The 63,078-nt window shown below is 48.0% G+C and overlaps 2 protein-coding genes and 2 long non-coding RNA genes across 6 annotated transcripts in view; 3 read left to right on the forward strand and 1 right to left on the reverse strand.

Moving 5' to 3' along the window:
• The window catches only part of LOC111833787 (cholinesterase), a 12,033-nt gene extending 6,339 nt beyond the window's left edge, over positions 1-5,694 (forward strand). Inside the window, exons 2-5 of one of the 2 annotated variants that reach the window (XM_023792378.2) lie at positions 1-1,027; positions 1,304-1,461; positions 2,732-2,896; positions 3,032-5,694. The exon at positions 1-1,027 is cut by the window's left edge and continues 485 nt beyond it. In XM_023792378.2, coding sequence (XP_023648146.1) covers positions 1-1,027; positions 1,304-1,461; positions 2,732-2,856 — 1,310 coding nt within the window. In that variant the 3' untranslated portion in view covers positions 2,857-2,896; positions 3,032-5,694. Of the gene's footprint in view, positions 1,028-1,303; positions 1,462-2,731 lie in introns of both variants that reach the window. The other variant, XM_023792376.2, reaches the window with a different exon arrangement.
• A 17,779-nt stretch (positions 5,695-23,473) lies between these two features.
• On the forward strand, positions 23,474-33,596 carry LOC111833939 (uncharacterized). Its single transcript, XR_002835868.2, has 3 exons — positions 23,474-23,975; positions 32,607-32,681; positions 33,376-33,596. It is a non-coding gene; the product is annotated as an uncharacterized lncRNA (long non-coding RNA).
• A 5,996-nt stretch (positions 33,597-39,592) lies between these two features.
• On the reverse strand, positions 39,593-41,337 carry LOC140579263 (uncharacterized). The gene is made up of 3 exons (XR_011983359.1): positions 41,012-41,337; positions 39,955-40,040; positions 39,593-39,730 (listed from the first exon to the last, which is right to left on the reverse strand). It is a non-coding gene; the product is annotated as an uncharacterized lncRNA (long non-coding RNA).
• Positions 41,338-45,347: 4,010 nt separating this feature from the next.
• On the forward strand, positions 45,348-50,736 carry slitrk3a (SLIT and NTRK-like family, member 3a). Of its 2 annotated transcripts, XM_023792403.2 has the most exons (3): positions 45,348-45,848; positions 46,220-46,293; positions 47,288-50,736. In XM_023792403.2, the coding sequence occupies exon 3, from the start codon at positions 47,337-47,339 to the stop codon at positions 49,944-49,946; it is 2,610 nt and encodes an 869-aa protein (XP_023648171.1). In that variant the 5' UTR covers positions 45,348-45,848; positions 46,220-46,293; positions 47,288-47,336; the 3' UTR covers positions 49,947-50,736. The 2 variants fall into 2 exon arrangements, with proteins under 2 accessions (XP_023648171.1, XP_023648173.1); XM_023792405.1 differs by lacking the exons at positions 45,348-45,848; positions 46,220-46,293 and adding an exon at positions 46,725-46,921.
• The last annotated feature ends 12,342 nt before the right edge of the window (positions 50,737-63,078 follow it).

Consider the following 63,078-nt stretch of genomic DNA (forward strand, 5'->3'; position numbering starts at 1 on the left):
ACACGGAGGGCGTGGTGGTGGTCTCCATGAACTACCGGTTGGGTCCCCTGGGCTTTCTGGCATTGCCAGGTAGTATGGATGTTCGGGGAAATGCCGGCTTGTTTGACCAACGGCTGGCTCTGCAGTGGGTGGCTGAGAACATCGAAAGCTTCGGCGGGGACCCGAGGTCTGTCACGCTGTTCGGCGAGAGCGCCGGTGCTGCTGCTGTCGGCTTCCACGTCCTGTCCCCAGGCAGCCGTGGCCTGTTCGCACGCGCCATCTTGCAGAGCGGTACCATCAATGTGCCATGGGCGGCCATCCCACCCGAGGAAGCCCAGAACCGGTCCGTGGCTCTAGCCAGGCTTCTGGGATGCCCGCCAGAGCCCGGCGTCGATGTGGAGTCCTGCCTCCGCAGCGTGCAGCCCACAGACCTCGTGAACAGACAGTTTGATGTAGTGAAGGTTCCACTGGTCAGGACGACTTTTCCTCCCACGGTCGACGGAGTCTTCCTCACCGACTTGCCCGAAGTTCTGCTCCAGTTGGGGCAGTTCAGCACAAGCAACCTGCTCCTAGGGGTGAACAGAGACGAGGGGACATACTTCCTGCCATACGGAGCTCCAGGCTTTAGCATCATGCACGAGAGCCTGATCTCCCGGGATGACTTCCTAGCGGGGGTGGCGCTGGCACTGCCAGGATTCAGCCAGATCTCACGGGAAGCCGTCATCCTCCAGTACACAGACTGGGAGGATGAGTTCAGCGGCTGCAAAAACAGGGATGCGCTCAATCATGTGGTCGGCGACCATTTTTTTACCTGCCCCCTGCTGGACTTTGTGCGCACGTTTGCCGGCTTTGGAAACAAGGCCTTTGTCTACTACTTCGGCCAGCGCTCCTCGAGAAACCCATGGCCACATTGGATGGGTGTGATGCACGGCTACGAGATCGAGTTTGTCTTCGGCCTGCCACTGAACGTCAGCCTAGGCTACACGGAGGAGGAGGAGGCCGTGAGCCGGAAGATGATGAAACACTGGGCTAATTTCGCCAAAACCGGGTCAGTCTGCTCCTCTGCATCGTTAGCAGAACACGAAACGTGTCACGTGGCCCCCATGTTAATGAAACCTTTCAGCTGCATGCTAAGTGTTTGCCTCTTGCTATCCATCATGAATTTAACATTTTCTGTTAGGCGTCTAGGTTATTTTGTCTGCTATCTGGCGAATTTGGGTCTTTTCATGCTGCAATGTGAGGCAGTCTTCCTAGCAGTCACGTGTTTGACACCTCAGTGGTGGCTAATGTGGAGTTAGCTTCCTGCTAACATCGGTTTCGCCAGGAGCCCCACCGCTTCGGGATCGGACTGGCCACCATTTGAGAGTGTGCGGCAGGAATATGTCTCCTTGGATGCGGATGCCTTGAAGATCGAGCGCTTCCTGAGAGCCAAGCAGTGCAAGCTTTGGAACAGCTTCCTGTACAAACTCCAGGCCGTAACAGGTAGGCTGCTCTGCTTGTCAGAGGCTCATACGTACCCTTCTGTCCGGCATGATTTTACCATCTTTTGAGCAACAGACTTATTGCTTGGCATTTCCCCAGTTCAGGAATGCTCACTGTAGCAGTTTGAGGTGCGATGGAATTTCCCTCTAGGGATTTGAATCCTTTAGGTCAGAAACTTCTTGATTCTTAGCTGCCAGATTCCTCTCCCTGCTTTCAGGGATCCAAAGCTGAGGTACTTAGAGCATGAGTATTGTGTTTCAGTGAGTAGCTGACATTGGCGGGTGGGCTGTGTGTGCGTGTGTGTGTGTGTGTGCGTGTGTGTGTGTGTGTGTGTGTGGCGGGGCGGGGGGGTGGGGGGACTGTGAGTGGGCAAGTTAGTCAGTCAGCACATCAGAAAAATATTTAATATTATTAAAAGATGAATAACACTCAGCCTTGTTCTCGGAGCTAATTATGCAAACATGATCCCTGCCCTTACGGTTTATTTTAGGGTTGCTTTTACATGCATATAAGTTTCACCCCGGGGACCTTCTAAGTCACATTGCCCATCCATCTGCTGCTTGGCTATAAGAAGTCAAAAGAAACTGCTAGAATATGAAAGTGGCAGAATTTATTTTGACGGATTTTAAAACCCTTAAAGGCTGAATTTTCAAATTTTTTTATTAACATTTGAAATTAATTGACATTTAAGTTAAATGCATGTGGAGCGACTACTAAAGAGAATAGACTGTGTAAACAGCGTGTAGTAGTACCAGCGTGTGTGGTGTGAAGTGCATAGTATGCTTTTTTTCTTCTTTTGGTGTATACTTCTGTAGCTGTGTAGGGATTTATGCCGAGCTGAAAAAACAAGCTTGTATAATAAGCAAAGACACCCATGTGTGACCTTTCCTGAGAAAAGAACAGCCATCGCTAACATGGGAAGTCGACCCCCTCCCAGAACAGGAACAATGAAAACCTGTTGCCAAGCAAAGTAATATTTCACCCAAAGTGCCAGATAAAAATAAATGTTAAGGCTCAGACCTACTTGGACGACCACTGGTGACGAGGACGGGCATGAGGTGACAGACATGCCTGCAGAGGCAGCAAGGGAACCGGGGTCCCAGATAGATGTGGAACGGAGCCGGGGGGGGGGGGGGGGGAGGTTCTGGCTTAGAGTAGATGGTGGCGGAGTGGGTGTGAGGTGGGGGAGGAGCCACTGGCAGAGCTAAAGGGGGGACAGGGAACCTGGCTGAGCTCCCGGTGATTGTCTTGTTGTTGTTGCTCTCCTCAGCATCCGTGGATGAGGTGGAACAGCAGTGGAAGAAGGAGTTTGAGCGCTGGGCCTCGTACATGCAGAGCTGGAAGACCCAGTTGGGTTATTACACAGCCCAGAAGCAGAGGTGTGAAGAACCTTGATGTGGCCTCACATGAGGACCTGCTCCGCCTTCCCAGCCCGGTAAACACACCACTAGCTCTCAGGCTTGAACTATACACAGTAACTAATGGCCATTATGGTTCCCAAACATCACAGCAGGAAGAGCAGTATTTTATTTAACTGTTGATGAGATTCACATTTATTGTAAATAACCAGTTTTCCACAGACTGCCTGAAATCAGCATTTCTCAGCCCTGCGATTGAGCAGAAATGTGGTCTGTCTGGGGGTCCCTGGAGGCTGCGGTGAGAGACACTGCCTTAGATGATGTATTTCCATGCAAATGGAAGAGATCGGATCGAAAAAGTATCACAGCAGTATCGAACCATTGTGCTAAACTATGGAGCCATAGGAGTGCCATAACAAAGAATACATCTGTAAAAGAGCAAGAAAATGTTGAGTAAGAAAGTAAAATAAATACGTAAGATGAATAAATAATAAGAAGAAAATAAATGCTTTTCCTTTTGCTTTTTCTGTATTGATTTTGCTTTTTCCCGAAGGGCCGACCTGTCAATCAAATGGCTTTGGGCGGGCCTTCCTGCGGGAACACGCCCCCTCAAACAGACTGAGTGGCAAAACATGCTGCAACATGGCTGATTGTAGTCAGGGAAACTGCGAGACAAACGATTATTTGCTTAAATTAAAGGCAGTTGGACTTGACAGGGATTCATCCAACTTCCCAAATTACCATTGGATCATAGACATTGAAACGTGGCTACAAATCAGGTTTTAAAGTGATCTGGCTGAGTATCTAAACTTTTTTTGTGGATTAGCCCTTTAAAGGTTTGTCTTGGCTAGTTAACACTCTCTAACCATCCCCCACTTTGTCTGTAGAACATAAGGCTCATCATGGATGTTTTTGAATCAATGCTGACAAAACTTTATAGCTACACAGAACGTAAATTAATGATGCTAAATATTTAATTGATGAGTAAGTTTGTACAGTTTATAACTTAAGGTATGATATTACCCAAAAACCAAACATAATTGACACAATTTGACAGCCGCAAATCCATGTTTCAGAGCCTGTTTTCCAGTTGTTGCTCTGGATTGTAGTGATCCAGCCGTCTAAAAAGATTTCTTGTTAAATCGTGTTGTACGCTGAACGCTATTGCTGCCACAAATTTTTTTGTCATTCAGTGGGTGTGACCAGAGTATATCCTGCCTACTGTGATGTCATGTGCATACCCCCTATTGACCACTCAGCCTGGGCAGGAAGGCCTGCCCAAAACCAGTAATAATTCACAGCTTGGCCCTTTGAGAAAACGCAAACACCCCAGGGAAAAGACAAAAGCAATATGGAAAAAGAAATAAAGAAAAGCATTTATTTTCTTATTTTTATATTTTTATTTATATTTTGTATTCATTTTACTTTCCTACTCAACATTTATTTTCATTTTTTTGTTATTTTTATATTTTTTATTTATATTTTGTATTCATTTTACTTTCCTACTCAACATTTATTTTCATTTTTTTGTTATTTTTATATTTTTTATTTATATTTTGTATTCATTTTACTTTCCTACTCAACATTTATTTTCATTTTTTTGTTATTTTTATATTTTTTATTTATATTTTGTATTCATTTTACTTTCCTACTCAGCATTTATTTTCATTTTTTTGTTATTTTTATATTTTTTATTTGTATTTTGTATTCATTTTACTTTCCTACTCAGCATTTATTTTCTTATTCCTTTACATTAATTCCTTTTTATGGCACGCCCATGAACCCCTCATAACCCTATAACACATCTTCAAGATTTTTCATTTAATCAATCCTTTGAATGTTTCACCTTTAATCATCTGTTGATTGCCAAAATGCTTTTTTATTTAAATCAGCACAGTCTTATATTTTTATAAACCTGTACACGCTTTTGAGTATGAAACTTTTTTATATAATTATTATGAAACTGCATCTCTGATTTTGTAAGTATCAGAGTGCAAAAGTTGTTTGAGGGAGTTAATGAATATAATTTTTCATGTTTCTTGCGGTACATACACATCCGCGCTGGGCTAATCCTTCATTCCTCTTTGTTCTGAAGAGAAACGGAGGGAATACTAACAGGACACACCAGCCGCCATAGCAACAGGTTCCGGAATGTAGCTGCAGTGATAAGAGAACGGAATGTAGTAGAAATTGAATCAGTCCCCTCCTTTTGTACCTTGTAAGGGAGGCTGTAATGCGATAATTGCTGGTAATTACTTAATTTTATTAGAGAGTGATGATTGGGCATATCGGTGAGACACTGTAATTAACTGCTGACTTCCTGAGGGTAGGCTGGTCACCTCCCTGACTTTCATGTCCTGCACCGGAGAACCAGGTGCTCCCCGCCTTTAAAAATCACCACACTTCGTCCTCCTTGCTGTGTAAAGTCACACAGATTGAATCAAGTTAATATGGACAATGAGTGTCCCCTCCCCCCCATGTCCCATCCACAGTAGGCTGCCTTTGTCATGAGTCATGAACCCAAATCCAACCGGCTGCCCTTTCTGTGTTCAGGTCAAGGGCTGCCCTTCTTATGACTCGTTTATATTGTTCATTATCGCACCGTTGGGATTATGCGGTATGTGCTTCTTTGGGTGTGGTTTGCCTGTTCATTGCGTGTCAAGGATGTAAAAAAATAACACCACTGGAAGAGCTTTGTGAACCACGAAGCTGACCCCTGTCCGAGACCCTCCTCCCCTGTGTGCCGATGTGTGACACCCGCATGTGTGTCTCAGGATTTAATATGTAAGTGTGTATTTGTGGGATAAGTGTGGCACTGTGGGACACATTAACATGCTGTTATATGGAGCAATAAAAATTTTAAAGGTGAAGTCTACCACTCCTGTCCTGATATGAAAGTCATTTCTGAGAGTGTGTGTGTTTTTTTTTTTTAATTCCCCTTTGGTTTTACATCTATAGCTGATGTGCCCCCCCGCAACACGGTGATATATTCTATGAAAATCCTGTTTGGGGATGGTTTGTCGGGCCTTTTGTTTATTTATTAACAGGACGGAAGCCAATCTTTGAAATGCCAGCTCCGCTCGTTTGTAAGCTAATCGCTGGGACGCGCTTCCTCTCTGACCTTTCTGAAAGAGCTGTGGTGGTAAAGTGCTCTTGGCTCTTTTCAGGAGGCACTGAGGTGTGCCGCCATGTCCTGCTCCCTGTTAGTTGTATAAATATAATTTGTCATCGTTTTTGCTTGTCGCCTGCTTTTAAAAGGATGTGGAGGGGCCTCGCACCGAGGAAACAGCAGGCTGGAGGGGGCCGGGCGGCAGTGCAGACCTGGGTTTAACTGACTTCACGCTCCTGCGGTGATTGATCACCAGCCCCATGGCCAGAGAAACTCTGTAATGAAATCCAGCTGGCCCTTAACACTGATTGCAGTTGTAGGGATGAATGGTGGCTAGCCGGGCAAATGTAGAAAGGCTGCTGTCCTCAACCTGCCTAGTCAGCACAAGGCCAGAAGCCCCGCCCTCCTCCTACCCAAGCAGCATATGGCCAGAACCCTTGCCCTCCTCTTACCCAATCAGGATGTGTTCAGAAGCCCCGCCCTCTTCATGCTCAGTCAGTACAGTGTTCAGAAGCCCCGCCCACCTTGTGGCCAGTCAGCACATGGCTACTTGGGTGTCATTTTTTCAAGTTTTCATTTGTCCTTACCTGAAATAGTTAATTCTTTTTTATTTATCTGAAAAGACCCAATTAGCATCAGGTAGTTCCGCCTATAAGGTTTCATTATAATGCTTAAAACCTCATTCTTGTTCTTGCTTAGCATTATCCTAAAATTGCCGACCTTAGAAAGTTCTTCAGTGTTATTAAGAATGGGAGTGCAGTAATGGCGATGGCCGCCGATTTAATGGCATGTTGAGAAGCTCTGCCAGTGCTTGCTGAATGCATTAGCCTCTTATCCTGCTGCCGTTAACGCAGATCCTCTCCTACACCGGACTCTCGCCCTCCCGAGGCCCGATTTAACGCTCCCGTGTCACGCTCCGTGTCCTGCCGAATTGGGCCACGCGGCTCCGTCTGTCGACACGCTCCGCCGACACTCTCAGCGCTCGCCATCCATCGAATTAGCCGGGAGTTAATCTCCGGACGGACGCGATCCGCTCCGTACCCGGCCTGGGCCTAATCGACTGCCGATTTATCTGCCGCGGAAGATGAGCGAGTCTTGGGGATCGGGGGCCGCTCCCGCCATGGGGCTTAATGCTGTCGGCGCACCATCGGCCTCCATTGCTAATTCAGATGCCGTAGCTCTTCCAGGACACTTAGCGGCGTGTTCGGGAGGATGGCTGCTAAACAAATCATCGCCCCGAATGAACCGGGTCAGCATCTCCTTCGCTGGACAGAAGCCGAGGCAAAAAGCCACGGGAAGTGAAGCTTCCTTTGCCGTTTGAACAGGTGCAATGGAATGTGTTCGTTCTGGCATTTCCCATCATGCTCCTCTTTTTAAGTCATACACACATACAGTACAGTATAGAGGGTCCGCCATCCATCCAGCACCCCTGCAGCAATTTTCAGGGGCGTTAACTAAGGAGCTTGGCCAAGGGCCCAGAGAAGATGCGGCTACACTGCTGAGCACAGGATTGGACCCAGCGACCTTCCAATCACAGGCACGGAAGCCTCGGCCACTGAGTCACACACCACAGAGGAGGTTCTGCGTCCCCATGCCTCTCCACCAGGCCAGATGACCTTGTCTGTTTTCAGCACATCACGCTACAGTTTTTAGCCTCTGGCATCACAATGTGTTCCCAGACCTCCAGCTCCCCTGCGGAAGCCCCCCCCAAACACCAGAGATTATTCACCATTATCCACCCACTTCGCACAAACCACAGGCCCCGTCTATGACCCCCCCACCCCCCTCCAGCTGCCCACGTCCATGGGATCTGCCTCATCCTTTAAGAGATGTTTTCCAACAGGACACCTCCTACAGTTTGAATGACATCACTTCCTGCACTCCATGCCTGAGCTCTTCAGGTTGTACCATGGTGGACATGAGGGGTGGCTTCGCTTCGATAAGATGGGAAGTTCCATTTTTATGCAGGGACCTGATTCTGCCTTTCTGTGCGGCAGTCGTAGAGGACGATCTGAGTAGGTGTCCCACAATGACTTCAGCATCACAGTTTGAAATCAGGTGATCCCTGCCTGGTGCTCCCACTGGGGAGAGCTTGGAGGGGTCCAAACTATGTCTTCTGGCCACAAAAGGCGATTCCTGAAGCCTTTCAAACTTCTCCCAGTGGGGCAGAACCATTCAAAATAGACAGGAGAGTCATGAAAAAAGTGCTGGTTTGAATTTTAAAGCCGGACGGATTTTCTTTACACTGGAGAGGGAAAAAGAGTGGATGACGTTTATTAAAACGACTGAAGGTAGATTTTCTAACTTTCTAACTTTTTTTTTTTCTGAAGGCAACTTTTTTAAGACTTGTGTTTATGTGCATAGTATAGTTTTGCAGTGTTTGGGGCAGTAGATTAAAACACACAAACAGAAACACTCACAGACACACATACACATAGATCACACACACACTCACAGACACACACACATAGATCACACACAGACCTGCCTGCTGAATGTATTTCTTTCTTTCAGTATTAACATAAAATCCCTGTTTATCATACATCTTCCTCTAGCTTTACGTCACCCTTGTCTCTGCTGTCACCCAGCGGATATAAGCCAGCCTAGTCGGCAGCGCTGATACCGAAAAGGTCGGCCATGCGATTTCTTGAACTGCCGTAATCGGGGAGGCGAGATGAAGATTAGCGGCACTCTCTGATTCATCCGTGAAAGAGTCTTTGATGTGAGATTAAATCCAGGTGAACTAGGAGGCTTTTCCTGAGCCGGCTCTGAATCGAAGGTGAATTTGAATTGAGTTAGAGAGATGGTCTGAGAGCCCCCTTGGATACGGTCTTGGCTGCGCCGTGTCATGGTTGACCAAGGCCGTTCCATCATGTGACTGTCTTCAAAATGGAATGAAACAGGAAGTGTTGGAGCACCGTGTCGAAGATTAGTCAGGGTGCGGCAATGGGAGGGGAAATGGAGCAACATAGAGTTATGGTCAACCCCCTCCCCCCACCCCATATTCCAACACCACTAGACATGAAAAATGCAGCTGTCAGTACCTGCTCTACAGCTTGCTGGCAAATAGGTGGTCAGTGTTGGAACTGCACCTCATGAGACTAACTAACCCCCGAAGACTCCCCCCACCTGGCAGCAATAGGATTTACCAGCGAGTGGCATATGAGAACGGGGCAATCATCACTTTTAAAACGGCTGCAAATCCGGCCTCTTGCATCGAGGTAAAATGCCACCGCTCGCCGTCTCAGTGTCTGCCTGGCTGTACGTGCCTGCGGGTGCCTGAGTGTGTTCAATGTCACTGCTCTCTCCGGGCTGACGGACACCAGCCGCACACAGCGCCCCCCCTGCCCATACGAGGAACATCAGCTTGGCCTCATGTTTATTCATCGGCTCTCGGGCGCTGCAGAGTGACTTCATTCTGTGACGTCACGGCAGCAGTGTGAACAGAAACGCGGGACGTTAACAGGCACCTCCGCGGAGCAAGACAACAGCAGGGGGCTTAGAGCTGTAAAGTACACGGAGGAAAACTAGCTATAGATGGGCATCCACGTCGACAAGGACACTATTAAGAGACATTAAGAAATCTGAATTCAGAAGGCTGGCCTCACAGCGTTTAAGGAGCTCTGTTGCATTAGCGGATCAATGCCTGGGAATCAGGTATGAGTATCGCACATGTCCGGCCATCGAGCAGGAACTGTCAGACCTCTTTTGTCTGCGGAGATATCTATCTCGCTCCTCTTAGGTACAGTAAGTGTTCAGGTGGGGGGAGACTACAGTGAGGCATTAATCTCCCTCACCCCCACCCCTGGCAGTGAGAGGGAAGCCAGGTCATAATCAGCTTACATATGTTCAGACATCAAAATCTTGCAATTCTCACCACGCAGCGGTGAGCACTCCTGTTAAAACAATCCGCTATACTAACATACTTTTCTCAAGGATGGAGTGTCTGGCAGCCTATTAAGTGGTGGTGGGGGGAGGGGGCGGGTTAACTGTAATGGGCCTGTTTAACATTTAAAAGGCTGAATCAAACTGGAGACGTCCAGAGGAATGAAATGGACCGGGCCCATGCAGACTCTTCCGGGCTCCTTGGAGGATGGTGTCGGCTCGCTGATGCAATCCCCAGTCCTGAGAGCTCCGTACAGAAAGGTTCTGATCCTCCTTTCCTATTATGGTGGAATTTTAATGGCCTCCTATTGATTGAAGGGGGGGGTATGTTTCCCCTTGCCTGGCAACATTAATGTAATCGCTAAAAAACACTCCTCCCTAAAATAAATCTATTTTAATTTCATTTTCGGCAAAAGAAATTTGATTAAATATGACTTGGAAGGTCACATTATATTTACTGTTGTGGGAAGAAGTCTGCAGGATCCACACCAAGGTCATGTGACCTACAAGAAGGAAGAAGGGGCCGTGACGTCCTTTGATAGGATCTCAGATGCTACAGATCACAAGTGCGTGTGTTTGTGTGTATTAGAAGACAATGCCCAAGGTTCCCCTGACATTGTGGGAACATTTGGTCCCCACAATGTGATAATTTTTTAGTCTCCACAATGGTAAACTCTATTTTATAAAAATCTGTGAATGCAATCAAAAAACTAAAAACGCCAGTAATTACTTAGTACTGGGTAGGGTTAGGGTTGTACAGTATATCATGTTGGGATCAGGGTTATGGTCATAGAAATAAATGGATACAGAACACCCCCCTGCCGAAATCCAGCTGCACTGAGGCATCAGCAGAGCCGCCTGAGCTCTCATGGGCGTCTGGGGAGAAAACCCAGAATTCAGTAGAAATCAATCTGATCCAGCCACTAGGCTGCCACTGCGCCAATATCAGGGGCCCCTGTCTCGCCTGCATCCCCCCCCCCCCCCCCGCGCCCCCGGTCTCCTCCGCCTCCCTCCCCAACTCCCGTCTCGCCTTACTCCCTCCCTCGCACTCCGTCTTGCCCTCCTCCACCCCCCCCCCCCCCCCCACCATCTCACTCCTACAGTAACGGCACAGCTGCCTTTTCTGGGTCCTGCTGTGTATCATTAAGCAGACGAGAAGTGGGCCTGGGATGGTCCTCTGCGGGGGGTGGTGGGCATGGCTTTTGGTCTGTAGTGGGGCATCAGGCTGGGTCAGTCCTCTGCGGGGGGCGGTGGGCATGGCTTGTGGTCTGTAGTGGGGCAGCAGGCTGGGTCAGTCCTCTGCAGGGGGCGGTGGGCATGGCTTATGGTCTGTAGCGGGGCATTGGACATGGCCTATAGTCTGTAGCGGGACAACAGGCCGGGTCTGTGATTTGTAGTGGGCAGCGGGCTGGGTTATGGTCTGTGGCAGGGTGGGCCTGTGGTCTGTAGCATGCGGTGCAGCAGGCCTGTGGTCTGTGGCAGGGGGGTAGGGCAGCCTGTGGTCTGCAGTAGTGGGGTGGGGCTGGCTTGTAGTCTGTAGCAAGTGGCAGGGCGAGCCTGTGGTCTATATCAGGGGGACGGACAGGGCCTGTGGTTTATAGCAGATGGTGGGCCGGTGCTGTAGTCTGTAGCAGGCAGCAAGGCGGGCCTGTGGTCTATAGCAGGTGGTGGGGTGGGCAGGTTATGAGCTGATGTTCATTGGAGAGGTCACTTCTCAATTTAAGTAAAAGTAGGACTCCCTGAATCCAGAACCCCTCGATTCACCTCCTTGACCCCCCTTTCCAGCATCCACTCCTTCTACTCTTGGCTGTGGTGACAGACTATGATCCCACACACACCAGTACTTTCACAGTATCGCCACCAAACAATGTTTTACAGACGCCTTTGTCTCTGTTGTACATAAATACCAGCAAAGGTGCTGGCCAGGCTAACATAACATCATTCACAGGTCAAATTACAGTCCTGCTCCATAATGGCCTTTCAGTGGCATTCGATATTTATCTGCAAACCGCTGGGAAGTGGCAGTTATCCCACGGTTTTCCGAGAGGTGTCTCTGCCGGTGGCTCTTTTATTACGGATCCGACCGGTGCCCCACGGTGAGGGACAGCAGAACCAGCCGTGTCCCGCTCACCGTCATGTGGAGAAGACGCAGGTGTCCACAGGAGAGTGGCTTTGTCTCCGTGGTGTTGGATTATTTATACTTCACTCAGGTTCCAGTATCGTGCTGATTAATGATTGGGTTGTTATGGCGCTATAACCCTGTGCCTTAATCCCAGTAAAGGGAACTCGCCAGGGTAACAGTTGAGTCTTGTGAGTCGGACGAAGACGCGGTTGCCGACAGCGCCCGTTTAGAGCCCTTTCGTTCTGTTTCTCCTCCCCCACGCCTTTCATTAAAATCGTGCTGACCCCTGAAGCATGGGTGTCCATTCATCTCACCCTCGACGGATTCCATCTGCCAAGCCATCGATCAGTGCCAACAAGAAATGGAAAAACAACATCGGGTTTCAGTCGGCGGTCAAACGGAAGTGTGTTTAAACACATAAAGACACGCCGTCTCCAAGCTCAGGCCGGCTTTTAACCCATCTGCTGACAGGATCTCAGGCAGGTGTGTGTGCAGGGGCGGGGACACAGGGCTGAAAGCTGATTGGCCCCCAGAATGCCCCCTCCCCTGTGACTCACCGATTCAAAACATATAATTGGCTAATAATATTGATGGCCCCTCTATATGAATTATGACCTCCACCTTAAAAAATCCTGGAATTGTCTCTGACATCAGGAGGGTTCACAGCTTATACTGGGGGCTGAGAGCCTCTTGTCGCCCAGCAGCTGAGCCCCCAACATGTAGCCCTCAAAGGTAACCACCCAGCAGGGAGAAATTTACACGGTGATTCCGGCTCAGGAAAGGCGGCCATTTTCAGAGGCCAGCCGCCTCGTCTGACACATTTGGAGCAAAGTGGGTTCAGGAGGCTGATGTGTGGCGTGGGGTGATTGGGAATAAACCGGTCGAGCCCGGAGTCCAAACCGACAGGCCCGGGTCCTGATAGGAGGCCCCCCCGCCGCTGACAGCTCGGTAAGCAGGATGGAGCGCGCGGGACCCGTGTAATCAGGAAACGCCAGACTCACTCACCGGGGGGAACCGCAATCCAATCGCTTTGGCTTCACGTCACGCCGTGGGCCAAATGGATGTTTATGAGATGCGTTATGTGCAAAATGCAGAGCTGCTTCCCGGCAGTGCCGAGTGTTCCTCATACCGGCCCGATGGCTCCTCTATATTCTTTAAAAACCTCCTTGATTTTTTAATGATTAAATAAAACGAGCTGAACGGAAGGAGAGCTGGAGCTGCGGTCATCGTGTTTCTGGTGATGAGGGAATCTTTAATCAGGGATTTTAAAAGTTTATCGCAGAAACTGCACAGGCTTGTATTCCTCCTGTCCCACCAGAGAGAGACCAAGATTGTAACACTCAGCAATCCCAACACCCTGGATTACCAAAAAAATCCCGACACCCCCGACCCCCGAAAGGCATCGGCCGGAGCGGGAATCTGACACGCAGGGAGTGAGTGAGTAACAGAGCTCATTACAAACCTGCGTCCCCTTCACAAAACGCGCGCTTCGTGTTTCCTTTAACGCTCTAGATTTGTTACGAGCAAAAAGCACACATGTTCGCTGTATATATTTCCCAGGTCCGCCATAAAAGAGATTTAAAATGCTGTTAGAGGCTGACACACCTTTTCACAGGCAGAACCCAGCGGCTCTGGGAAGGTGCACGTTTCTGTGTGACTGATGGCCGATGCTGGAGAACGGCGGCTCTCAGGACAGCTGGTCCTGCTCGGCTGCACTCCAGCACCTGCCTTTTTCTACGCCCACTGAAGAGCTGCAAACCTCCTACAGCCCAGGTCAGACCTGGTTTGGACCCGCTTTGGGGATACTCCCAAAACAGAGATGGAGTTCTGTGACAATGGATTTTGAACAGAAGCTCTATTTATTAATCTCCTTAATATTCTTTTTTAGGATGTTCTGTTTGTGTACTGTGTACTTTTTAAAAATTGTTTGCACTTTATGTACTTGCCTCTTTTTGCACTTTGTCTTGTGTTTGTCTACACTTCACCTATCTCGCTGCTCTATGCACCAGAAAGTCCCCCTGGGATCCATAAAGTTTATCTCATCTTATAAGGGCAGGATGAACAGATTCAAATAAAAACACTCTAAAATCTGGCGGAGTTTCTGGTGAATTATGGGTGAAATACTTTGATCAAGGCTCCAGTCAAATTACGCGGCTTTAACAACAACAATTTGCTCTGGGGTTCCAACTCGGCTGTGCCACCGATGATGGTTCCTCAGAATGAAAGCTCTAGAACAATCCTTTTCTCATGCATTGTCACAAGCTGCAGCTAAGCAGTCCCGCAATGAGTTAATTAGCCAAAAGGCATTTGCCACCCTGATTCAGCACACAGACCAGGTCAGGCTACCCATCTCGCCCGGTCCCTGGTGTTTATGTACACTGTCTGTAGCCTCCGTGACGGCCGCACGTGGGATGCGCCAATGGAATCCGGCTTTCTTTCGAGGAGGGGTGACCCCTCCGCGGCAATCCGCCCACCTTGTTCCCACGCAGCGGTGCAGATTAAACCGGGGGTAAAATGTAATTACCTACCCGACGAGGCCCGGCAGTTACCACTCACCTCGAAGCTCTTAGCTATCGATTCTGGGTCCAGACGCGAATTACGGCCGTCTGACCTTCGCTGAGCAGAGCGCCCCGTATTTATTTTGCCTTAATTGATCTAGGCATCAGCAGTAAAGTAGGTGTAGGGGGGCTAGGGGGGGGGGGGCAAATTCTTGCCCCAGTCTAGTGACAGTAAACGAAACCCTCCGACTGACAGCTCAGCGTTGACGAGGAAAACAGAACCACTCGGCCCCTATTTATGCTCCTCTGAATCTAATCACCACCTTCCCATCCCCACACCCCCACAAGACTCCCTACCTTTCTATGAGCCGAAAAGCACATACGACACGCTTGATTTGCACAGCATCGGGGGAACGTCGGGGGAACGTGGTCCTTTACCTGTCTCCCATTCGTGAGCGGCGGGGTGAAATTCGATTAGGCCTGTTTCAATGGGAGCGGCCGCACTGTGTAATCACTGCCAGCACTCGGGAGAAATATTCAGCACATAATCCCCGCATTATGGAGCTGCTCACCCTGGCGACTATCGACCGGCGGTCTCGTTTAGACAGATCTAATTCAATCATGTTGAAAGACAACAAAAAAAAACTAAATCCAAAATATTTGTATAGCTCACAGCTACGAGTATCAGATATAAACATTTAGCAACAACAGCGACTCAGAGCAGCCTCTCTGCGTGCAGTTGGGCCACGAGCAGATGGGTGATGTATTATGGGCTGGCGAGTCGCAGCTCTCTGGTGGAGTTCTCTCACTCGGCGGCTGCCCACGTGCTCCGAGAGCTCCCCGCGAAAAAGGTCGCGGAGCCGGGAGGCGGCCGGCTTGGGGGGAAGCTCCTTCTGAGCAGGGCTGCGTTTGTTCTTTTTGGGGTCCCACTCAAAAAGTCACTTTGAACCCCCCCCACCCCCCCGCTGCCTGACTTTGTATTGTTTGCTGCATCTTTATAGGGCTTTTCTTTGATGTTCTTTCTTTCTCTAGCTAGCAAGTCAGAAGATTGGTGCTAACTAGCTGGTTAGCAGGACAAGCCTCTTCATCCATCCATGTTCTGTCACAGCTTGTGCTATTCAGGGTCATCAGGGGGTCCAGAGCCTATGGGTCTAAGGCAGGGAACAACCCAGGATGGGGCACCAGCTCATCACTGGGCACAGTCACACACCAACTCCAATTAACCTCAACGTTTGGGGGGGGGGGGGGGGACTGGAGTACCCAGAGGAGACCCCATGACAACAGAGAACATGCAACATGGGGAGAACATGCAAACTCCACACACATTGAGCCATGGTGGAGACTTGAACCCTGGATCCAGTGGCGAGTGGCAGCAGTGCTAAGTACTGTACCACCATGCCGCCCCCACGCCACTTCAGCATCTCCTAAATAAGAACTGCGTTTTTTTCATATACTGTACAGTGTAGTAGCTGTGGGGGGGTCACACGCATGCATGTCACACACTGCCGCTCCCCGTGAGGGGTTGTCAGCTGTGACAGTAGCTGGCAGGTCGCAGGTGGCCCACGGATGTTTCTAGAGCCTGGGAGGAGCCTGGCTCCGAGCCCAAAGCAACAAGCTTTTCAGAATCGAGTGGCATTTCCATTCCATTCGAGTTACTGTTTGCGGTTTTACTGCGGCTGTGGTGAGCTGTCTGCATGTGCACAAGCACAGGATTAGAAGAGAGGACAACTCCCAAGCTTAGGAGGACCCCAGCTGGTGGCCCGGATCTGAAAGGCGCAGTCGCTGCTCCATTAGGGTGACATCTGTATGTGTCACTGCCTTGCTATTGTGGGTATCCAGTGGTTGACTATAAATTTGTATATTTATTTATAGGTAAAATATAGGTAATGTTTGTTGCCTATATAGGTACAGTGAACCTCTTCTTATCCATTCTCCAGATTCTGGTCTCACTTATTACTGTGCTGATCATATGTAAGAGGAAACAGACAGAAAATATCAGCTCTCCGTGACTGGGGTCTTTACAGGAAATGACATATGAGGCAGGGGTTCTGGGTACCGACGCCATTTTTCAGTCCATTCATGAGCACACAGTGACTCTCCCTTCATGTGCAATGAATTAGAATAGAAAAACAAAGACACTCCTGAAGAAAAGATGATGGATGTTTCAATCGGGAATGATATTCCCATGGCAGTGTGAAGTCTCCTCAGATCCATCCCAATTATGAACAGCGGGAGCCGTGAAATTCTATGAACATCTGTCCTGTCCGTTTAGCCAGTGTAATCGCTCTGACCCGTTAATAACTGGGCCAATGGGTGATTTTTCAGCCAGTATTTAATCTTCTTCTCATGGCACAGAGGGGTGTTAGGAGGGACGGTGTACACACACAGTGAAAACAGAGCACTAAAGCCTTACCTTTAACACCGTTTATGATGTCATCATCACCACCATCATCATCATCACCATAGTTATCATCACCACCATCATTATCACAGTCATCGTCACCATCGTCATCATCATCACCATAGTTATTATCATCATCATCATCGTCACCATAGTTATCATCACCACCATTATCACAATCATCGTCACCATCATCACCACCACCACCATCACCATCATCACCATAGTTATCATCATCACCATCGTCATCACATCATCGGCATCATTATCATCATCATCATCATCATCATCATCATCATCATCACAATCATCATCATCATCACCATAGTTATCACCATCACCACCATCATCATCACCATAGTTATCATCATCATCCTCATCATCAACACCATAGTTATCATTATCACCATCATCATCATCACATCATCGGCATCATCATCATCATCATCATCACCATTATCACAATCATCATCACCATCATTGCCATCATCATCACCACCATCATCATCACCATAGTTATCATCACCACTATCATCATCACCATAGTTATCATCATCATCATCACCATAGTTATCATCATCATTGCCATCATCCGTAGCACCATCATCATTATTGTCACCATCATCTCATAATAATTGCCATCCCATAATCATCATCATCACCATGTCAGAGATCATTACCGGCTGTAGTTGCCCCCCTTCACTAACCTCCCCCATTAGTTAATACTGGGATTACTGTGAATTAGTGGCTACCTCCCTGGGTTCCATGTTGACCCAGACGTATGGTTTGCTTTCCCAGTCTACCTCACCCCTCTTGGAGGAGGACCTTCTCAGGAGTCATGTGTCACTCTGCATACTGCCGATGGAGTCACTGCTGAGTGTCCGTCAGACTCTCCCCACGTCAGCGCTGCTGTGATGGTGACTCCTCCCGACTGACCCATGCCCCTCCGCTCTTACACAGGGTCAGATGCTCAGCCTGCTTCTCAGAGAACAGTATCAGGCACCTAATTGAACAACATATTATTTCTGAATGAATCCTCAAGCCTTGTCAAGCACAAAGCCACAGTGTAAATGCCACTGTCACATTTCCTTGCATTTCCCAGAAATGCTTTTCTGGTGCGGGGTTGCGGTGAACCTGGGGCCTATCACAGTAGCGGCAAGTCCCACCGGTCCCTCACAGGTGAGTGGTGATTTAAACCACTTCGGACTGGAGGGGGGCCAGAGCACCCCATAGAAACCCACACAGACAGAGAGTACACACAAGCTGCAGAGCCGGTTGGGACTTGAACCCACAACCCTGAGGCCACAGTGCTGCCCATGGAAGTGTCAGCATAGTTAACGCTGTTGTAGACATACAGATCAGGCAGCTGTGAAGAGAGGTTCCTCTTTGAATGCGATGCCCTTGAGGTGTATATTTAATACCTCTGTGAATCATCCCGGATGTATGTGTGTGTGTGCGCGCGCACCTGCGTGTGTGTGTGTGTGTGTGTGCTTCGTACTCACAGCAAGCAAGTGAATGACTGTCCTTCACGTTTTGTTGTACTTCCCACACTGACACACCTCCCCCCCCCCCCCCGCCGCCAATGCGCTGATCAGCTGCTTTGAAGGATCTAATTACAAGTCAGTGCAACTTTAGCCGAGTGCGGACAGACTATACCCCTCTTCTGCTCCCAGAGGGACACGGGGAGCATGTAGAACCCGGGGCCATGGTCATGGACTGTAAGTCAGCGTGCTGCTCAGCGGTGTGGGCAAACGGCATGAGAGCCGAGGGATCAGGGGTTACCTCTTGTACCGTTGAGTTGTACTGGACCTCTAATGCTTCGGGGAAGCAGGCATCCATGTGAGTGAGTACAAGAGGCTGTTAGGAGGCGGTAATGAGATTCCCATCTTACATTAGATGCAAAGAAACACGGGGTTGTGTAAAACAGGCAGACGCCTTCATAACTAAACCAAAACGGGTGCTTCCCGAAAGCTTTCATAAGGCTCATTCCCAAAAAAGATGTTATTATGATGTCTCTGAGGGTGGCATTGATGGATCCCCGACGCCCATCTTGCCAGACCCTTTAAGTGGGTGACGGCTGCCAAGTCGGAAAATGTCAAAAGCAATCGAGCGACGGGGACCTGGAAGCTCTCCTGGATCTCAAACCTTAGAAATGGGACTGGGGGGGGGGGGGCTAAAAAGAGAGCCAGACCTTGAGGTTTTAAGTCTTTCAACGCGCCTGGGAGGAGCAGGCACTCGAAGGGCACCAGCTGCTCTCCGTTTATGGAGATGGGTGGTAGGAGATAAATGCAGGTCCTGAGAGCCTGAGAACAGCTAGGTGGCGCCCATCTTCTGAAATGCGTCCAGACGCCAGTTAGCGTTGGATAGCATCACCTGCTAAGCTAATAAATAATGAATAAACAACATACGGTGCTGCCACAAATCCTTGAACCGGAATGTAAGAGTGTCCGGCTCGGATCTGGCAATGTCCACGCAAAATATGAGCAAGGTTTTCGAATGCCGCTCGCTTCACGCATCGTCTCCTGTTTCCATACGGCGAGCGTCCCTTCCCGGCGCTAAAGCAGCAGCGAGTATCGATCCTTACTGCCGGAGAAGGACCTCTCTTTTCTTCCAGCCCATGTGGAAAATCCCATCCGTCTGTCTCGCCGAAACATCTCTTGGCAGGCTTTGCCATGTCAGGTACTTGGACGGGAATGCAAATCTCGTCAAATGGATGATCCCCTGCAATGTGCTAACAGACGTGACGGAGAGCGAAGTACCCACATGGTATGGAGAGTCAGTAAAAAAATAAAAAATCACATCCAAACATAGGGCAGATTGAACACTAGAGTTATGGTAGAGTTAATTAGGGTTATGAGCAATTTGTGACCTCAGAGCAATTGTATAACGAGGCCATGCAAAGTCTTTCATACAGAGAGGGTTCAGTCTACATTGAGTGGGTGTTCTTAACCTGAAGGAAGTCTGAAATGAAAGGCAAGGACAAATAGATTAGCATAAACTGTCAAGAGGAAAGAGAAAATGCAATTTCCTTAGTGCATCTCAGTAGAATATAAACATGCTATTAGGTTTATGGGCTAATGTATAATTTTGTACAGTTTGTACAAGTCCTTTCTTGCTCTGAGAGCCGTATGTGAATAGTTGTGTGTTCAGAGTGTTATGAGACAATAGGTCAAATTTCTTATAATAAACCAAATGGTCAGTGGGGGAGGAGGGGCATGATCTTTCTGGAAAGGGGGCTCTGGAAATCACATGCTGGTTATAAAGTGAGTAACTTGCAGTCAATGCACACATCATGACACTACAAAGAGCTTCACATACACCCGGTCTGTGAAAGCTTCATTCTGATTCTGTCAGTAAATTGTTTATTCAGAGATAATCCCAGTGCAGGCGGCATATTCACATTTTAAATATGGTAAAAAAATGTGGCATCTGGGGAACGGCAAACTGACCGGAGTGGAAGAGCGTCGTCGGGCCCCGGAGGACAGCAAACCTTTGGCCTCACACTCAGCAGTTCCCATGGAAACCGACTCATCCACTGATTGACAATAAAGGAAGCTTTATAAATTAACTCAGGCAAAACTTTGGTCACCTCAGCTTCCTGGCTGCCAACACCTGGGTCCTGATGTTACCGTGCTGTTTCTCTATGTAGCTAAGGAGGTCAGCGGCTCTGTAATTAGCTGCTAACAGACCAGTCTGTGTCAGAACCCTACGCAACCATCCTGCACAGTCTTGTCCAGTCTTGTCCCTCCTCATTATTACATCACAAGAACCTGGAAGTTTTCCTGTAATTGAAAGGTGTCATTGATGATGCAGACACATCTACCTTTCAGATGACAGAACAAAAATAAGACCAGGACCAGAGACCCTTAAGTGGTTATGTCCAGAAGCAAAGCGAATCGTGGCATTTTGTTTTGCAACGAGCACTGCATGCATAAATTATCATTTCAGATGCATTTTAATTTACTCGGATAAAGTGAAAAACCGCATCTAATAATGTGGTTTTATTTGAAAGGGTAATTGTTAAATAACAGAACACATTAAGGACTCTTCAGAGATTTCTGCACGCAGACCGGCGAGACTTTAATTGTCCCTAAAGGAGTGTAGGTGTTTAATTACACATCCCTGGCAGGGATCCAGAGCGCTCCCACCAGCCTTGCCCCTCTTCCCATTGGCTGGCTGGCTGTTGCATAACAACGACAGAATGAGGCTGTAACCAGAAATACCTGGCCTGGGTCACGCCCCACTCACCGTTACGCATTGTGCGCGTACGTTTGTCTTTTCGTGCGTCACGGGTCGGATTTATGATGTCCCAGGCTGGGCTGGGAAGCAGGGGCCACATTTACTCAGGCATACCGTGCCGGTCTCTCATGGTGGAAGGTGAACATCTGTGATAGGAGTGCTGTGTGGCTCAGCAGGTTAAGATGCTGTGTCTGTGATCAGTAGGTTGTCAGTTTAAATCCCAGGGTTGACAGAGTGATATCACCATAACTTCTCAGCCTGCTGGTGAGTCTGTGTAACAGCAGCAGCTCTGGCCCCAAAGAAGGAATAACAGTATATTTTTTTATTTATGGGGGTTCAGCAAGATTGCCACAAGTTTGCTACTACGTGGCCTACTTCCTGTTACAGTGATTTTGTGGAGACTCCCTCTTCTCTGGGGCTAATGTGCGCAGATGTGCCGTGTCAATGGACGCTGTGTTCCAGCCATTAGCAGCCTGCTAATGCAGTTACATTGTGTCAGTTGTTAGTCTGACATAACTCCCTAAATCGCCAAGCTCCACCCCTCACTTCATCCCCGTCGCCCTCCCCTCCCTGCTCTCTCATATATAATATAAACGGCTGAGATTCTCACCTTGAATGACACAGCAAGCCTGATGCATTTTGATTTATGTGCTTATTTATGTATTTACTTGTGGGTCTGTTAAAAGCTCTTTACGGGACACAGGGAAGAGGAAATGACCTCATTCATCCCTTCAGTGGCAGGTGGTCTATGGCAGGGAAGGGAAGGATACAGTAGCCCCCGGACAGCTAAGTCTACATTAACAGGGTATGCACTCTGCTGGAACACTTAGCTGAACCTGCAGGTGAATGTAAACTTGAGCCTGGACCTGAACTGGAAACATAACCTGGACCTAAATCTAAACTTGAACTGTAAACTAAACCTGATCCGAAATCTAGACCTGATCCTGAACCACAACCACAAGCTAAATTTGATTCAGAATCTAAACCTGAACCTGGACCTGAACCAGAAACTAAACCTGAACCTAAACTGAACCTAATTTGATGCTAAATTTCAGAATCTAAACCTGAACCGGGACCTGAATCAGAAACTAAATCTTAATCAGAATCTGAACATATATAGGGGAAACTAACCCTTAACCTGATTCTAAACCTGAACCTGAAACAAAAGCTGAACCTGAATATGAACCTAAACCCGCTCACACCTGCCTTTTTTGTAGAAAAAAAAAAAAAAGATACACTGGTGATGGGGAGGAGAAAGGAGTGGAAAGAGAAACAGGAAAAATAATAAAAAGAGGAAGAAGGAAGGAGATATGTGGAGGTATTATGCTGACAGAGATAGCGGAATGAGGAAGGAGACAGCATGGAACAGCTGAAGATGGACGGCAAGAAGAAAGACAGAAGCTGTTTTAGTAACATGGAGCGACCCAAAGGAAGGCAGATAAATAAACACGACTTAGAGCGAGGCTACCTGCTGTTAGCGCTGGCTAGCGTGACCTTTGATTAATTGTCTCCCGTTGGGAGCTTGTGGCATCAGCCACTTATTTGGCGTCTCTCTACATTAAGACATTTGCAGGGAGTAAAAGTCAAACTCCTCTGTCCTGCAGATGAAAGGAAAGAAAAAACAAATAAATCAAAGATAGAAGCTAAGAATCTGGGTGAAGCCTAGATAGGCTGATCAGATAATCCAAGTCAGGGAGGACACTTTGAGCTACTTCAGGTTTTACAAACTAATTTAAAACTGAAAGGCTCATGTGTTTGGCTAAATTGTTCCGTTCTTCTTGTGCTTTGACTGGTTGATTGAAAGACTCATTCAACTGTTCCACTTTAACATTAGTGACACATGCATGATTAAAAGAGACTGACTAATCAGCACACAACAAGAACTCAGTGCTAAAGCGATATCCAGGTCTTTTAATTGAAATAGTAGTTAACAAATCCTGTCCTAGCTCAACGTATCCTCACTGACATGGATTATCTGGTCACCCTAAGCCTACAGGAATGCTCAGCTTATTGATTTTACTGATACCAGCCTCCATGCAATGCAGCTCCACCATCCATTCTGCTTAAAATACAAGTGGACTGCATATAGCAGCCGAAGTGCATTGTGGGTTGGGGAACCCACTCAAGCTCCCCTGGTGCCTAATTAGGCACGTCTGCTAAAGTGTGACCAAGAGGAGGCCTATAGTACAGATGTTTGGGATATGAGGGGGTGGATGTGATTTCCCCCTCATCCATGCACCAAAACCAAACCTACAGCTACGGTAAGAAATGTGTCTTGCTGCCTGGAGAATAGAGGACAAATACCAATCTCATGCTGAGAAATTACTTAACAAGGCATCTGGAACCATTGGCTGAAGTCTTCATGTTGCCAGGGGGAAAGAAATTTGTGGCGCACAACAGTGTAGCGGTAAGAAAAGGGGAGTGATATCACGGAGGCAGCGTGGGACTCAAAGGCATAATAAATCAGTGACTGATTTATTATGTGTGTGCCGAAGTGAGGAAAATTAAAGCGAGAGAGGCTGACAGATGCTGGTGAAACAAAAAAAAAAGGCAAAGCGTTTCAACCAAATGAGGCAAAAAGGAGTTTAGCAGGAACGGAGCTCCCAGGAAGCCGTCGCTGGCCGTTTATGAGCGATAAGGGTGATGCACTTGGGCAGTGGTGACAATCCTTCCATCTGACAGGGGGTCCTCATTAGAGAAGGGCTGGCACGTCGGATTTTTGTTCACTCGCTCCCTCACTCTCTCCTTCTTCCTCGCGGCCCCCCCCCCTCGGTCACACGCTCTCCCCAGCTGCCCACGCAGCCAAAGCTCAAGTATCTGGCGACGGTGACAGAGGCAAGGAGTTGGGGGGCAGCGTGACTCATGCGAGAGGCTTTTCCCAAGCCTCTCCCAGGCACTTCAGGTGATGCCAAAAAAGCGGGGAGGCTGACGATCATGTAACGCTGGGTAATTATGCAAAAACACGCATGGGGGGGAGGCCGGCTGAGCGAGAGACTCACATGCCTGACTCACAGGGTTTTATTTTTATCCCCGATCATATTTTGATGCAGAATGAGCAGGAGGAGGAGGAGGAGGAGGATCCGCTACTGACCTGGAATAGTTAGGGCCTGCAATGCTCCTTGTCTGTTACTTCATCTCCAGTGCTCCCAGAGACTCGAGCGTAGCTTCCTGTAAGATAGCAAAGTGAAAAAATAGGGAAAAGGGTTTTTTTCCCCACCTGGAGTGGATCTGAAGGAGTGTCATGCAAGTAGCTTGCTTTCTGCTACGTGACCTTGCAGAAAAAAGTCAAATAAAATCCTCTATATTTCTGTAATTTTCTCTCTCAGTGCTGAGCAATCAAGGTATACAATTGCAGCAAGTCCGGGGTTTGAAATTGTACTAAAATTATTAAAGACCTCAGGTACAGCTGTAAATACACAATTTTCTTTCTACAATTCTGTGTTCTGGACCAATATACTATTTTGGGCTCATCACAAATAATTTTGCAGTTGAACCAATATGCCATTCAGTCGGCTGAGGGCCTCATGCTCGTGACGTTACCATACTGCTTTCCAGAAATCTGAGCTGTGAGTCACGCTGCTCAGGTTAGTAGCCTGGATGTGGCAGCGATACAGACACACACCCATGCCAGTGGCGTGTTAATCAGGGTTACGGCGTGTAACCGGCGGCAACAGGCTGCGAGCGATGGGCGCCTTGAGCGGTACATCCTCTGAAAATCTGCCAGCTGGCACATCTCAAAAGTACGACAGGGAAATCACATATCCCTTTGTAGTGCAGTTTAAAGAGCACGCGGATAGTAGCAGTATGTGTATGTGTGCGCGCACGGCTGTGTGGATTATGTTTATGTTACATCGTGGGGACCAAATGTGATAAATGTGATAAAAAATTTTGACTGTGTGGGGATCATTTTTCAGGTCCCCACAAAGATCTGTGAATGTCATTACTTATGGTTTAGGTTAGGGCTGGGTAGGGGTTAAGGCTGTCACGTTGGGATTACAGTTTTCCCCATAGAAATGAATGGAGAGTCCCCACAAAGATATAATTACAAACCTGTGTGTGTATGATGTAATGGCAGACTGTCACTGGGATGTCGTGTTCCCAATGGCACTACAGAAGGCTGAGAGAGTCACAGGGACACTCACACACCCCTCATCCGGCTCCCCCTGGTGTCCAGACTGCAGCGGTGCAGCTCCTTTCACAGCCCACTCAACCCACCCACCTCAAGCCTGTCTGTGCTCTTACACCCATCGTTAGGTGCTTTTACATTAGTTCTCTTCCGTGTGAAAGTTCAGGAGCAGCTGGGTCACAGATTGGCAAGCGCTGCTTTTCAAAGAGAACAAACAGAAAATCCCTAACAGTGCAAATGTGGGGATCAAAAGGGCCATGGAAGAATGAGGCCTGCAGGCCTGGCGTCCGTCTGTAGGGGGTCATGGGGGGGGGGTCGCGTCACATAATCCACACATATATATTCACCAGGATGCCAGTCTCTCTATACAGTATTCTGTCATTCTCAGTATAATTCTCTCTGTTTCTCAGTACAGTACTCTCTCAGTCTCTCAATATAGTACTTCATCATTCTCAGTACAGTACTATGTCATTCTCAGTACAGTACTCTCTGTTTCTCAGTACAGTACTCAGTCATTCTCAGTACAATACTCTCTCAGACTCTCAGTACAATATTTTGCCATTCACAGTACAGTACTCAGTCATTCTCAGTACAATACTCTCTCAGACTCTCAGTACAATATTTTGCCATTCACAGTACAGTACTCAGTCATTCTCAGTACAGTACTCCATCATTCTCAGTACGGGACTCTCTCAGACTCTCAGTACAGTACTCAATGTTTCTCAGTACAGTGCTCAGTCATTGAAACAGCTTGGATTTTGGCACTCCTTGCTGGAGTTAATAACTCCTGTTTGCTTTTACACTCTCACTGAAGAGCAGATCCACAGGTAGGAAGTCTACTGATGCTCAGGAGTCCTGCAGTTCTAGGATCAGCCCCACGGCACCTGGCTCAGCTCCCCTCGCAGACAAACCCTCCCAGCCTGGCGCTGGCCTGTGCTAGCTAGGTGTAGTGTGTGGTTTACACTTGCTATTAACCTCAATAAAGGTTGCTAAAGTCTTAAAGATATGCAAATGAGAAATGAATATTTGGGTCATCTCATATATCCAGCAATCCAGCAGTTGTTTGTTACAGCTGTCTCTAAACATTTTAACCAATATAGCTGTGCATGAATCTCGCAAAATGCTCACACTGGAATCCCGTAAAGACATTTGCTCCTCATTTTCTTTTGGGTTTTTACTCAAATATCACTTTAATGCCGTTTAAGTGGCATGTGTGGAAACAGGAGATGAGTTTATTTTTCTGAGGGGGGATCCTGGCTTCCACGGGCTTCTGGGGTTAGCACGTATTTTGCGTTCTATGGAGCACAATGATACCGCTGCCATCAAAAAGCTATTACGGTGAAAATGGATATCATTTGTGCGTGATCTGTAGATAAATATTATCAGAACCAATACTTAAGAAATACTCATATCAGATATGGCTAGTGAGCTGTCACATGCTCCTCAGTTTACATACGACTGGCTATTAAACGGAATACTCATCATGCCGGGGATCTGTAAGGGGCGAAACAGGACCGGGTCGTCTCAGTACAGGCAGAACCGGATCACTTATCTGTACAGTCGAGCATCGGACAGCGTGGTGAGACAAATCTGGAGACTCGGCACGGAAGCAGATGGTCCTTCTAAATATATCAGAAAACACTGATCCCCTTCAAAGAAGAATCTGAGACTTAGCGCATTTATGCGCACGGACACGCCAGGCGGTGCCAGGCGGTAACCGGGCCGCGCCAGGCGGTAACCAGCACGCGCCGGCGGCCTCGCGGCTGCATGTTAAACGTCAGGCGGCAGGCCAGGCCAGTGAGGGGTGAACGCGAACGTGCTCCATGTTGAGGCCGCCTGGGTTACCTTATAACCTGCCCCACACCCCCCCCCCCACTTGTGACATTTACAGATTTTATTGGCTAAACATGCCAATGGGCGTTACTGGATGGAGGAGCCTTTCCATCATATGGGTGCAGCTGGTCTGCAATAATGCTAAATAAACATACATTTATTACACTGTGCACACAGGCGGGGTAACATCTGAGCAGAGGGCAGGGGTCAGCTGGCCAAGGCCTCCCTATAATGGGATGATTGTGATTTCAAATCTCAAATGTGTCAGGGGTCACGCTGCACCTCCTCCGCTGAACCTTTAAAAACACACCCCCTTCCTTCTCAGCGGGGTACGCTCCTCCCAGCAGATCAGCCTGACCCTGCCGATAAAGGGACTCGGGCTCTGCCACGGGCAACCTTGCCGCAGTGAACCCATCATGCACCTGTCACTGTCTGCAGCAGGCTGCTCCTCCCTGGGTCGGCTGAATTCGACCAGCAGATCTACTGCTGTTACAGACTACTTCCAATCCTGCTAATGCTGCTAATATAGATCTGTTACTGCTGCATCAACTGCTGCTGGATTTGTTAATACTGTTTCTGCAGTTTCAACTGCTGATAATATAGATCTGCTACTGCTATAACTGCTGCTTCAACTGCTGCTAAAATAGATCGGTTACTACTGTTACTGCTGCATCAACTGCTGCTAGATTTGTTAATACTGTTACTTTGGTTTCAGCTGCTGATAATATAGATCTGCTACTGCTGTAACTACTGCTTCAACCGCTGCTAATATAGATCTCTTACTACTGTAGCTGTTTTCAATTACTACTAATATAGATCTGTTACTACTGTAACTGCTGCTTCAACTGCTGCTAATATAGATCTGTTAATATTGTTACAGCTCCTTCAGTTGCTGCTAATTCTGTTCTGTTACAAATGTTACTGCTGATAATGCAGCTAACATAGATCTATTATTACTGTCATTACTGCTGCAGCTTCTTCTAATATAGATCTGTTACTACTGTTACTGCTGCTTCAAGTTCTGCTAACTGAGATCTGTTACTATTGTAATTGCTGTGTCACCTGCTGCTAATATAAAGCTGTTACTGTTGCATCAACTGCTGCTAATGCTGTCTCTACTGTTACTACCAGTGCTATTTCTGATATAATAAAACTAAAGCATTGTTAATATTACTATTATTATTATAAAATGCATTATTATTATTATTATCATCATCATCATCATCATCATCATCATTATCATCATCAAAGACTTTCTTGTTTCTTAAGCATAGCATTCTGGGTTTTGACCTCCATGGCTGTGGGTTCAAATCCCAGCCCTGCTGTGCGTGTGCTGAGTTTGCATGTTCTCCCTGTGTTACACAGGTAAATCCCTGGTACCCTGTATTCTCTTGCAGTCCAAAAGCATGCAAGTAGGCTAACTGGCATCTCTAAATTGCTTGTATTGTGTGATTGTTTTTTTTTTGTATGCATGCCATCTGATGGGCTGGCATCCCATCCAGGGTGTACCCCAGCTGCCTGGGATAGGCTCACCCCCCACGACTCTGTCCAGGATAAACAGTGGAATGGATGGATGATCCAGCTCCTCATTGCTTGGATGAAACCAAAGCAGAATCTGGGTATCTGGGTATCGTCTTACAGTTGGTGACCTGGTGCCCAGCTCACTCCTGGGTCCTTTACTCCAACACTCAGCTCAACAGCTGAGTCCCCTGCTGGCCAGGTAGCTGGGGGGGGGGGCCTCCGTCACTCTCCGCTGCGGGTGGCAGCAGTCGGAGCTTCCTGTCGCCGTTGTCGTACGGACGCGTCAGTCATGCAGCGAAGCCCCCAGCACCACCGCTAGCGGGAAAAGTCACGCTGGCATTCAGGGAACGCTGCAAGAAAGGGAACATTCTCAGAGGAGGTGTTGGAAGCAAAAATACACCTTTTAGCTCAGTTTAGCTTTAAGAAGAGAAGCATCCATTAGCCCATTGGCGCTTTCTGGAACCACACGGAAATGAAACATCTCTGGCTGCTCTAAGGTCACATGGCCCTTTGTGTGGGAGGGTGGGGTTCAAAGGGGGTGGATTTATGTCTCGTGTGTGTGTGTGTGTGTGTGTGTGTGTGTGATTTATATATTACCCAATGTCCCTACAATGTGATAAAAACCTGTTATTTTGACCTTGTGGGGATATTTTTCCAGGTCCCACAAGGGAAAAGTCTGTGGCTGCTATCAAAAAACTAAAATAGCCACAGTCTGGGGTTAAGGTTGCCATAGTTTGGATTAGGGTTTTGCCTATAGAAATGAATGGACAGCTCCCACAAAGGTATGAATACAAACATGTGCGTGTGTGTAAGTCTGTATGTGTGTGTGTGTGTGTGTGTGTGTGTGTGTGTCCAGGCTCACACTGTCTGTCATCTGTCAATCACAGGGCAGAAGCAGTTCGCAGAGAGCATCCATCCATTAAACATGATCCTGTTTCCTCCCGTCCAGGCTGGGAGGAGGCACCTGCAGCACTGTGGGTTTCGGGAAACAACGGCATGTGCGGAATGCTAATCCCGCGCCGTGAGGCTCCTACGATCGCATCGGAAAACTCACACACTAATAGGTCAAAAATAATGTAGCACAGAAGCGGTGCAAAGTACGCCATGTTTCTGTGCTGGGGGAGCAACAGATGGCAGTATGAGGTGTGTGGGGGAGGGAGTGGGGGGCCCCAGGGAAGGTGTGCGGAGACAGACCGGGACCGGAGAGGGTGCAGTACTGTCTGCGGAGAGCTTGATTTCCCAGTGGGCCGAGCTCAGGCACTTAGCAGGCATTCGAGGCTCTGAGAGGGGCTTTCCCCTCTGCTCTGCTCCCAGCATGCATCTGCACGAGCGCGCAAACACGCACGCACGCACACACACGCACACACAGACATACAGATTAGGCATCTATATCTTTGCGGGGACTATCCATTCATTTCTATGGGCACGACTCTAATCCCAACAGTGGCAACCTTAACCCCTACCCAGCCATAACCTTAACCTTAAGTAGCCCAACAACACACAACACTTTTGGCATTTTTAGTTTTTTGATTGCAGTCACAGATTTTTATAAAATTGAGTTTCCCCTTGTGGGGACTAAAAAAATATCCCCACAAGGTTAAAATAAAAGGTTTTTTTTTATCACATTGTAAGGACATTTGCTCCCCATAATGTAAAATATACATGAACACACACACACACACACACACACGTTTTATTGTGCACATCATTTGTCTTACAGACACGTAAGCAGACAAGCCCGGGTGCTGTTAATTTAGCATATGCATGTCCAACACACCCTCCAAGCTGCAGGCAATAGATCAATACAGGGATGGCAGTCCTGCCATGCGAAAGAGCAGCCCTCCTTGGTGAATCTGAGATACCCACCCATGGCTTCTCCATGCTATCTGTTGGCCACATCACACTGCTAATCTGCAGTGGCCAGTTGCTGGTATCATCATTCAGGTTTGATGTGGACACTCAGCTGGCACTAGCTACCTTTCCCCCATGACTAAAACTAAATCGTGTCCCTCCCCATGGCTACGCTACAACTAAACAAGAACACCTGCTTAAAGCTAAGCTAGCTGACAAAGCTGAAGCTACAGCTAACTGTTTCCTTATGGCAGGGTTGGATGACTGTCACGCATCTGGTGCGACAGCCACACTTTCAGACTCTCATGCTCAAGCAAGAAATCTAACTGCAAATCTATATTATTCCATTATAAACCTGAACTTAGCTACGTCAGAAGCATTGTGGTACTTTGCAAACCCTACAGACTATTCACAAGGTAATAAAACTGTTGCATACATGTAAATATGTGTGCATGTTTGTGCAGACTTGAAAATCTCACTCCCGCCAGCTGACCGGTTGGCAACCGTGCATATGGTTAAAGCTAAGCTTCTTGACCTGGCTAAAGCTAAAGCTAACCATTTATGTAAGGCTGATGCTAAGCTTCTTGACCTGGCTAAAGCTAAAGCTAACCATTTATGTAAGGCTGATGCTAAGCTTCCTGACATGGCTAAAAATAAAGCTAATCTTATTCATATCTTTTCTTTTATCTCCTTCACTGCTCAGTATATTTTGATAGCTCACTATTTGTATGTTTTTGGTGCTGTTGCTGTTTAATAGGATGGTTAAGCCCCAGAATACTCCTCTAAAAATCATCTCTTAACTCTTCCTACATGGTTCAAACTAAAGCTAACTTTCACTACACGTTTAAGGCTTTACTTCCCACACATGGCTACAACTAACCTTCTTTGCATGCCTCAAGCTAACATTCCCCATATGGCTAATGTTATCCTTCTCCTATGCCTAAAGCTAACATTCCCCATATGGCTAAAGTTTTCCTTCTCTCTATGCCTAAAGCTAACATTCCCCACATGGCTAAAGCTAACCCCCCTCTGTATACCCAAAGCTAATATTCCCCATATGGCTAAAGCTAACCCTTTCAGCATTCTCAATGTTAGCATTCCCCACATGGCTAAAGCTAACCCTCTTTTTGCGCCCAAAGTTATCATTTTGCACAAACCTACAGCTAACCCTCTCTGTAGACCCAATGCTAGCATTCCCCACATGGCTAATGCTACCCCTCTCTTTGTGCCCAAAGTTAGCATTCTGCAGAAACCTACAGCTAACCCTCTCTGTATACCCAATGCTAGCATTCCCCACATGGCTAATGCTACCTCTCTCTTTGTGCCCAAATTTAGCATTCTGCACAAACCTACAGCTAACCCTCTCTGTAGACCCAATGCTAGCATTCCCCACATGGCTAATGCTACCTCTCTCTTTGTGCCCAAAGTTAGCATTCTGCAGAAACCTACAGCTAACCCTCTCTGTATACCCAATGCTAGCATTCCCCACATGGCTAATGCTACCTCTCTCTTTGTGCCCAAAGTTAGCATTCTGCAGAAACCTACAGCTAACCCTCTCTGTATACCCAGTGCTAGCATTCCCCACATGGCTAATGCTACCTCTCTCTTTGTGCCCAAAGTTAGCATTCTGCACAAACCTACAGCTAACCCTCTCTGTATACCCAATGCTAGCATTCCCCACATGGCTAATGCTACCCCTCTCTTTGTGCCCAAATTTAGCATTCTGCACAAACCTACAGCTAACCCTCTCTGTATACCCAATGCTAGCATTCCCCACATGGCTAACACTAACCCTAACCCTACTTATATTGTTTCCCCATTGTCTTTCACTTTATTTTTGACGCATTGAGCTCAGCTCTCTATATACCTCTGCATACCCTCGTGTAATAGCTACAGTCTCCCCAGGTTTTGCAGGTCCCACAGTTTCTGTCCCGCGCCCAGCTGGTATCTGGCTTGTCCTGACCTGCCTCTGTTCCACAGAGGTTAAGACGCGGAGAGCTGCTCGCTATATCTCCGCCCGCTGAGTAGAAGGCGCATCAGCACACAACGTGCTATCCCCGGTCATGCCGTACTGGAAGACACACCGTGTGCCCACTCCAGGCCCAAGATCTATGAGATGCTGTGGAGGGGAATATGATAAAGAAATAATCATTTAATCATTTCTTCTCTTTAAGACCCTGACACAGATAATGCTCTCAGCAGGTGGAAGCGTGTGTCTGCCTTTGGAAATAAGTGGGTCCTTGAGCTGAAACTTGATGGGTGAAGATGTCACGACAGGTAAGGACTTCAGTGTTCAATACCGCACCTTCGCAACGGAGGTCTATGCCTCTCGGGTTTACGGCTGCAGATCAAAACATAGACATCTTCTTAGCAGCTAAGAATAAATGCACATGCGTGCGTACAATGTGAATTATTAGCATCGCATGGACGTCCGCCGTGCCATGTGGAAATATAAATCAGCTTAAAAAGGGAGATTAATCGAGAGCCAAGAGCTGGAGGCAGCGTAAGCGAGAGCAGCACTGGTGGGAGTGAGGAGATGAAGGCCCAGCGGGGTGCTGCAAGCAGGAGGTACTGGGAGGAGCGGGGAACGGGGTCACCCGCTACTGACGGGGGGTGGGGGGGGGGGGGGGCGTGGGGGTGAGTGGTGCCAGTGAGTAACACTATAAGCCCCAAAGTCCAAATATATGGCAGTGGGACTTCACTGGAGCTCCCGGTCACCTGATTGCTGGCATGCTTTCAGAGCTGGCCTCAACAAGGTACGGAGACCTCCCGTATGACTGATAGAGCGCTGTCGTTTTCTAACAGGCTTCACGGAAGCCTGACATCAACAGCAAGCCGCGTCTCACCGGTCTGTACCATGCTCTTGTTCCTGAGGTGGCACACTGACCTGGCGGGTAGCACTTTTGGCTCATACCTCTGGGCATGTGGATCCCTCTTTGGTGCCAGCTCTTCCCCTCTGCCATTTCTTTAGCCATTCAGAACTGGAGCCCGGAGACAGACCATTGAGCAGGACTGGGCGTCGCCATGCTGCGGTGGGGGCAGGTCATGTGATTGCCCCTTATGTTCCTCCCTCCCCAGGGAATGGCATGCAGACCCATCTTCAGCACCTCCTCCCCTCGCTCCTGGAGCATCCTGCTGCCACATATCAGTCCAGCCTCCTAGGAATTTTTAGTATTAAATACATTGATTTTCCTCATGATAAATATCTCAATATATTCCAAGTGAAGTGAAATCCTATCCTCTTGGAAATTAGCACATCAATAATATTCCAATATTCCAATATTCGAGATCCGAGAATCGAAACTTATATCCATATGGGAGCCGCCATTTTTTCCAGTCCGCTGCCGGACCAGGAGCTGCATCCTGAGCGGCCAGTCAGCAGGTGACTCTTCCCAGTTCCATACCAAGCCAAAACTGAAGGATTCCCCTTTCACTACCTTGTAAACTTCTAAAACAATAAAGTCTCTGTGCTTCTGGGCCCCCATTTGTTCATTAATCTTCTTTATGGCCTTATTTACTGCCATTTTAAGTCAGGATGAAGGAATCGAACTATTACAGTAGGTTGCCAGGCAAGGAAATTTCAACTGACAAAACGTTTTTATGGGTGTTTATAGTTTACATTGAAAATGAGTAGTTGGCAGGTTTTGCCTCCACCTTGTATAAGGAATATTAGCGGGCTGGCCGTTCGATATGTAGGAGTGATGAACATTTCAGACTTATTGTCTGTCCCTCCCGCACTCAGCATAACATGCAACATGCAGTGAGGTATCCTCCGCGCGTCTCCGAGCCATGCTCCAAATCGCCTATGACAGTGCAACATGCAGTGAGGTATCCTCCGCGCGTCTCCGAGCCATGCTCAAAATCGCCTATGACAGTGCAACATGCAGTGAGGTATCCTCCGCGCGTCTCCGAGCCATGCTCCAAATCGCCTATGACAGTGCAACATGCAGTGAGGCAGTGAGAAACATGACAGTGTTTCTCAAACCAGTCTTCGGGGATCCCCAGACGGTCCACGTTTTGTCTCCCAACTCTCTGGCCTATGATGCCTCTTCATGCACGTTCCGGTGTTGTGGGTTCATTGGTTTGGTTTGTCTAGGAGCGCCGTGTTGCTCTGCAGGCTAAGATGTTGTGTTTGTGATCCAAAGGCCATTGGTTTGCATCCCAGGGTCAGCAGAGTCATCTGTGTTGGGCCTTTTGGCAAGACCCTTCCTCCAGGGCATAGCTGCACCTCTGTTCTCAAAAAAATGAATAATGCTTTGGATAAAAGCATCCGCTAAACAAATCAAAATGTATCTGCTCTTTATTTTGGATCCTCTTCCGGTGTGTGGATGAGAGTGCAGCTCGCAGTGAGTCAGCCCTGGCGAGGCAGGAGAGATGACATCCAGACTCAGCATCTGGAGCCGGAAGGACGGCCTTCCTCGCATTCCAGTGCGGACACTGCCTCAGTGCCTGATCAGTAGTGGGCAGTGGCATATTGTTCCCTTGTGGGACGGTGCTGTTGTCTTACCCTGAAGCAAGGTACTTAACCTGAAAACACCACAGCAAATATCTCGCTGCAGCCAACCTGTAATACGCATATTCTAAGCTTAGCAAGTTCAGCTTATAATTGTCCCTGAGCCAAAAATAAACAACCAACAGCAAACTGCAATTTTTTTTCTAAATAATCACTAATACCTGGTAACAGTAATATGTGATGGTCTTTGTGTGACAGTACACATGGCAGTGCTTGTGTGTGGGTTATGTTTATATTACATATTTTAAATGTTCCCCACAATGTGATAAAAACTTGTTATTTTGTCATTGTGGGGGCCATTTTTCAGGTCCTCGCAAAGATCTGTGAATGCAATTATAAAAGTAAAACTGCCAAAAGTCTTGTATTTTGTTTGGTGACTTTTGCTTAAGGTTAGGGCTGGGTAGGGGCTGATTGGGATTAGGGTTTTCCCCATAGAAACGAATGCAAGGTCCCCATTTAGATAGTTATGCCAATGTCTGTGTGTGTGTGTGTGTGTGTGTGTGTGTGAGCGGGTTTACCTATCCTTATGGGGATATAATGTCCCCATAACGTGATAAATATCCATTTTTTTCCCCCTTATGGGGACCGGTTTCCTGGTCCCCATAAGGGAAAACTCTATTTTATAAAAATCGGTGACTGCTATGAAAAAACTAAAAATGCAAAAACTCTTGTATTTTGTTAGGTTACTTATGGTTATGGTTAGGGTTGGGTAGGGGTTAAGGTTGTCATAGTTAGCGTTAGCATTTTTCCCATTGAAATGAATGAGCGGTCCCCATAAGGATATGTTTACCCTACGTGTGTGTGTGTGTGTGTGTGTGTAGATGTACCACCAGCCAAAGCCTGGGATTATATGGCATCCATTTGCTTAGATTTGCAGTGTTTGCGCAGTGTCTGCCCCAGTGTATACAGAGCAATCAGAGGTGAATAATGTCACCTTAGGGTACAACAACTGTCCCTATAAAGACTTGTTGTATTAAAGAGATAGGTATAATTATGTCCTTTTTATCTATTGTATTGACATGTTACGATACTTAAGTAAACTTTCTAGACATTATTATTGCTGAAACCAATTTAAATGAAACATTGTGAGTGAATGTAGTAAGGCAGTGGGAATCCAGCTGACTGCAGTGTGCTCAGGGTGAATGGTACCACCACTGGACATCAGAAGCATGAGGAACCTTGGTGGGAACGCTGCGAACGCGGGGTCCTCGTTCCTCCTGACGCCCCAGAGAGCACATGCTCCGGAGATCTCTGCGGCTCACAGCCATTTGGGCTTCAGCCATGCAGGCCAGCGATGCACGTTTTATCTGTGCACAATCAGGCAAATACATCAGATTGCACTTGTGTGAAGTGGAGGCTTTACTCACCATTACATAAAAAGAGCATAATCACAAGAGAAACTCTGTAAGGCTCATTATCTCACCCCTGCGGGCCATTAAAACAAAGCCGATTGGATCTTACGATGAGACTGGACAGAAATATCAAAAGATGTACTTTTATTTCTAAATAGATTTCTATGCCAATTTAATAAATAGATTTGCAATTGTACTTGTGTATTGTTTTGATGTCCCAGTTGGCTGAAAAGAAAGTGCAAATTTGCTGCCAAATGCAAGAACAGCTAGATAATTTTTAACTGGTGGCATGTGTGTGTATGCATGTATGTATATAAGCATGTATGCCTATAAGTATGTATGTATATGTGTATGCATGTATGTATATAAGCATGTATGCATATAAGTATGTATGTATATGTGTATGCATGTTTGCATGCATATATGTATGTATACAGGCATGCATGTATGTATGTGATATTATGCCCCCCTGCTTCTGTCAAACCCCAGTGGACTACAAATCGCTGTAAAGAGAACAGGTTGGTATGGCGACGAACCACATTCATCGTCATAAATGTCTCTGCGAGTCCTTTAAAGTCTGGATCCACGTGCGATTAATGCCCTAACTACCCATACTACTCAATTATAGCCCATAATGTCTCAGGGTTATCTCTGCTGCCCGATTCAGCGGTGAGTGTGGGGCTGGGGGGCCGCGTTTCCTCCCTGATATTATCATCGTAAAACTCGAGGGCATACGCCCCCCGTGCTTTGTGTGTGCTTTATGCCTCCTGCTTTTGGTCGGGACCCAAGACAGGACACATCAGATACAGAATAACCAGGAGGATCTCCTTCCCACCTGAGGCCACAGACTCCAACTGTGAGGAAATGGTGGGCAAGTTTGTGTGTGTGTTTGCGTGTGTGTGTGTGAGCGGGTGTGTGTGTGTGAGCGGGTGTGTATTTCACTGCACGTTTTATCCCACACTTTAAATTCAGTGTCTGTCTTCAGACCTGAAAAGGCAGATTTTGAGCAGCAGTAAAATTGCAAATTACAGAACCTGTGAAGAAGATGGGTTGTGGTGTTTCGGCTCTGTCAATAGCAAAGGTGGCTGTACCCCCCTGGCTGATGGGGGGGGACGACAGGAAGTGCCTCCCTCTGTCTCAGAGGAACCTATAATCCTTCTCTCTCTATATGTTACCTGCTGGAAAAAAATGTCGAAACGTTGCTCAGTCCGGTCCCTCACCGATTCTTTTTGGTCAGAGGGTTAAAGTCTTTTCAGTAGAATTCAGTGACCTTGGTGTTTTGGAGAGTTCCAGAAACAGCTCTTTACAGCATAAGTATGTGTGCTTTTACGTGGAGAGCATCCAAATTGCACCCCAAAGCGGCAGGGGGGGGGTGAAATCCCAGCATCAAGATGGAAAAAAGAGCCTTTTAACTTCAAATCAAGATCTATTATTATATTTTTAAATTGTGAAAATGCGGTTATATGGTCAGTGCAATATTATTTGCACAAGTACGTTCAAACATGTTATTTTACTTGTTTTTTTTTTTATATGGATAAACCCACACATATACGGGTGAGAGAGAAGCTTGGGATCTAACTACAGGGTCACCCAGCAGCCCTGCAGCATTTTATGGCGATTTAAGGATTTTTCCTTGTTCTAAGGCCTCACAGAGATGTGGCTATTCTGCCAAGCATGGAATTTGAACCAGCAGCCTTCTGATGGTGAGCACAGGAGCCTGTCACCATGAGCTATGAACCCTCAACTGGGGGAAGATGTCACAGAAGGCGTGTGGTTTAGATGGAGGAAGCTGGATGAAAGCTGTATGGGAGGGAAGGTGGGATTAGGTGGGAAGGTGCTCAGTGTCATGGCGGACTGAAGCGGGCCCGGACTTTGCCGGAAACGGTGAAGCGTGGCATGCAGGATTCACCTCAGGCCGCTGTCTCTGCGGTCTCCATGGCAGCAGCACTGCGGACGCCTCCGACCGGCGGTAATGAATAAGTAATTAAGAGACAAATGTGAAGTGATTACAGCCACCAACTGCTGGGCACTATTACCCATAGTGCACTGCTGCGGCGGCAGGTTCTCTCCTATGTCATGCAGCGAGTCCTGTCATGCGAGCGATCCATTTGTCCGAGTCCTATCCTGATGGGGTAGGCGAGGGGGGGGGTCTATTTATGCTGTTTCGACCAATCACCGAGGACGACAGTCATTAACGGTCCGAAACGTGCCACTGTACAAGGTTGTTTGACATTGTCACAACGAGGTGTAAATGCGAACACAAACAGCAGATCATTAATTACTCTGGGCTTGCTTGCGTACCGGGAGAGACAAAAATAACATCCAAATCTAGCAATACAAAAAATGAATAATCTATGATTAAAAATCAAACAGTAGTAATACCGGCTAGGCCAGCAGGTGGCTCTTTATACACAGTGGTAATTGAAATCCAAGTAGTATTTACCTGTTTTATGCCTGAACAGATTTCCATTAAAGAATCTTCAAAGAATCTTGTATTGCGTCTTCTTTATTAAGCCAATGTAAAGGAGGGACATTGGTATATATTATACAGCCTGTCCAGGCTGGAGAAAACAAAGATTGAATTAAGTTCCTGCATCATCAGAGGAATCCCCATGCAGACGGAATCCTGCGCATTCTCCGCTTAGCCCTCCCCGTGTAACATTTGCACAAGTGACGGGGAGAGCGGGGTGGGCAATGGCGCTGGCTTGCGGTTAAAAATAGCCGTGCCAGGGTGGCGGCATGGGGAGCTGAGAGGGTTTCTTTGGAGGTCAGCGTGATCCCGCGAGTGGAGCCAACAGCCGCTAGCGCGTCAGGATCTGACAGGAACGGGACGGCCACGCGCTGACTCACCCCGCCAACAGACAGACCGGCGGCATGCTAAACACACAGGCGCGCGCATGCTGCGGGGCATTCACGGAGATCCTACGCTAAACACACACGCGTTTGCAGCGTTATTTTAAGGAGCCCATTTCGGCACCAGATGGAGCCTCAGTTTACACTGGATTCAGGGCTCACTGCAGCTCAGTGAGTGTAGAAGGTGCTCCAGGTGAGGAGGAACCATGCTTGTCAAAGCAGTTATTCATGAAACATTAACGTTGCCTGAATTTTACCAGCTCTGATACTTTCTGCTCGTGTAAAGTGTAAAACATCATCTCTTCATCATGCTCTTCCGAGCAGCAATAATTCATGAGTTACTTAAAGTACAAAAGATGTTTCTCCTAAATTTTTCATTTTGGAGTCCGGCCCTGATTTTCTCTTCCTGGTAGCAGAAAGAAAACAGATTGCGTTTAAGATCATTTTAATATTTCATCGCTACCCATCACAGTCACATTAATCCTACTTTTATGAATATGATCCGCCGTTGAAATGTTTTATTTATCGTTCATGTCATTCTCCAGGACGCAGAAGATACCTTGTGGAGGAGACGGCTGGGAGGCGTCTTGCTGGATGCTGGCAGTCAGCTGCAGGTGGGGAATGAGGGATGACAGCACTATCATAGCACATATTCATCAGTAACCTGCAACTTCTTCTCCTCACTTTTGTTTCCTGCTGTCTTTCCGTCTCGCAACCCCCCCCCCCCCCCGTCCGCGTGGAAGTGGGAAGTTGCCTCTTATGGGCGTTTCCCCCCCCCCCCCCCGGCTTCTTACTGCGGTGAACCGAAGCGAAGTCTCCCATGGTGTCTTACCCGCCGGATCACGCGCCAGGCTCAGCACGTCACGCCTCGCCCAAATCCCCGAGCTTGAGGTTTCCACGCAGATCTGAAGCTTGGGGCTGCAGGGAAGAGAGCGGATGTCCTTGGGTAGATGAGTCAAAGTTAAACAATGTTGAGAATGCCTGAGTCTTGCGGTACATAAGTGACCCCCCCCCCAACCATCCACCCCCCCAAGCTTCAAAGCTTCAGTAAGTATCTGCGAACAACATCCAGGGTCAGGCCTCGACCGACAATTAAGCTTAAAAAATGTGCATGCATCATTTTGTAATGCGTCGAGAGGAAAGTCAGCATTTACTTCTGCAAGTAATTAGGCCGCAAGAAAAGGCTGCTGTGTTTGCATGTGTGTGGAGATAGATAAAGGTTATACGTGTATATTTACTGCATATGCATGTATATATAGCGAAGTGCAGTGTGTGTATATAGACAGATACTGAATTTCTGTGCTGCATTCAGTGGTACCACATAAAATGATAAATGGTTCCATTTCTCACTTCCGCTGTGAATTTTAATTCGTTCTATACAGAGCCCGGTGTGACCAAGAGGCCCACGAGCGTGCACGCCGTTTAAATTAACAATGATAGTAATTGCTTCAATTTAAAACACCAGGAAAAAAACTGACCTTACAGCGAGGCAGAAGAAAACGGCATGCACTACAGAACAGCTGCAGGAGCGAATAACAGGCTGACCTGGATAAATGGTGAGTTTAGAGGGCGAGCCGTCGCTCCCCCCCCCCCCCGCCCCCCCCGCCAATCCCCCCCCCCCCCCCCCCGGAACAATGAGAAGAGTTAGCAGATAAACTCGAGGGTCATCCTTTCTCACTCTGAAATTACCATGGCCTAATTACTCAGCTAACAGAGGGGAAAAAAAGCAAATTGTGATCTGGAAATCGGATGGAGAGGAAGACAGCGTGCCAAAGTAGGGCAGGAACGAGAGGCTCGCCGACAGGCGGAGGACGAATGCAGACAGACCGAGGCTGGACTTTATTTTAAGCACGTCACAGGCACACATTACCGGGCGCCCGATTACTCACGCCACACATGCCGCCTTGGGAGGATGTCTGCATGATGCTTTGTCCCGCATGACTGAACATCCAGAGACACCCACACTCAGGGTTAAAATAGACCCTCTTTGCACACGTGCCGCCTGCTGTTGACCCTGTTGTTGTGGCATCATTGTCGCCACTATCGCTAATTCTCCCTCCCGATTCAGCGCTGAGTTCCGCATGTCCTGCTCCTCTCGTCCTCCTCTGCCTGCTCCTCTCGTCCTCCTCTGCCTGCTCCTCTCGTCCTCCTCTGCCTGCTCCTGACGATGCGGATCCTAGCTCCTGCTACTTTGTGCCTTATACCCAACGGGACGGAGTCGTTAGGCTGATGAGGATGTTAATATTTCAGCTTACATCACTAAGCTTCAGCTCCTCTGTTCTTCTTTGGTTACGCCCCCCCCCCCCTCCATCTCATACCCCCTCCCCCCTAATCTCCCCTAGGGCTGCTGAAGGATCAGTTTTCCAGGGGGACGAAGTTTGTGGATCCTCAGGCCAACCTGGGATGGAAAGAGAAGAGAACTTTCTGGAAAGCTCAGCCATCGGGGTTAAGCAGGGAACATAGCCCTGTACCTCTAGGAATGTGCATAAGAGAGCCAGACCCCCCAGCCTGGTCAGTGATATTCTGATGGCAAAAGGACACTGGCATGCTGACGGCACATCAAAGTGAAGCCCAGAGACAGACACCATGCTTCATGTAACATCAGTGAGAACCACAGAGATGTTCCTGAGGCTGAATTTTTAAAATGTGTAGTTTTACACTCACTGGAGGCCTTGAGATATAATTACAATGTGTCACCAATCCAAATTAAACAGGGGGACATTTTAAAATATAATAATGACAAATTTGGTGTGGAAATGGGAGGAGTGGCATTTGGGGAATGGCCGGACCGTACGGTAAACATTGCTCCTCTTAGCTTGATTTTTTTCCCATAACCTTGAGGCTGTAGTGCTTTCCCATCAAACCTCAGCACAAAGGCATCTCCTTCAAACAGCTGCGGACGTTATTTTAGGAAAGCGTTTGGTGTTTTAGGTCAGCCCCTGAAACTCCTGAGATCTGAACACCTCTGTCGGTGTTACCCCAGTTCCCGTCCTGAACAAACGAGAGGAAAAGAAAACGCCTGTTTGCAGACAGGCTACATGGAGGTGGGTGGAATTGGAGACCTTTCAGTGTTTCTGTGCTTCCCCCCCCCCCCCCCCCCCCCTTGACATGGCCTTGAGGGACGTAGCGAGGGAGCATCTGAATGCAGTGCACTCAGCCACCAAAATCTGCAAGGTACCTGTGGGCTCCTGTTATGCGTTAGGGTTTCAGAAGCATCTTCACCCACCACAGATGTTTCAAGGCCTGGTTAGCAGAACACGCTGATTCAGCATCTCCTAAATGAGGAACACGTTTATTTAATATTAAGTGCAGTGACTATTTGTGGCCTACAGGGGGCCCCCAAACTTCGTGGGCCCCACACAAATGCACGGTTTGAGTGGTAAACACCGGCACTGGGGAAAATCAAAACGCCCTATTTTCACTCATGCGGCCCAACCTGCCCCCGTCTTCCTGAGCCGTGCTCTCGTCCCGCTTAAGGCTGTCAGCTGCCCTTTCGCTGAGCACTGCCCACCCTGGCGAGAAGCGGCAGAAATGCCATCAGACATGATGAGGGTGCTCAAGCAGACGGGGGGAGTGACAGGGACAGACTGGCACAGCAAGGGAGGGAGGGAGTACTTTTACCTGCAGAGGGGGGGGTGTTTACTGGGATGAAGTCACACTGCACCTGGAAGTTGGTCCCTGTCATTCAGGCTTTCATTCACCCCTCAGTTTCTGTCACGATTTGCTTTAAAAAATAAAAATAAAAATCACCATTAAAACTTTTTTTTTGTTTGCCACAGGCAGAAGGACAGAATAAAATGATGTTTGTTTTTTGGTTTTTTTTTTAGCTGCTTTCCTGTCCACGTTTTTTTGACTTTCATGGGAATTTCAATCTCAAGCACGCGGAGAAAGACGCAAATGGTGGGGGGTGGGAGGAAGGGGGGCGCTGCTGGCGAGGGGCGAGCTGTGTGGGTATCACGCCTCTGACAGGATGGCGTCGCACAAGGATGACGACATTGTCATGCCACAAGGAAGAGGTCCCGGCGTGGAATGGCGGCGGACGTGTGTCCCGCCCTCCGAGGTGGGGCCGGTATTCGGGGGGGAGACGCAGAGCCAGGGCTAATTGACAACGTGGCAGTCGTCCAGCCAGACATTGCCCATCTGCAACTTCCTGGCATTTACGCCCCACTTTGGGCACGTTAGCCTAGCCGCGGCGAGGCGTGCGCCACTGGGACCTCCTGACGAGGAGGTGTGGAGACGGAATGCAGTGTGTGGCAGCTCTGGGAGCCCCTCTGCCCCACTTGGGCGCAGGGATATCTCCTCTGGACCGCCACCAGCCACGAAAGGAGGCAGTTCCAGCTTGGTCCATGAAGACCAGGTCGCCAATGACTCCAGGCCACCGAGAACCTTGCTGTCGTAGCCCCAAGGAGGGGGACACCATTCAGCAGGATAAACCGTCAACATAATCCTTACAGCACACCCCGTGTGTGTTAGAGACTGTACAACAGCAGGAAGACAATGGAGCCTGCTTAGAAGGATTACACAGATCCTAGTGGACCTGGCTTTACTGGAAAGACCACAGGCATTTAATAATCCTGGTTTAATAATAATAATAATAATAATAATAATAATAGGGGTGAGTGACCATAAGGCATTACAGACTCGATCACCAAATGGTGAGTGCGGCTTTGTGCAAATAGTTTAAAAAAACACAAACAAATTAAATAAATGGATCTTTTTTTCCCCTCCTTTGTGCCACAAGTCACTGCAGTAGAGAAACACATTTGTCCAGCATTTCATGTGCTTCCTTGAACTGGTACAGACGCTGGGGGGGATACAGAAGCACTGGGCAGAAGAGGAGAGCTTATAGTGTTTAGCAACAGTGCAATATGTTATCCTTTGATGACCGGGGATAATTACTCGCCTCAACGTTTCTGGCGACTGCCCATCTGCTTGCTAGGAGGCAGCATTTCAGAGCTATGAGGCACGTCTGTTTCGGTTTAAAAAAAGAAGGCAGAAGCGCGCTTTTGAAGCGATTCGCCTCTGGAACGGAAATGCAAGCGAACTGGAAGCAGAAGTAGCCTGGGTTTGCTGTGGTTGGTGGCCAGTGCTCCTTATACGCAATCAGAGTTCGCCCCAGCATTATATACTGCAGGTGGCTTAATGTGACGCATGACAAATGGAAAGAAAAGTGCTTTTTTCTGACAGCTGCAGTTCTTAAGGTCACCAAGGGCCACTGAAACTTCGCATTACTCTTACTTCATGATTTATCGTCTTCACGGGAAGGGATCTCTGACTATCCCGAGTGGCCGGGCCACATATTCTCCATGGAAATGAAAGATAACAGGGAAACGTGCAGGATTACAGGTCGGCGAACTGCCGGGGTCCACATATAATCTGAGCCGCCGGGGATTAAAATACAGGAGCTGCTGAGGTTATAACTGATAAACGTAAACGCTTTCGGCAAACTGCTACAACAACAACAAGTACGTTTATGAAATATTATTTATGCGTTAAACATCCATTAAAACAATTCATATAAATTGTTGTCACCGCGTTCGAAAAAAGCAGAAGAAGAGTTCGCAGAATTAGGTTCCAACCGGATCCCGGTTAGCTGTCTGAAATGGGTCATCTTTCTCTTTAAAGCAGTAAAAAAAAGACATATTCTCTGTAAAAGGGTATGAAGTCTACGGGCATCGCCTGCCCAGTCCGGCTCCTGCGTTACCCGGTCGATGCCGGTACAGACACCGGAGGCAGAGATGCCATCTCCGGCTGCCGCTTCTGCTTCTGCAGAGGGATCGAAATGAGATTCATGCCCGGCTCCCTCCCCTGTAGTGTGATATAAAAAATGTAGGCAGGAATGATTTTCTCTCCTCGGTGCTCGATTGGCTCCGAGGCGTCCTAACACCCAGCAAAACGGGGCGGGGACGAGAAGGAGGGGGGAGGGGGGGTCACAAAGTTGCTCAGTTGTGCACGGCACTCTGATGTGCCGATCGGAGGAATCTCTGAATGACAGTCTTTCTAACGCGTATATCATTTGCAAAAGAAAGTACTCGTGTGCAATGGGAGAGGCTGGGGCGATCTAGGGGATCAGATTTTACTGCGTCTCTCGGACTTACACGGGTCAGGAGCAGGAGAGCTGTCCGCGTTGCGATGCACTGATGCTGTTACCCCCCCCCCCCCCCCCCCCATAGGGTAAAAAAATCTCATACGGGCGAGCGCCTCGATGCGCGCTCCCGACGCAGCAGTGAGCGTGTTCGGCTACCCATACCTCCCCCAATCGCCACCACCAACGCCAACAGCCCTTCTGCTTCACCCCCTCCTCCCGCAGCACTTTCGCTCTCTTTTCTTCAAGCTCATTTCCATGACGTCTAAAAAGACCTGATCGGGGGTGGTGGTGGCGGTGGTGGTGGAGGGGGAAGAGAAAACGATTCTCCGTTATGATCCTGCATCCAAGTGATGTGCTTGTGCGCCGGAAAGGGGGACACAGCTCCGGAGCGCCGAGCTGCGGCTTCTCGCCGCTGCACTGTTGAGCTTTCATCGGGGAAGCGGACCTGCATCACAAGCAAACCTATAGAAAGGAGGCATTGCATTCCGATCACGTCTTCGCTTTCCCCCCTCTCTGTAGCCTCAACCACAGTTGGAGTAAGGAGAGGAAAGGCACAGCAGAAGAAGACGGAAAGATCCGGCCGTCTTTAAACTAGTCGTTTTTTGGGGGGATACTCTTGAATTCCGCCGCAAAAAAAGGTGAGCGCCGCGCGCTTCCGTGAAACCGTGATACGCTGCTATGTGGGAGGCGGAGAGGATGCTGTAAACAGGATTAATATACATTAAAAATGCGAAAACCGAAAAAAGCTCCGTAATGCGCATTATTTGCGCTTTACTTGCTTTTTAATTTGACAACTAGTGATGTCATTTGAAAGGAACTATGCTCTTATAAGTAGGGTAACGCTACAAATTTCATCATAGGACTCTGTTCGTGCCCTTTTATAATTTCAGTTTATCTATGTGTTAGTATTGTTTTTTTTTCGCACAGCATCCAATTCTCGCGTAGTGCGCGTACTGCTTTTCCTTCTTGCTCCTGCCTTATTTTAATTCCTTTACATGTCTCTTTCCAGGCATCAGTCGGAAGCCGCCTGTATTTTCTCCAACCCGGAGAAGGAGATGTAAAGTTGGATCCTATTGAAACCGAGTAGGTATACGCTAATTACATTAATAATTATTCGTTCCGGAGGTGATGTTTTTACCCTTTGGATTATCAGAAGGATTCGACATGGAGACAGTACCAAAAAAAAAGCACAAAGTGCTCTATTCATTTGCAGTGTGCGGTCACTTCCCCCTCCCCCAAGGAATGGAGAACATGTCTGGGAGACTTGCGTTCAAAAATAACTTTTAGTTGTAGGTTTAGGATCTATGACCGATGGACCGAAATCGCCACCAAGAGCAGCCGGGATGCAGGCAGGTCGCCATTGGTGCGAAGATCCTTCTTCAAACCGCCTAAGCCTTATCAGACTCAGCATCGTTGAGCTGTTTGCGCCCCCCCCCCCCCCGCCACCCCCCTCCCTCCAGACCCGCCGATAACAGGGCATCGCCATCCACGCTAATTAAGCGCGGTCGCTCCACGCAAAGCGGACGCATCTCTGCAAAGAGAAACGCTCCCTCATAAACACCCCCATACTGCGAGGGCTCCGACAAATTACGGGAGGTAAAGCGATGACAGGTACCGGGGAATGAGAATGCCCTGCCTCTAGTTTGCCGGAGCAAAATGCACTTCGGTTCGCGATCCCACGAGCCCCGGCTGCTTTTTCCACAAGCTCCGGGTAAGAAATCATGAATTTCCAAAAAAAAAAAAAAGCGCACTGTCATTAATTTACGGAATATCGCAGCGAAGTGGTAGCTTGACGCAGGATTTATAGGACGGGATCGGTATGTTATGTAATAAATGCAGGTGGCTTTTCCGTTCCTGCCTGTATCGGCATTCGCGTCTAGTTATTTATATTTTTAAATAGCTGTGTAGCCTGCCTTGCGGTGATTGATTTTCTGCTCAAATTTATCACCTCATATTCGCTTAATTGTTGTGGACGTTCTAGTTAGTGGCCGTGCCGTTAGTATGCCTAATTTCAGCAATGACAAGTAACTCCCGTGTGCCCGGACACTGCCTGCCTAACTCCTGCTATGTTTTTCAGTGCTGTGAAGTGGCTCTCGGCCGTGGCAGCGGCAGGTCTTCCAGGCAGGATGCTGTGGGTTACTCTGCTAAGCACAATAGCTTTGGGATGGACTACGCCGATTCCTTTGCTGGAAGACTCAGAGGAGATAGACGAGCCTTGCTTCGACCCCTGCTACTGTGAAGTGAAAGAGAGTATATTTCACATCCACTGCGACAGCAAGGGATTTACAAACATCAGCCAGATCTCCCAGTCGTGGTCGCGGCCCTTTAAACTCTATCTGCAGAGAAACTCGATGCGCCGGCTTTATTTCAACAGCTTCCTGCACTTGAACAATGCCGTGTCTATTAATTTGGGGAACAACGCGCTGCAGGACATCCAAGCGGGGGCTTTTAATGGCCTCAGCGTCCTCAAAAGGCTCTATCTGCACGAGAACAAACTGGAGGTGTTTCGAAACGACACTTTTCTGGGATTGGAGAGCTTAGAATACCTACAGGCTGATTACAACGTCATCAAACGGATCGAGAGTGGGGCTTTCCGCAACTTGAACAAGCTGAGGGTCCTCATCCTGAACGACAACTTGATACCTGCACTTCCCAATTTTTTATTCAGGTCGGTGTCTTTGACGCACCTTGATTTGAGGGGGAACCGGTTAAAAATCCTCCCTTACAAGGGGATGCTGGAGTATATCGGCCGCAGCCTGATGGAGATCCAGTTGGAGGAGAACCCGTGGAACTGCGTCTGTGACATCGTGCAGCTGAAAACGTGGCTGGAGAGGATACCCTACACAGCACTGGTGGGCGAGATCACCTGCGAGCACCCCTTCCACTTCCACGGCAAGGACTTGAGGGAGATTAAGCGGAGCGAGCTGTGTCCCCTACTCTCGGATGCCGAGGTAGAGGCCAGCTTGGGCATCCCCAGGTTGCCCTTCAGCAATGACAACGTATGGCCCACCAAGCCCTCGTCTATGCTCTCCTCGTTCCACAACACTGCCTCCTCTGTTGAATACAAGGAGAAACATAAAACCCCAACCAAGCGGCCTCGGGTGCACAAGGCTCCGCCGACCCCGCGCAGCATCTACCCGGGGCCCAACCAGCCGCCCATCGCTGCTTACCAAACCAGGCCGCCGATTCCAATCATCTGCCCGACCGGGTGCACATGCAACCTGCACATCAATGACCTCGGGCTTACTGTCAACTGCAAGGAGAAAGGGTTCTACAACATATCCGAACTGCTTCCCAGACCCCTGAATGCCAAAAAGCTGTATCTCAGTGGGAATTTGATACAGAAAATTTATCGGTCTGACTTCTGGAACTTTTCCAGTTTGGATTTACTACACTTGGGCAACAACCGCATATCCTATGTGCAGGAAGGGGCCTTTATAAACCTCCCTAATTTGAAAAGTCTCTACTTGAATGGGAATGACATTGAGAGACTGACTCCAGGGATGTTCAGAGGTCTGCAGACCCTGAGTTACCTGTACTTCGAGTACAATGTCATACGAGAGATCCAGCCAGCCGCCTTCAGCCTGATGCCTAACTTGCAGCTCGTGTTCTTGAACGACAACCTTCTGCGCACGCTCCCCATGGATGCCTTCGCCGGCACGTCGCTGGCCAGGCTCAACCTGCGCAACAACTACTTCCTGTACCTGCCTGTCAATGGGGTTCTGGAGCACCTGCATTCCATCGTTCAGATCGACCTCCACCAGAACCCTTGGGAATGCTCATGTGACATCATCCCACTCAAGCAGTGGATAGAGAAGCTTAGTTCAGTCATTGTGGTGGGGGAGGTGATCTGCAAAACGCCCGACTTCTTGTCCGGGAAGGACTTGCGCTCCCTCGATGCTGAACTCATTTGCCCTGAGCTGAAGTTCTCAGCACCTTCTCCCGGCGCCCCTGACGACATGACTTCAACCAGCGACTCTGGCCTGGGGGACTCTCCAATGAGGGCGAACATACCGCTGTCTGTGCTCATCCTCAGCCTCCTGATCCTGTTCATTTCGGCTGTCTTCGTGGCCGCCGGACTCTTCGCCTATGTGCTGAGGCGGCGTAAGAAACTGCCCTTCAGGAAGCGGCAGGAAGTCGACCTGACCGGAATCCAGATGCAGTGCCGGATGTTCGAGGACCAGCCAGCTGCCTCGCCGGAGAAACCGCCAGGCCATGTCTACGACTACATCCCCCATCCCGTCACGCAGATGTGCAACAACCCCATTTACAAACCGCGCGAGGGGGAGATCGAGGAGCAGTTCACTGAAACGAAAGAGAATAGCAGTAATTATCGAACTCTGATAGAGAAAGAGAAGGAATGGACGATGGCAGTATCCAACTCCCAGCTGAACACCATCGTCACCATCAATCAGTCGGGGGACATAGCAGGCTTCCACGAGAACGGGGTGCTTTGTCCCACGGTAATAGACAGTCAGAGGCCAACCCCCACAGTGGGGTTTGTGGACTGCCTGTATGGCACTGTTCCCAAATTAAAGGACATGCACGTGACACATGCACATCCCCCGGGAATGCAGTACCCTGATTTACAACAAGACGCCAGACTTAAAGAAACGTTGCTCTTCCCGGGGAAAGGCTTTCCCGACCAAACCCAAAGCGAATACCTCGAGTTAAGGGCCAAACTCCAGACCAAGCCGGATTACCTCGAAGTGCTGGAAAAATCCTACAGATTCTAACCACGGAGAATACATCAACTTTTCCATAGCCCAAAAAAAGAACAATGGAACAAATGATCAAATAAAGCATGATGAAATAAAAATATATAAAAAAATTTCCCCCAGTCGCTTTGGAGGAAAGGCCATACTCAGATATTCAAGAAGTGCCTTTTTCAGAGTAGCCAGCAATGTTATCAGTCCTTATTTTTATACGGAACAGGTTGGTTTGTGCCGAAGGAGGCGTCGGGAGTTCTAAGCTTAAACACTTATCCGGGCAGCGGCGAGGGGACGTCGCTCGCGCCTTGGTTACGCGCTCGAATGGGACGTCTCGCGCACGGAGGACGCCTCGAGGCCGGGCACAGTTTGTAGATTATTGCAGTTTGCTGCATGCATACAACTGCAGGGGTGGGTATCGCTCAAACTATCATCCACATATAATAGAGATACTGCAACGCATTATTGTTCAGTGGTCTATTTGATTTTATATATTATCAAGGACAAGCGAGTTCTCTCTCAAGGACGCACCTAAGGATCAACATTTGTGAATATATTATGACGCTCAAGATTTTATGGAGATCAACGCACTTTCTTAAAAAAGCTTCTGGATATTATCACTAACGGCTTTGTAGGAAGCACTTTTAATGTTTTCTCTCACAAAGATTTGAAAAAAAAAATGTGCATATATTTATTCTGTAATTTCAGTGAAAATTGAATTGTAAAGGTAACGTTAAATCAATGTATAGTGACTCTGCGTCTGGTTAATCCTTCTTAATAAAATCTATTAAAATCAAATAAAGGTGCTAAAACATAATATTTCTGACTAACGTCAAAATACTGCTATGCCAATATATCGCGGTAGGTAAGCTGGAAAATATATGCTCCGTTTTCATTTGCCAAATACATATAAATATATTTAATGTGTGATATATGTCGCTTTTTTGCTGTTTAATTGAATTAGATTTTGGATGTGATTTGGTTTTTGAGGACAACCTGTCTATGAGAGAAAACTAGAAAACAGCAAATAAATATACTTTAACAGAAATTGCAATATATAATATTTTAAGTTCATGATTAGTTAATGTTTACCCAGCGTATTTGTAGGATTTTGGTTTATATACGCGTTTTCAATCTTGCGCGGACTCCGTCGCTGCAACGGTCAGTTCTCATTGTCTCCAGATGAGGGCGCCGACGAGACGTCCACATTCACAATGTGCCGTTCAGCTCAGTTTAATGTCCGTTCAATGTCAATGCAGGAATATTCCAAATACTTTGGGAAAAAACGAACCGTTTGTTCCTCTTTTGTGGACAGCCCCGCGAAGGATTCTGGCATAGATTTCCAGATCAGTTTCTTAAATCTCTTTTCATAGAATAGAGAGCTTCGTCTAAATGATCTCCGTCATAATAGTGACGTTTTATTATGCTAAGTCAAGCCAGCTGCGGGGTTTCTAACCTGCTTCCATACAAATCAGTTAAATACTATTGCTTGAAATGGCGTAACTTCTGCGCATGGCTTTTTCGGAGGCATTTGCACCATACGAGGTGAGGGGCAGCCTCAGCATAATGAGAGGGGACAGGTAGTGTGAAGTGTATTTTTCATTATAGACACTTTTCAAGGTCTCCCGGGATTGCGTCGGAGAGCCGCTTGGCACCGCATGGCAGCCTGATTGTTCCTAAGATTGCCGTGTTGACAGAGTGCATTTCAGGGAGGGAAAAATATTGAAATGTGCGTGGAGCTGAGGGGGAAGTGACTCTTAATGAATTGGCTTTCAGAAATGATGCAGTACTCATCTTTTCGGGACTTAAAATTTGCTTTTTGTTCCATATTTTATGACCGCGTTTCGAGAAAGGTCGCATTCACAAATTGTTTCATACCGCAGTAACCTCTGAAGGCAAATAAATAAATGTAATAAAAATCACCAATAGTTCGATAACAAATAAAACGCGGCGTATGTAATTATACAGTATTATAAGTATAATAATAGCCTTATTCATTAAAAAGTAATATTTTAAAGTAAGAGGTGTGATAAACAGTAATGTTCAAATAATCAGTCTTTATAAAAGTAAGTCAAATGGGCCGCTGTGTCTTGATTATCTAATTGAATACTTCCTGATTTTTTTACACATGGGGAAGTGCGCTGTTTATGTTTGTCGTGGTATTACTAATTTCCTGATTGGTTTCTGTTAGTAATGCTTAGTTACGTACCTGCATGACTGCTATGGCATGGTTTGTTTTTGGATGTTATATAACCCAAGTGACCTACACTTATCGGGAAATAGCCAGCATAATGTGGCGGGGGTGGGGGGCACACACCATTTGAGCTGTGAAGCCACTGAGCGGGTGTGAGGTGTGTGTGCTATGCACACTCCCCCCATCACACGTCGCTCGTACCCCCCTCCTCCCTTGGGAATCTTGGCACTTTCCGCTCAAGGAGGCCGGACACTAACCCCCATTGAGCACTGTCACAGATCAGATAAGAGCAGAAGGACAGAAATAATCCCTCCCTCTGTCACAAAGCGCTGAATGACAAAATGGACACTAACTAATCGCTGTCCCTTCTGCTCACCCGAGGAAAGAGAGGGAGTGAGCGGCTCCCGCGGCAGTAATGATGCCTCTCTCTCTGCTCCTTCATGGCTCCCATCAATGCGAGCCGTCTAACTGCTAATGTTTTCAAAGTTTTTATTTGCATTTTGCCAACTCAGTCATATCTATCTCTCCTTGGGCTGTAGTTGTTTGTTCCCGGGCTGTCAGAGGCTTTAATTAGCTAGAAGATGATCAGACAGGGAAAAAGGACACAGCTTTGGAATTTAAGAGGAGAATGTAGCCATGGTGATTAGTGGAATGATTCTGTAAACCAGAGAAGGGAGATGTTTGGTGGAATCTGAAAGGAAGTTGTCTGGTTAGTGGTAGTATGTGTTTGTGTCGATTGCAGTAAGATGGCTGCACAGCTGCGTGTGTCCAGGCGTCCTGGCTGATGCGTGTGCATTTACTCACATGCGCCATTGCGTGTCACCAGGGGATGCTATGTGGGGGCGGAGCGTGGCCCCTCAGCTACGGACGGTCTAGGTGACGCAGAAGTGGCGTCTGTGTGATTCTGTCTGTGAGTGTCACGCTCGGGGGTGTTTACACGCTGTCCCGAAAAGGGGGATGCTGTCTGCAGACCTCAGAAAGCATGCTGTGATCCACCAAGGCTGTCATTAAAAAAAACCACACAATCCTCTCTCAAATTCTCCCTCTGGAATCCTATGAGGTTTGTTTTCTCTCACAAACTTATAATTTACAGATCAGTCTGGAAAGGATTCTTCAGAAAAAGCCTGGGTGCAGAGGAGAGTGGGTTCCGTTGTTTTGGGCAGATAAAGTAGGTTTGAGTGCCAGGTAGCTCTGGTCCAGCTCATTTCCCATGGAGGTCCACACTAGGCCTCCAATATGAATCCATCCACAGGTGTGATGATGGGTCAATCATCACAACATACTCATCACCAGTGATTAGTCAATTGCTTAAAAAATGGCTAAGCAGTGAGAGCCTGTTTTTATGTTTTTTTTCTCAATATTAAGCAGTCTGTTTGTGATCTGATGTGGATTTTAGACTGTACCCTGTGCAAGCCTCGAGATTGTCGATCGTCTTTTTTCCCAGCGGAACCCATGGGGGCAGATGGACGGCTGCCCTCCTATTGGGTCTGTCTGATCTGTGAAGCCCCTCCCTTGATGTTTGTGGGCGTGCCTGTTTCTGATTGGTGGTTTGGCTAATACTCTTATCCAAAGCAAATGGCATTTATTTAATCCATTAATGCAGCTGAGTGTTTTACTGGAGCAGCTCAAGTTCATTAAGTGACTCCAGAGGACATGGTTGGCACTCCTTGCAGGGTTCCAAGGACAGACTGTCCCGCGTCCTGAAGGCCATAGTGCCACCAAGGTAACACTAGGTGGGCGTGGTGATTCCCTGTTCCCAAAACATGCTGCACACCTGAGGGTTATGGCCTTATTTGGGGGGGATTTGTGGGTGTGGCCATGAACAGCATGCTAACTGTGTGTGGGTAATTTATTTCCTGTGTGTGTGTGTGTGTGTGTGTGTGTGTGTGTGAGTGTGTGTGTCTGTGTGTGTGTGTGTGTCTGTGTGTGTGCGTGTGTGTGTCTGTGTGTTCATGTGTGTCTGTGTGTGTGTCTGTCTGTGTCTGTCTGTGTCTGTGTGTGTCTGTGTCTGTGTGTGTCTGTCTGTGTCTGTCTGTGTCTGTGTGTGTCTGTGTGTGTGTGTGTGCTTGTGGGAGGTGTGTGTGTGTGTGTGTGCTTGTGGGAGGTGTGTGCTCATGTATTTTCAAACACAGCAGCATCATTAGCGGATATGTTGCTGACATTTAGCTGCTATGCCGTGTCTCTGCCTTCCAGGGGAATCTGACAATGCAGTGTTAGCAGAGTCGGGGCTGAGGGGGCGACCCGGACAGGGAGTGGGGGGCGTGTTGTAAAGCATTTTTTGGTCAGCTTCAGTCCGGAGCTTTCCATCTGGGTCAGCAGCACGTGGTGAATCCACAGTGCAAACCGCTTTTGTGTTCAGGGCCGGACTGCAGAAAAGCCCCAGCTTTCGTGGTTAGGTATTTATCTTAATTTTTCACTTTTGTCATTTATTGCATTAATTCAAACAGTCACAGTCTGATCCTGTGTGATCTTGGCACTCTGATAATTAAACTGCGTAATGATGCATCGCTCCTTATTGTTTTTAAGAAACACATGCATCATTACTAACGTCTAAGCACATACAAAGGAATGGTCACGTAAGACTGGAATCATTTACCTTGCGGGCGGTTATCGTGCCAAGCAAGGAAGCCGATTGGTCAATTAGCGTAGGAGCGGCTCGCCCGAATCGCTGGTGGTTTTGTATGGATTTGCTGATGTGCATCGCTGTGTGATGATCTTAGCATCCAGCCTTAAAGCCACCAAGCTCCTTGAGAAGCTGACCTCTGCAACCATGCTTGCTAAGGTCCTTCTCCTCCGTTTTAGCATCTCTTCCCCCCCCCCCCCCCCCCCCCCGTGTGCCAGGCCCATCCAGTATGTACATAACAATTACTCCAGAAATAGCTTTGCTGAAAATGTCTTTCAGTCGCAATGAAGGAGATGTCATTGTACAATGAATTCCACTCTCTTTGAGGCAGTCACACCTAAAAATGGAGAAGTTTAAAACACAGCAGTAGCTGAAAGGATCGCTGAGCTCCTCTGGACCCCGATTGCAGGCTTTGATGTTTGCAGCCCGTTACCCATTCAAGGTCAACGCAAGCCAGCAACCCAAAGTACAAATAAGAACCAAATGCCTTTTTACTATGGACATGCAGTGACATGTCGCTGTTCCATGATGTCAGTAATGAAAGCGTTCATTTGCCGCAATATGAGCAGCGGCTATTCGCTGCGCTAATGATGTGCATGCATATAATCTGATGAGGATTAGGGTGTCCAGCAGAGCTCACACAGCCCAGCGGTACTGACACACTGCATAGGGGATGTTATGTTTCTGAAATGGAGCACTCTCACTCACTAGGGTGCTGGGGGGGGTTACTGGATGGCACCGCTGTCCCTGTCCATGGTCATGAAGTGACACGGTGTCACTATCCATGGTCCTGAAGTCACACGGTGTCACTCTCCATGGTGCTGAAGTCACACGGTGTCACTCTCCATGGTGCTGAAGTCAAACGGTGTCACTCTCCATGGTGCTGAAGTCACACGGTGTCACTCTCCATGGTGCTGAAGTCACACGGTGTCACTCTCCATGGTGCTGAAGTCACACGGTGTCACTCTCCATGGTGCTGCCCGTGGTTCTGGATAGCAGTGCTGTCCCTGTCCGTGGTCCTGAAGTCACACGGTGTCACTCTCCATGGTGCTGAAGTCACATGGTGTCACTCTCCATGGTGCTGAAGTCACATGGTGTCACTCTCCATGGTGCTGCCCGTGGGTCTGGATAGTAGTGCTGTCCCTGTCCATGGTCCTGAAGTCACACAATGTCACTCTCCATGGTGCGGCCTGCACATCTGGATAGCAGTGCTGTCTCTGTCCGTGGTCCTGAAGCCACACGGTGTCACTCTCCATGGGGCTGCCTGTGGTTCTGAAAGATATGCTGGCATTGTCCATGACACAGAAATACTATAGTAATACTCTGTATGATAGTAAAAAGCTGTCCCTGTTCATGATGCTGAAACACCAGTGGAATCCTCATGGTCACTGCCTGGGGTTGGGTTGAGTATTGTGTCTGTTACTATCTAGTATTAATACTATGGTGCTGTGTTGAGTTCCCAGGTTAAGAATGTTCAACTTATACAAAACTCATGCTTACAAATGGACTATTGTAGCACATATTATTATTAAAACTTTGTGGTTAAATACAATGGTTCATAAGAAAAAAGTCAAGCGCTACTTTGTGACACTCATGAAAACATTGTACAGCTTCAGTGGTTCATCACTGAAGAGTATTTTGTCTGTTACTGTCTGATATGTATAGTTTGTTGCTCAATTGAATATGCTGTCTCTTATTATCTAATATTAATAGTGTGGTGCTGGGTAGAGTATGCTATCTGCTACTACCTCATATGAATTATTTGGTGCAGAGTTGAGTATACTGTCTGTTTTAATATTATATTAATAGTGTGGTGCTGGGTTGAGTATGCTGTGTGTTACTGCCTCATTGGAATAGCATGGTGCTGGGTGGAGTATGCTTTCTGTTACTACCTCATATGAATAGTGTGGTCCTGGGTAGTGTATTCTTTCTGTTACTACCTCTTATGTATAACGTGGTGCTGGGTAGGGTATGCTTTCTGTTACTACCTCATTTGAATAGTGTGGTGCTGGGTAGAGTATGCTTTCTGTTACTACCTCATTTGAATAGTGTGGTGCTAGGTAGAGTATGCTTTTTGTTACTACCTTATTTGAATAGTGTGGTGCTGGGTAGAGCATGCTTTTTGTTACTACCTTATTTGAATAATGTGGCGCTGGGTTGACTTTGCAGTTTGTTACTACATCATGTGTATTATATAGTACTTTGTTGAGTATACTGCTTATTACTATGTGTACTTCACACACACAAAGCACTCTGGGATGACTGTATATTCTAGCTCCGAAATTCTCATGTTTTTCTGACTAACTGGTCTTACATCAGGTGATGTAACATCTGACACTTAAGCAGATGAACAACATCTGTGTCATATGTGTTTGTGTAACTTTAGAAAGTGAATGTTGCTCTGGATGTGCCCTGCTTTGACTGTGTATGTATGCACATGTGTGCTTGCTGGTATGTGCATGGGTGTTTGCTGATAAATGTTGGTGCGCTGTGAAGTTCCCATCTCAGCGGGATCGCTTTGAGTGATTTGCTGAAAGCGCTTGGTGTAAAGCGTGCGAGGAAGCCTGAGAGAGGGAGCGGACTGTCACGGCAGGAAGGAGAAACTGCTCTCATGCATCTGCAAGGAGAGCTTCCGTTTGAGGATGAAGCTGAGGCTGAGACTCTGAATGTGTGCACCTTCCCATGCATCTGTCACACCTATTAGACGCCTAATACATCGGTATTTATCAAAATGATGTGTTTGTCCAGAGCAGCTTCCATGTAGCTCTTACATGAGATTAGATCATCAACATGGTACTGCTTTCATGCTACAACATGCAGTATAACATGATAAAATACTTTACATTACATAATACATTTCTGCCACATAATCTTGTATAACATGACTATATAGGATAATACTGTAAAATATGGCAATATTACATAACGCCCTGTATAATACGATATAGCACACAAGTTCAGTGCATTGAGTAGGGTGGTGTCAAGCAGACAGGTGTAGTGGGTTGAGAATAGAGCAGGTCTCTCTAACAGAGCTGCAGCTTCAGTAGGGGTTGAGAGAATTGAAGCTGGAAGGATTCTTTCTAGGAAAGGAAGACTGGTAATTGGTCAGGCGGAGCAGCGTGGAGAAGGTGAGGGTGGAGGGGTTTTGGGGATGTGGAGGAGCAGTGTGGAGAAGGTGGGATGGAGGGGCTTTGGGGATGTGGAGGAGCAGTGTATAGAAGGTGAGGGTGGAGGGCTTTTGGGGATGTGGAGGAGCAGTGTGGAGAAGGTGCGATGGAGGGGCTTTGGGGATGTGGAGGAGCAGTGTATAGAAGGTGAGGGTGGAGGGGTTTTGGGGATGTGGAGGAGCAATGTGGTGAAGGTGGAGGGGCTTTGGGGATGTGGAGGAGCAGTGTAGAGAAGGTGAGGATTGAGGGGCTTTGGTGATGTGGAGGAGCGGTGTGGAGAAGGTGGGGATGGAGGGGTTTTGGAGATGTGGAGGAGCAGTGTGGAGAAGGTGGGATGGAGGGGCTTTGGGGATGTGGAGGAGCAGTGTGGAGAAGGTGAGGATGGAGGGGCTTTGGGGATGTGGAGGAGCAGTGTAGAGAAGGTGAGGATGGAGGGGCTTTGGGGATGTGGAGGAGCAGTGTGGAGAAGGTGAGGATGGAGGGGCTTTGGGGATGTGGAGGAGCAGTGTGGAGAAGGTGAGGATGGAGGGGCTTTGGGGATGTGGAGGAGCAGTGTGGAGAAGGTGAGGATGGAGGGGCTTTGGGGATGTGGAGGAGCAGTGTAGAGAAGGTGAGGATGGAGGGGCTTTGGGGATGTGGAGGAGCAGTGTGGAGAAGGTGAGGATGGAGGGGCTTTGGGGATGTGGAGGAGCAGTGTGGAGAAGGTGAGGATGGAGGGGCTTTGGGGATGTGGAGGAGCAGTGTGGAGAAGGTGAGGATGGAGGGGCTTTGGGGATGTGGAGGAGCAGTGTGGAGAAGGTGAGGATGGAGGGGCTTTGGGGATGCGCAGGAACAGCATGTAGAGATGTTTGTGTGTAAAAGGGAAGTGAATTCAGTGAAGGAGACCTGGTGCTGTGTTGAGTGCTGTGTATGATGTGACTGTTGATGTACAGTATGTGGGGATGTGTTGTGTATGCTGGTGGGCGTGTTTGTATGGACTGAATCGACCTGTTCCATCTGTACCAGTTTTTAAGTAGCTTTACACTGAGGATTTTCTTTCCCCAAATGAATCTGAGCAGCCGGGTGTTGTTGCTGTGTATCGTGAATATTTTGAAAATGCACATGTGTTCTGTATGTACACACTGCATACTTTCATTTTTTTATGCCCTTTAACTTCCTCTGCTTTCCAAGGTCTTCGCATTTCTGTTTGAGATCTTGCTTGCTTCGTTCCTCTCCTGTTGCCTGACCGAGGAACACACGAGAAGCAGCATGCTGTGGAATGTTCTGGACTTGTTCACACGTGGCATTTCGCAGCCCGGTGACAGATTTGTTCTGCTGTGTGACTTGTGAGGAATTCCAGGCAGAAAAATAAGCTCTCTCCAGATTTTTACAAGAGATCGGAAGTAGAAAATAGGAATTAATCAAGGCTAAGATAAGGCTGATAAAGGAGGCCAACAAGCCGCGCTGATGCCCAGCTGAGCTGAGCTAGGGTCCACGTTCTCCAGAAGAGCCCACAGTGAGGAGGACAGCGTGATTCATGCCCCTCTCTGTCACACCTGACAGCTGCGCTGAGCTGGTATGGGGCAGTCATTCACCTTCTCTTCTTCCTGCTCCTGTTCCTGTTTTAGCAATGATGCCCATCTCTAACGGTTCACAGAAATGCTATCCACTTCCAGCCAAGCTCTTGCCCACCAGCGTCTGCTCGTGTGATGGATGGCTCAGAAATGAGAGCAGGCTGGGCCATCCCCCCCCTCCCCCTTCATTTCTGGACCATGCTGCCATATCTGGGCACTGGCGTGCATGGGGCCGATCACTTCAAATGCTGGTGCGTTATCCTTGGCCTGGAGTCTGGCAAGGGGAATTGCATCGGGCAGTTGAGGCGAGGTTGCTGGTTCCTCATTAAGACATCAATAACAGGGAAGAAGAGGTGCAGATCAGGAGCTCAAAGTGGCCAATCCAATGCTGTAGTGGCTCTGGGGCTCGTCGGTCCACCTTGAACCTCTTGTGCTGGTTTTCATTAGCTTGACCAACAAGCTTCCATTCCAAACCTTTGCTGAATCCTTCGATAATAATTTACATCTCATTAGTGTGAGGTACAAAACAACCTCCAAGTGATGCTGTACATGCAGACCTGGGCATGTTTTCTGACCAATTATCTGCAGTAGATGGACAAAGGATTCCTTGTCTTTGCTGTCTGCCGGCCCTCTAATGGATGGTGTCATTCCCCAGGGATTAAACTATGTATGTATGGCATGTGCAGGTCAGAGAGGCAATCTCAGTCTTACACTGTACATACATGATCTGTACACATTGTCAGGCATGTTCAAACCCACCCCGAGAGTGTGTGCATGCGCGTGTGTACGTCTTGCAAGGGTCGTGCGTGCTGTAGCGTGCGTCCCTTGCTCTGTAGTGCCGTGTGCTGTGTGGGTACGTGTTACTTTGTCACTGTGAGTGTAGGAGGGAGTATTTGGAGCCTAAGGAGGTGTTTAAACTCCAGCTGTCTTCCCGAGGGCCGGGCGGAGGAGCCGAACTTTAAGCGGAATATCAGAGCGATCTGATGAGTTGGGGCTGAGGGGGCCAGGACCGCCTCCTCCTGGGTTACAGTCGCTCTGCATCCCCGCCTTCCTGAACAGAAAAGCCATGCAATGTGGCTGCATGGGAGTCGCCTCCAGCTGCAAAACCCAAGCAGAAGACGGAGGACTCGTGCCAGAGGCTGGCCAGAGGAGGAGCGACACATCTGCCAGGACTGTCTAGGTTAGGAAGGGTCCCAAACAGGCCGGCACTGCCCAGATGCCGCTTCAGGCAGAGGGCCGCAGCTGGCTGTGAAGTGCGGCACTTTGGCGTTTAGAGCACGCCCTGCCTATATGGAGGCTGCCCACTGGCCACTGGCCACTGGGATGATGCGCGTTTATTAGCCGCCCATCGAGGGCTTCTCCTGCTCAGATGGTCGCCTGTTTGCGTTGCCATGGAATCGTGGGTATTTGAAGAGGGCCGGACCCAGCTAACATATGGAGGTTAGCCTGGGTAAGGCCGGTATATCTGTGCGTGCGTGCGTGTGTGTGTGTGTGTGTGTGTGTGTGTGTGTATGTATGACTAGGCAAAAATGCAAAAGAGAAAATGCTAACAATGAAAATAGTAACAGCTAAAATGTTAATAATATAAAAGGTAACAGCTAAATGCTAACAATACAAAGGGTGACTGCTAAACCAAAACAATAGAAAACATAATGGATAAATGCTAACGATGCAAGCCGTAGGAGCTAAATGCTAACAATGCAAAAGGTAATATCTAAATGAAAACAATAGAAATGGTAACAGCTAAATGCTAACCTCACATTGCCATGTCTTTCATGGGTAGAGAAAAAAAACATGCCCCTTCCTACCCAACACCATTAAACAAAACAGAGAAAGATTGGCCTCATGTTTCTGTGGTGGGACGTAGAAGACAGGACCTCATGTAGGGTCACCAGGCCATGATTAAGCGGGCGGGTGGACTCTGCCCCCTACCCACTGCTTATTAACATTACGCAACGTCAGTTCATCACCCGGCAGCTGAGTGATTAATTACGATGGGCACAGCAAGGCATGCTGGGAGTGCCAGTGACAGGCTACAAGACTGCAGTGTAACCAGAAATGCTGCCTTCCTCAGACTTTGAAATCTATATCTCATGGAGGGTGGGTAAGCACGGGGCCTCTGCTGCGTGATCTCATTAATCACCCTCGTTGTGGTGTGTTCCGGGGGATTAAATCCCCGTGTTCCCGTGACGTTCCCTAATGCTTATGGAGACATCGCTCTAGCTCCCCCTGCAGGACTCTCTCCTGCCCGCTAATGACAGATCGCCGTCCCCTACCACCTCGCACGGCGCTTTGTGTGGATACGTGAAAGCGTCCGTTGCTTTTGAGGGTCTGTTCATGTCTAATGCTCGTTCATTCAATTTTAAAAAATATCCCTAAACGGAAACTGAAAAGACTTTCTTAGATGGCAAAATGCACCTCAGCCAAAGCTGCACGTCTCATCGCTGCTGGTGGTACCGTATGTGGTTCAGTGGGTTTGGATCCTGTTCCCAAAATTGGAAGGACACTGGTTCCAATACCAGCATTACCCTGGTACTGGGTTTCATTTGGTTCTCCGCACTACTCCAGCATAGGAAATTAGTACCATCAATCCACTGTAAGTCTCACCAGTTTAGTTGATCAACAACATACTGTAAGTGTCTTCATTTCCGTAAATCGTTTAGTATTGTGTGGCTCAGTGGGTTAGGATGTTGTACCTGTGGCCAGAAGGCCACTGGGTCAAATCCCACAGCTGGCAGAGTGATGTCACCGTTGGGGCCCCTGAGTGTGGCCCTTAAGCCCCAGTTGCCCCAGGGACTGTGTGATCCTGCTTCCTCAACAGTGAATCGCTCTGGATAATAGGATCAGTTAAATAAATAAAATGCAAATAGCCGTGAAGTCTTTAACAAGATAACAAGTAAGAACAGTTCTGTGGAAATAGCTGAGACACAAGGCAGGTTCTGATTGGCTACTGATACTGATTTATGCTACTAATCTACAGTAAAATAAGACTAAAAACCCCACAGGCAAATGCTTTAGTGGAAGCATTTATTTCCCTGGCCCATGTTCTCCCAGCAGCCCTGGGCTCCCGTTAGGTCTACCTCAGCCCAGCCAGCGCCATGCGTCTGCACCTCTGCTCCATCTCTTCCGGGGGTGACCGGGGTGTCCTGATCTTATTATGACGGTGACCAGAGGCTGCTGCTGACCACAGACTGCGGTCTCTGTGTCTCCAAAGGTTACAGTGCATCCCTGACTGTTTTTCAGGAACATGGATCATTTTCAGGTGAGACGTGAAGCTCAGAAACACAGAGTAGAGAATGATAAGACGCAGAGTGCCCCAGTGACACGCCGTCTGATCAGAGGAGCCCCGGGTGCGAGTGTGCAGCACAAAGTCAATTCAAAGGGTGATTCAATAAAGAGTTACGGGATAAAGCTGAGTCTGCCTACTGATAAAAAATATCACAACAGGCCTGAAGAACCAAAGAATCACTATGCCGTTACATAGCTTGGTGAACTGTACTCATCTATAGTCAGTAAATGCCAGCACATTGCTACACACAGCAAGTACTCACCTACTCATAGTCAATATAGGCAGTACCCAGGTTAAGAACGCCCGATTTACGGACAAGTTGTACTTACGATC

The sequence above is a fragment of the Paramormyrops kingsleyae genome, chromosome 17 (genome assembly GCF_048594095.1).
Source record: "Paramormyrops kingsleyae isolate MSU_618 chromosome 17, PKINGS_0.4, whole genome shotgun sequence".
Classification (NCBI taxonomy): domain Eukaryota; kingdom Metazoa; phylum Chordata; class Actinopteri; order Osteoglossiformes; family Mormyridae; genus Paramormyrops; species Paramormyrops kingsleyae.

Excerpts from the sequence above, each read along its gene's own strand:
- slitrk3a (XM_023792403.2), top strand. The coding sequence starts at position 47,337 with ATGCTGTGGGTTACTCTGCTAAGCACAATAGCTTTGGGATGGACTACG.